This window comes from Aplidium turbinatum, chromosome 5 (assembly GCF_918807975.1).
Source record: "Aplidium turbinatum chromosome 5, kaAplTurb1.1, whole genome shotgun sequence".
In the NCBI taxonomy this organism is placed as follows: domain Eukaryota; kingdom Metazoa; phylum Chordata; class Ascidiacea; order Aplousobranchia; family Polyclinidae; genus Aplidium; species Aplidium turbinatum.
This window is the reverse complement of record NC_137476.1, coordinates 4420842-4492930: the sequence shown is the minus strand read 5'-3', so window position 1 is coordinate 4492930 and position 72089 is coordinate 4420842. Positions and strand designations below refer to the sequence as shown.

General features: G+C 38.6%; 3 protein-coding genes across 3 annotated transcripts; all 3 read right to left on the bottom strand.

The window, feature by feature from the left end:
- Positions 1–11821: 11821 nt before the first annotated feature.
- LOC145770858 (uncharacterized) lies at positions 11822–13912 on the bottom strand. Its single transcript, XM_082582598.1, has one exon. It carries the CDS (start codon positions 13910–13912, stop codon positions 11822–11824), a length of 2091 nt encoding a protein of 696 aa, XP_082438724.1.
- A 17508-nt stretch (positions 13913–31420) lies between these two features.
- Positions 31421–43543, bottom strand: LOC145771289 (uncharacterized). Its single transcript, XM_082583028.1, has 7 exons — positions 43363–43543; positions 38050–38175; positions 36276–36335; positions 33629–33721; positions 32997–33107; positions 32147–32219; positions 31421–31855 (listed from the first exon to the last, which is right to left on the bottom strand). The coding sequence occupies exons 1-7, from the start codon at positions 43507–43509 to the stop codon at positions 31653–31655; spliced, it is 813 nt and encodes a 270-aa protein (XP_082439154.1). The 5' UTR covers positions 43510–43543; the 3' UTR covers positions 31421–31652.
- Positions 43544–58838: 15295 nt separating this feature from the next.
- LOC145770857 (uncharacterized) lies at positions 58839–65226 on the bottom strand. Its single transcript, XM_082582597.1, has 5 exons — positions 65107–65226; positions 61601–61693; positions 60452–60562; positions 59318–59390; positions 58839–59041 (listed from the first exon to the last, which is right to left on the bottom strand). The coding sequence occupies exons 1-5, from the start codon at positions 65224–65226 to the stop codon at positions 58839–58841; spliced, it is 600 nt and encodes a 199-aa protein (XP_082438723.1).
- Between the last annotated feature and the right edge of the window lie 6863 nt (positions 65227–72089).

Below are 72089 nucleotides of genomic sequence, written 5' to 3'. Positions count from 1 at the left end.
CATTTAAGCTCACAGTCCTATGATCCTTTCCTTTATGAAATAAGTTTTGCACAATGTGGATCACGCTTAAATTTTTATGGTGAGACTTCTTAGTAAAAATTTCAGAAATTGCTTCATCGTGGTTTCCCATCAAATCATCAATGATGAGCAGTGTTCTCTTAGAAGTATCAAGTCCGGACAGATCCGGAAGCCCCTCAACAAACTCCACATTCTTTATTGTCTCGTATAACGGTTGCCATTCTGAAAAGCACCATATCACTCTGTCTGGGGGAGGGTTGACTAAATGAGATGCTTCTTTAATAAACTTGCTTGTAAAGAAGGATTTTCCAGACCCACTTGGACCTGCTATTAAGCAACTGAAGGGGTGCTTCCAGCGCGAATCCATTACTATAACTGTCAAAATTTTTCATGACAACACAATATAAATCACATTCGAAAGACTTTTATTTTGCGATCAATATCTTGTCTACAAATAGGACACGTTGTTAAAGCAGAACCACAAGATGCACAACAGCATAAATGAGCACATGGTAAAAATAATGTATCAACATGAGCAGTCAGACAGACACTGCACTCTCCTCTGTCATGAACTTCTTCAATATCTTCTCTCGGACTCTGTGCTCTGGAATTCGAAAGTCTCGTGGTTCTCTGTTGTGGTATGACTTGTCCTCTCATCAAAACCTCCCCAGCCGGAGTGCCCATGTGAATCAAATTCATGATTCTTCGTGTAAGATTGGAGATGTGTGGGTTTCGAATCCGCACTCGCTCTATAGAAGGGGTTTGAGAAACCACTCGGTAAACATATTCAGGACCTTTACAGCATAGTATGTACTCGCATAAAGGAAAGTGCTTTGCATGCTCCTCCCAAGGGTTATCAGTCACAAGCCAATTCTGTAATCCTCCACCGCAATACCAACATTTTGTACGATCGCGATTTCCAGTGTAATATAAACCAGCTTCTGCGAGGGAGAGACAAGAAGGGCTAATGCCATGACTGAACCAAGCTCTTCCACCTCTATAAAATGTTTGCAAGCGATTTCCTACATGTCGCATAGACGGATAGCCGGGATCTTGACACGCAAATACCCCTCGATTGTCGGTTTCACCGGTGCTCATCATGATTTTATTTTTCTATGCAGTTACTGCCTTTTATAGACCACCACCACCTTTTTTTCTTTCTTTCTTTTTCAACACTTTATCAAGCGGAATAATCAAACATCACATTTCGATTTTTATCAACCTCCAACACATTATCAAACTCAGCATATACAATAACATTGATAGAATGGGCAAGGGCGATAGCGAACTTAACTGTTTGAAGGTTGGGGGGGGGCTGTCAATTCAACTTTTTTGCATCAACAGTTGTATCTCTAAAACCACTGAGGCTGCGACTATGAGATTTCTTGACTTTTCCTAACTTTCATTCACCTCTATTGAGCTGAAATTTTGAGCGAATAAAGGTTATAAATTGAGAGATATAAGGCATTTCTCAGCACATCCTCTGAAATATTGCATATTCTATTGTTCAAAATTTTCCCACCAGCTGGATGAAAGTAATTAATTTGGCCCATGTCTCGTTAATCCTAACTGCTTCACAGCGTGAAGGAAATTGACAGTATGCGTGGACCTTTTGTTCTCACCACGGCTTATAAGCGACGTCGATACAAGAAAAGCTTCAACTTTGATACGATGAGTTACCGTCGCTTGCGGTTGAAATTGCGTAAAATTAAACATAAGACTTGGTGCCAATGCATCTAGAGCGAGAATAGTTTTTCGCAGACAATTATGTCCTTTCAATCAAACAAAGCATAGGCTACAACGTTATTGCCTCCTATAGAAGCTGCTCTGTAACATATTATGATTTTGGTTTCAAATCTTTCCTTTTGTCCGACACACTATCAAAAGCAGAAAAGGCATCGATGTTCCCAAAGCTTCTCACATATACTTGTAAACATTTATTTCCAAGTCGACATGTAAAGATTTGAAATGCAATACGCTTCTCATTTGTGTAGGATAAACCAGAACATCACGCTTTTGTGAAAAGGACGATCGTTCCACCACGTTTATACGTGATGCAGCTTAGTTGAATCAATATATTCGAGGCTTCTTGTACCAGGTTCACTGTCACTGATAAACTAAACCGCGATGCAGTACCTCGCAAAGCAATTGTAGCGTAACATTTCCATGTGCTATAACTCGTCATAAATTGTGAAAACTTGTGTATTTACTTGTCAAGTTGTCTCATGTGAAATATAAGTTTGCATAGCAATGTCACAATGAAATCTTATCTCCGTTTACCAAACTAAAGATATGAACTTATGCGACGTCTTGCAACGTTGAATCGACGGAAAGGCGGGTAACTGCCAAACTGAACTGAGAATGCATGAAAGAAATCGTTTATTATCGAATGGACGTGACGTCAGAAAACGATGAATCGACATAGGCTAGCGGCGAGAGATATTTTAGTTAGATAATGACACGCGGCAGCGCGTTTACATTGAATAAAAATACCTTTATTTTATCCATTTCTATTTCCATTCTTCCTAGTTTCGTCTCACAATAACAAACAAATGAAGTTACGCATATTTACTAAATTATTCAATAAACAATAATGCATCATCCAGCATTATGTCAGCGCTGATTGACTAGACATATTCACGAGTTGTGTGAGAATTGTATTCGATTAATCGCATTATTTATTGTAGGTAACACCTGCAAAAATTCAAGTAATTGCAGACTCTGCCTTCATAAGTGTAGTTTAGAAGTAGCCATCTCATATTGAGCCAATCCAATCAATGTAAAATAGAACGCTTTTACTTGATAGCGCGTGTGATATATAGGTTTTATCTAACAACTACTTTCAGTTACATTGAAAGTGAATGAGTAAGCATTATGCAGTCTGTGACAAGGACTGGAAATGTATAATCAGAAAATATAATATCATAAAGTATATTGCGTTATGTACATCTAGTAATTTTTATGAACATGGTATCATTTTGCAGGCAGGCGTTTTTATAGAGATACAAACTTATTCCATAGTTTGATTTATGGCACTTATCCAACTGTTTCATAATGCGAATAGCTGTTTTAGTTGAATTTAGAAAAAAATATAACTTATAACCGCAGACAGATGCAACTTTTTTCATGCTTTAGGCAATCGGCAGTACGGTGAACTATAGTGGTACATAACATAACCCATATGCGGGGTAATCGCAAGGGTCAACCCAAGTAATGGAAAGGTTCTTTTTGAATTATGGTGATGGAATTCTTGTAATGCTATTGAACTTCATCTTTTTATGAAAAACTTATATTGTTTGCATTTGCAAGAAATATCAAACTTTTGGATTTTTTTATCACTGAACTGTCCGTTAGTAGAATGTTTCTTTATTACCTTAGTTAGGCCTATTGGTAAGTCAGGAAAGTATTTGTTGATGTGACATATGAGGATATTGTAAGAGACCGAGTTATTTTGTAAATAGTATTTGATTTTTGGACACCATCAAAATTTTCTCACAATGCACAAATGCGCATCGAGATATAGTGCTCACAGTTTGGAAAAGTTAGATTGTGATAATTACAACTTGCCTGAGTAGGCCTACAGCAAGGGACAATCAAAATAGATGAAACCGCATTCATGGTAATATAGACGTTTTGCAAACTGCTCTTTTCGTTTTCAATATAATAACAAGAATGACAGCTTATTTTCACTAAACATATAAACAAATATCAAAAATTATGCATGAACAGCGCATCTATATTTTTCGGTTTAGGTTCAACAATGCATTCTAGCCGTCAAAATGATGGAATATTTGGTAATTTTGTTGAGACATACCATTGCCCAATCGTTGAATTTACATCAGAGATAATTTTATTAGATAGATTATCAGTTTCATGCACATGGTTTCATTCAGCGTTATAATGTTGTTTTTCAAGCCACGTGGCGTTCATGGTCATAACGCAACATTGCAGAAACAGCCAATATTGATACCAGGTAGGCCTACTAATTATTACGCCGCTTTCGTCGAATCTACGTCGCTAAACGACGATATTGTGCAAACGCCTGTTGGATTTCCCTTCTACGTGTAGTTTATCATAAACGTGAAGCATTGCTCTAAAAGCTAATCTGAATCACCATAGATAACCATAGCATTCATATAGTTTCATCATCAGTAAATATGTAAAGTGCACTTCACAATTTTTAACAACGGTCTGACAATTTATTATATTGCAAAGTTTTGATTTATTCTCGATTTTTATAATTCTGTGTAACAGTTTTTTTCTAACTAGTTTCTATGGGACTAACAATTTGTTTCATTATACATTTTCTTTAGTATTTCAACGCCATTATTAAAAAAATTACGTCCTTTTCACTTTTAAATAAAACATGGCAAGGCAAGGATTCAGTGCTGAAGAAATATTGCAACATGTTTTACTGGATTCTGACGACGAAAGCCAGGCGGATGATTTGGAGGATTTATGGCACTCCGATTCAGATGAAGAAACGGATTCTTCTCCGTCAACTTCCGCAACAGCGATTCCGATCGAGATTGACGACCAGTTACCTTCCATGGGCGATGTTCAACCGGAGTTTGCGCCATCAGGACGGATTATAACATCGAAAAGACTGGTGAACAGTATAGATTCCTATCTCGACATGAACAACTACGATGCTGTTGAGTTTTCCTGACACACTGAAGTCTTATACAACTTTTGTAGAAAAGCCAAAGAACAGACAAGAGGGCGGCGTCAGCATTACTTGGTCTAATGCGAGACCGGTGCACAATGGGAGAAGGGGCCGGGCTAACATTATATCTGGCCCGATTGGTGTTAGAGGAGAAGCCAAAGAAGCCAAGACCCCTCGGCAAGCATGGGAACTATTTTTTTCTTTAAACATTTTGAACATTATTGTTCAAGAAACAAATAGAAAAATTGCCAAACTCATTTCTCAATTGCCAGAGAGAATTTTAGATGACAGCAGGTACTGCTATTTTGGCCCAACCAACAACGAGGAGATGCTGGCCTTTGTTGAATTGGAGTATTTTCGGGGGCTTTTAGGACAGGCTGGTCATTCCACGGATGTATTGTTCAATCAACTGCAAGGACATCCCGTGTTTAGTGCAACAATGAGCAAGAACCGCTTTAAATTTTTATTTTCGAACATTTCGTTCGACGACCAAAATACTAGGCCGCAACGTTGGAAGAATGACCGGTTGGCCGCATTTCGAGTCGTTTTCGAAATGTTTAACGAAAACTGCGGCAAACATGTCATTCCAGGTGACTACTTGTCGTTGGACAAAACGCTATACCCCATGAGGACACAAATTGCCTTCAGGCAATATAATCCAAACAAGCCTGCGAAATATGGCTTTCTGTTCAAGTCGGTAAACGCCAGCAGATTCCCATACACATTTGCGGCATCGGTCTATTCAGGTAAACCGAAGGAAGAGCCATTTAATTTTTACGTTCGTGGAACAGAAGAACTGGTAAAAGGAATGGTGATGAGCCTGGAACAACACGGTGACCTTCAAGGTCGGAATATTTTGTATGACCGCTTTTACACCTCCATACCACTCGCGCAGTGGTTGCTTGACAGGGGTATAACGTCAGCTGGAACCCTCAACGCTATACGTAGAGGAATACCCCTGGAAGTGAAGCAAGTGAGTGGTAGGGAGAAATCTTCGTACGAAATTTATTGGCAGACCGAGTGAGGCTGATCTCAGCCTACATTCTTATGTAGTAAAAACGAAGAATTCGGGCATGCGGAATGTGTTGATGTTGACGACCATGCAACCTCTATTGGGGATTACCAAGGATGACGGCAAAAAGAAGCCAGGCTTGTATAAGCTTTACGACTTCACAAAGGGTGGCACCGATATCATCGACCAAAGGATGGGTTGGTTCATTCACGTGCAAAGCGAAGTCCCCACGGTGGACAACTACTGCGTTTGCTTATTGAGAAGGTGCCAAAGCCACAAAAAATAAACTACCAAAAAACCGTGGCCAATGTCAATGCTGTGAAAAGCCTTTATGCCCTGCACATTCCATACGAGTATGTCAAGTTTGCTTTTGCGCAGAATAAACTATTTGAATGATTGCGGTTTTATAAACTTTGGCTTCAACCACAGCCTAAATAAAACGCGGAGCTCAATGAGAGATTTTCCTTTTTTCCTTTTATTAGACAGATAGCTATTTTTACGTTGATTCAACATATCAAGACGTTGAATACTTGTAAACATGTGCGGTTTTGCAATTAGATTGCTTATCAAAATCATCTATCCTTTTTTGTATAAAAAGTGGGTCATAAAACTAATCGTAATACTCGATGTAAAATTCAGCATTTTTATATGCTGAAACAGTATTGTATTCATATTTTATAAATCCATTTTCTATTTAGAAAATATCAATATAATGCGGTTTGAGCATAGCTGAATTTTAGCACGGATACAACGACTGATTTTATGACTTTTATACAAACAAGGACAGAAGAGAAGTAATCTAATTGCAAACCCGCGCATGTTTACATCGTCTTGCAATGTTGAATCCACGTCGAAATGATTGTATTAGCGTTGTATTCAATTTCTCGTATTATCGAACTGTAAATGTGCAGCCACTTGTAATTTCAATGTGCCTCATTGCATATTCTTAAATATTTCTGAATTTGTGTGTACATAACCTGACAGAACACAGGTTGCTTTACCATTGAATCAAGTTGAAAAACGTTGCTGCAAGAGCCTTGTGCCAATTGCTGCAGTCCGGTATTGCTGTAACCAAATCAAAATACTTATCAATATTTTGTTGCCAAACTGACATTTTTATCGCATAAACGCCCATTAAGCAAAAAAAAAAAAGGCAGCTAATTCTTTGTAAAGTATTTCTCCAGGTTCACAATGATTTGACGCATAATAAATACTACTTTGAATAAATCTAAATATTGTTTGGATTTTAGTGTGTGGCATATGAATCTTAGAGAGCTTATTGAATCCACAAGAAAATGACCCGAGGCATTACAGATTTTCCTTTTGATGAAAAGCGTTGTGACGTTCTGTTAATTAATGAACCGTAACTGTTTTATTTTGAATTTCTTTCTGACTTCTGTTTATGTAAAGCATCATCGACTTTATCGGGTAATCTTACTCCTAGTACTAGCCTTGTATGTAGCCGAGTTCACATTGAACTTACATTGAGAGACGCTGTTGCAACTACAATACATTGCATTTAAACCGCTTTTTTTGTTGCATGATCTTCCATTCGTTTCGTGGATTACATAATAGTATTTGATAAACGCCACCCTGCTTCTTCAGCTGGTCTACATTTGTTAATAAAGCGTAGGAGTTGCTGTTCTTGGAACCGAGGTCACAAGATCATAATCCAAATTGGTGTGACACGCGTTCAGAAATCTCATTACTGCATGTAATTGATGAAGCATTGTTCTTTTAGTCAAGAAGCGAGCTTTATTTCGAGCGTGGGAAAAGTTATTATTTTGCATGAAAAATATAGATTCAAATTGAGATTATGTAAAAAAAATTTAATCACAACATGGCAATGCATGTTCTTCATTACTCTACCAAAAAATAATGTGTAAACTCACGCTACAATTGCTTTAATCGCAAAATAATCCAAAAGTCATAAGTCACCTCAACATTTCAACGTCTATGAGCAGTTCTAAAATTCACATAGGTTTAATTTTCGGATATGCTCAGCGTGAATAATTTTACAAAGTGAATCCCAAAGTTTGAAGCCGTACCTTAAAAAATAACAGAGATATCACTCCTAAAGCATAAGAAGAATCGACAGCCCCCCCCCCCCCAAACTGAGCAAGACTCCAGGGAGCCCAACCTTGTAAGGGTTAACATCCAAACGAAGTGTGCCGTGCCTCACAAGATCAAAGTGACCACCATCACTCAAATCTGGGCTTAAATCAAAAGCAAATAGAGAATAACCTTTGGCATAATCGGTGTAGTCAATGCAATTGCCCAAATCTTTAAAAAAAGATCCTGTTCCAGTGAAAAGGGTGCTGTACGAACGAACATACTGTGGTGGGTCAGAGAATTTTGGAGTTAGAGGCTTTGAAGGAATCTGTTCTCCATTCAAATACAACGATAAAAAAATTGATATTGAAATGTTCAAAATGAAATGGGTTTTGATCGTAGCACCATTATAAGCCGTATTTTTAACAAAGCCAATCACAACACGTTTCGGCATCTGACCCATGAAAACATTCTCATGCGTTGAACTCATATCTCCACGTGGAATACTAAACGTTTTAGTAACAACACGACGAATAGGATATTTCGCATTTGAAACTTGCAATGCTTTTGTATGTCCTGTGATGACAGCTGGGCTTAAATTCACTTGTCGAATAAAGAGAGACACTTCTTTTATGATAGTTTTAAACTCGGCATCAGCAGCTGCCATCAAATTGAAAGCATGTTTAGAACAAATGAGACGTAATTTCATATTAACACCACTCAATAAATATCGGTTTTGAAAGAAAACGTCCAAATGAAGTTTTCCCAGCATTCCGACTTGACGGCTAGTGGCAGTCAGGCCTTTTCTTTTTGTGAAACCAGTATTGTTCTGATCAAGATCCGACATGTGTGATGGGGTATCTTTACTCCACATTGATGCGGAGAGTTGAGAGTCTTTGGCAGCTGGTCCAAAGCTGAGTAATATCTCGAGATAAGATCTATAGGGATAAGTGTTGTCTGAAGCTGTAATGAGTTTATCATTGAGATAAAGATCCACTTGAGAAAACATTGAATGCATCCAATAATTTGTACCAGCCACAGCCGCCTGTGCTGCTATATTCGTCCCATCTCCTTTAACGATTTGCGCTTTCACAAAAAGCATGGAATTGGACAAATCAAAATAAGTGTTTCCAGAGGAATTCACGTTAAATTCAATAGAACCGCGTTCAGATATGTTGTATAAGGGTTGAAATTCTATCCATTTTCCATCTTCAACGCTTGTTTGCGTCGGATTCACACTGAAAAGATTCAACTCTGACTTCAAGCACTCACAAGACAAAGGATGAACCAACGCCATTTAAAAAAATATATCTCTTGCTTTCCTCTTTTCTTTCTTGGATTTGAATGTCTTTGAAGGTCGCTTGCGCTTTTTATTTGTGTGATTCATCATGGAGGGAAGAAGGTTAGAGCCAGCCTCCCTACTTCTTTTCACCACTGCCTGCTTTGCGTTTTTTCCTTCTAAAACATCTCCTAGAAACTGTGAGCCGGAACGGATTGCTTGATGGGCAATGGCTTTTCCTGTCTTTTTGAGGAAGGGCATCACCATTTTTGCAGCTGAAGAGAATATATTTGCAAAACCATGACCCCGCGGAAATTTGGCTCCCTGAAACACCGGGAGACCGTTTCCCGCTTGATCAATAAAATATTTTTCATAAGATACTGGATCAGAGTGATGCATCATGTTGTTTTCTGAGATGAACAATCACGACAACACGTCCTGGAAGGAATGGCGTCTTTTCCCCAGTGTCTGTTCTTAAATCCAATTCTATGATATCAAAACTTTTGTGTTGTAGTGGCTAGTACTGCGCTTTTTCATATTTTTTGATGCATATTCTCCCCATTTTCGATCAAGTGGAATCACACGCAGAAGCGGGGCATAAACACCTCCAACCATGCTTGGTTTAAGCAAATCACAATAAACATACATTGAATAAAAACCCGACTTGAGGTTCACAGGGTTTTCGAGTGTGTGGTTCCCAGGTAAGAGAAAATCTCCAGCGATGCCAAGTATTGTGCACAAGCGCAGAGAGAAACGGATGGTGGTTCGTTCCATGATTTCAATTGTAAGTTTTCTTGTTAAATTATCATAATAAGCTTGAAACACGTGAGCTGGTTGGACGCAAAGAGCATCAATATCATCATGCGAAACGCCTCTGTCAATTGTTGACCGATAAACTTGTTGGCTTAACGCATTCAAAATCGAAACAAGCTGTTTAGGATCATAGTGTCCATCAGGGAGAGCGGGGTGAAACTGTTCACCCATGCAATTTACCACCATAGTGCAGGATTTTGCAGAGATGTTGTTGAAGTTGATTGGGAAGTGGATTTCTGATAAACCCATCTCCCATTCCCCCTCCAATCTCACTTGATGGGGAAGCTTTACTTTGAAATTTGCGAGTGTGTTGTCCGGAAATTCAGTCATGGAGGCATTCGAAGGGAGAGTAATATACATGTTTACTTGATGACTGGATTCGGTAACAAATAACCTAAGCAGGAGCTGAGCAGGGAAATCCAAAGATCTTTTTGTTCAACACTAGTCGAGAGATTATAAATGCTTGCTATGATGACAGCATACACAATGATAACTTGACAAATGAACACAATTTCGTTGCGTGGAACTTTTTGCCCAAACAGACCCCAAGATCTCTCAGAGGATGGACGTTCACTCTCCTCAGGACTCATTTTCTTTCTGAAGGATGAATGGTTGGGCGTTTGCTTATAAAACATGATTGAACCGTAAAGTGATAAACTTTTTGCCAGTTCATCGTTCTTTGATAAATCATCAGAGTAAATTTTCAAGATCTCTTTCAACTTATACCCTCTTGCAGATAGCATACCGAACAGCAAAACGTGATGACCACAAGATGTCGCCATCAAACCTTGCACTGTCTGTTCATTAAACTTGGCTGAGGTCGCGTTTATTCGCAGGAAGAGAAAGATTTCTCGATACGTTGGATGGAGTCCTAAAGGATCAAAATAAGTCGCTTTGTGGTTTTGATCAATGAAAATCCCTACCCAATGTGAGCCAGGTTGATCGGATCTGTCAAGATTGATAACGCATAAGCTAGGGTTTTTAAAGTCAACTTCAATCAGTTGATCCCTCGCGAAAACTCCTTTAAAGACTGTCCTTGCATATGGATCGGTCTGTAAAACCTTTGCCAGTTGCTGAGTATCCATGATTCATTTGTGATACTATTTCAAAAAAAAACAACAATTCTCTTTATTAGAAAAAAGGGAAAGCCTTTTTTTTCCTTTTCACTGTATAAAAAGGGAAGAATGAATGTTTTTTGCGATAGTTTGGAAAACATGGAGAAACAAATGTCACCAATCTATGTACCACAACCGTATGTGCGGGAACCACTCTTTGAGGCTGAACAAGAATTAGCTAACGAATCAAAACTTAAACGTGCTACAGCAAAAGTTGTTGACATCGCCAGTACTTTCAATGTGAAACACGAGATTGGATTTAATCCCCACCTACGACGAGCTTCATTATCTGTTCGCGTTGGAAGAAAAGCGTTTCATCCTGAACAATTTTGCAAAGTCGCGAAAAAGCTAATTGTGAAACAACCGTTTTTTGCTTTACCCTCAACGAAAAATATCTTACAAATTTTATACTGGAGCAAAGAAGAAGATTTACATTATTGTCCTCATAGCCAGCATATCCAGCGTGTGAAAGAGGAGCTCCTACCTCAACAAATTGATTTGAATTTTACCAATGGGAAAGTTTACGCGCCAGCTGCCTATCTCTCTTATATTGTCGATGGTAAAGTGAATGTGAAGGTTTATCATGAAGCGTGTCCCTTGCCAACTCCAGAAGATCGACACCAATTACAAGAAATTTTGAAATACTTAAAAGTCCTAAAGGATCAAACACCCAGCGCTTTTCGACCTCAAAAACGTATTAAATTAGATTCTATTCTGTGATTGTTTTGTACGCTTTGTCAATAAAATATGATTGAAACTGTACTGTCTTGTTTCTTTTGTCAGTCAGCACATAAGTTTTATTAAACAACAAGATTTCCAGTAAAAAACACAGCAAAAATTGTAAAGCACATAGACACATACACAAATTACATTGATATCGGCAAAGTAGTGACATCATCAGAACAGACGATACGTTTCGGATAAAAATAAGCCAATCCTTTTTTAGTTTGATGATACGTGTAAATTTTGTTGTCTCTGACACGAAAGGAAACATTAATCCCTTGGCCACTTTCATGTGTACTCAATACCTTGAGATAGGAATTTTTGTCAAATTTGTTTTTTGTAGTACTTAAACCTTTAGAAACTTGCTTGTCAACAGCACCAAAGCAATAATATGTTTTCGAACACAAACCCACAAAACCTGTGCCGGCCCATTCTTCCTTAAACAAACCAGGAGTACGCTTATCAAATTTTTGTTGGGCAATACAACACTCCTGGGGAACAAATTCACTGCCATTACACTTCATCGAAACGAAACCTGCGCGATGTACAGGACAGGCAATAGATGGAAACCAAAGATGATAACAACTAAAAAACTCAAAACGCTTTTCCGGCTTCACGACTTGTTCCAACGATGGAGCAGATAAAGCGAAATACAACGAGTCAGTGTCCATTTCGAGACACTGAAAATCACTCCGATCAACAAATTGATCTAAGAAGTCGTAATAAAACTCTAGCATTCTGAGTTTGGCATAACCGTACACAAAAAATCCAATTTGGAGGGGGAGGTCAAACTTGATTGATTTTTTAAAACTTTCTACTTCAAACAGATTTTCATGGACGGGGTTCAAATGGTGAAAAAAGGATTTATTAATTTCTTTTGCCAGTGTGTCACTATCGCAAAACTTAATTTTCTTATGTTTTTGTTTGTTGGTGATTGTTTTACCATAAGCCGAGTTTCCCCATAACTTAAAAGTATCAGCCAAGATTTTCTTGTCAGGATCAGAATCCCCTCTTCGCCGTGCATCGGATACCTGGTCTGCAAATTTTTGAAAGCATTTGTTTGGTTGGTATTGAATGACTTCATAGATTTTTGTAACAACAAGGCCATGTTCTAAATACCATTTTACCAAGGGTGTGATTAACAACATTTTCGAACCAAAATAACTTGAAATGAGCATGCGTCTTGGCTTGGATAAAATTTTATTTTTTTCTGCAAACTCCTGCATGTATTCTCCTATATCTTCCCTGGACACTTCAACGTTTTTAAAAATGGGGCAAAATTCAGAAAAATGTTTTTTTAGATTGTCAGGAGTCTCAATATCACATAAAACAAGACCAAATAATTTCCCATCTGAAATTGAATAAAGAAATGTGTCCTGAGTCATGTTGTACAAGGGTTTAAGCACATTCAGGGTATTCAAAAATTGTTTCACACCATACACTTTTTTTTGCTCAAGCCATTCACATTCATACATTTGAACCACTCGATAACCTAGATCATGCAAATATTTACAATTTTTTTCTGTATTTTCCCTGAGTTGTTCCATCGAAAGTCCATTACAAGAATTTGTATCTTTCATTAACCCAGTAGAACGATCGATGTTAAGCCGGCACGAGTGTCCATGCCAAAAGCATCCTTGGAATTGGTACACGGTTTGAGATTCTTTACAGAATCCATCCACAAAGAGTTTTCCGACTTTGATTTCTCCCCCATTAAAATCATGCTGAATATGACAACCCTCTTGAAAAGAAACAAATTCCAACCATTCCATGGCTAGGTAGCCATATTTATGAGAGCAATTAGGTTTAAAATTCTCAGCCTCCTTATAGCGGATGAATCGATCTGTAGGAGCTGGTTGAGCAATCGATCCCAAGTAAAGCGCGTTCGCATCCAGACCAAGAACACTTTGGCATAATTTAGCATTGTCACCGAATTCATGCTCTCGAAGTCGCGTGACACCTTTCTCGTGGTAGCGATGAAAAATAATAGATGGGCCACCAATAATATTACTCTTGAACAGTTCATGGAGATCCTTGTTCTTTTCATTTATTAATGAAAAATTGACACCACGATCGAGAGTAGAAAATAGATACTTTAGAGTTAACCCAGGAACAGAAAGTCCATCTTTAAAGAGATCTAAAGATTTTGATTTATAAAATTGAAAGCACTTTTCAATGGCAATTAAAAACGGAACAACATCTAAATTATTATAATACACTAAAAAATCTTTCATAGTTTTCATTCCTTTTTCTTTCCAAGTTTTTTGTCATAGTGAATAGTCTTCATCCGATATATTACAACCTTTCAGGTGACTGTAAAAACATTCGTGCTCTGGAAGAAACGTCTGATTTAACTGTGACAAGTCTGTTAACCACTCATAGGGGAAAAAAAACTTGGTTTGCTCCACTCCATAAGCTTTAATAAATTTGTCATAAGAAAATCCAGGCGCAATACAATTCATTATGTCAAGAAATTTAAAATTTTCTGTTTTAATGCACATATAATTGTTGTTTCGCTTCACGACAAACTCAATGTCTTTCTGGATCTGGCTAAAAAATTCTCTCTTCACCAAATTCAAATCGTAGCGACCACTATTGAACCCATTAACTGGCATTTCTTTCAAGTACGAGTGAAAACGTGATGTTAACTCTTTGAAAAGTTTGTTTTTTGGGTCTTTTTCATCTGTTGAGCATCGATTTTCAAGTTCTTGAAACACATAACTAAATTTATCGACAAGAATCTGATATGCAGCAGCTGAAATTTCACCTAAATAGTCTAACTTTTTTCTCACAAGATCGTTCACATCACCTTCATCCACAAAACACACAGGATTTTCAAACCCACACACATTACTGCACACACTCACAGAACAAGCTTTATGTTCTGCTTCCCAATGAATCGTGTCAGAATTGTTTGGTAATTGATCTTTTGAAAAAACGCACTCGAAATCGTACGTAGCCCTATATGGAAAATAACATTGAGTTTTAGGAACAATTATATTGACATCCTCCAAAAGTTCAAAAATGGTTTTAGGAATGTTGTACACCCCACCTACAAATTTGTTTTCGACATTCATGTCGCATGTTTTCGCATATCTCTCACATGAGGACAAATGGGCCCAAATTTTTTGACACTTTGGACACACAAATGTTTTGGAATACAGCGATAAGTTGCAAATGTTACTAAAATGGTTATCATACAAGTTTAAATACATAGTTTCAGAAAAGCGACTGGCACTTCGTTGAACTAAAGAAGCAACAATTTGTTCTTTGTTTTCTAACTTGTATACAGAAATATTGATTTGAAATAATTTTTTGATTTGATCTAAATCAAACAATGAAACACCTGAAAATTTAAACGGATCAACATTAAATTTTGAACAATAAACATGAAACTTTTCTTTGGCTACTTTTTCTAAGTTATGAGTTAAACAACCAGCTTGCAAGGCCAAGCAACGAAAAAGACACAAGTGATCAGTATAAGTTTGATTACTTTGTTTACTTTTTACAAGAGCATTTAAACCAAAATTATTTAAAATAAAATCAGGTAATGTTAGCGAATGACCAATGGGATGATTTGGTAACTTGTTAACATAAAAGCAGACATTAGTGACATTAAGAACAGTCCAGCTTGAATCAGAGCGTTGAAGTTGTGCAAATTCCAAAATATCTTGATGTAATACGTTTTCTAGAAAATCATCAAAATCATGCGAGTTTGAAATTAAAGGCGAAATTTGCAGAACACGGTCCGCTCCGTGGGACGGGTGAAAAAACCTCAGACCCCCATGAACACGGTGACGTAAAATAAACCCGAAACTATAATTAATTTTAAAAGCAGAGTTTTGTGACTGAAATATTACACGTCGGAATTCGTCTCTTCGAGATAGCATATCATTATTGTTTAAAGCAAAATTGAAGCGATTTTGCACTCTTTGGTGGGTGATGTGTTTGGCGTGGATGCTTCTTGAATGTTGCCTCAAAAACTGTCTGTAATACAAACCCTCTTGTAAACGTTTGACAAAAAAAAATTGAACAGCTAGGCCAAGTCAGGCATAGTGTTGGACAGATTAAAATTTGAACAATGACTCACTGAATATCCTGTTCTCCAGGAGATTGTTCAGCAGCATTGCGATTTTTCAAATTCTGCGACCATTGTATATCTCTGAAAAGAAATTTTCGAATATAATTCTGACCAACGTTAATTTTGTTAGAAAAACATTACACAAATCATTGATAGAAAAGTTTTTAGAATGTCTACTAAAAAAACTTATCATTTTTCATTGTTAGAAAAACATTACACAAATCATTGGTAGAAAAGTTTTTAGAATGTCTACTAAAAAAACTTATCATTTTTCAACCCAATCAGACCATATAAAACAGAAAATGTTTGAAAGCTTCTATTAAAAAACCAAAAACCTTTGAAATAGTATTCAACCAATATGTTACTATTGTTTCAAGACCATCACTATGTAAATGATAATATGTTTCCATTCAACTTACCCCCATAAATCAGGGTTCTTCAAGTCTTGTTCGACTTCGTACTGTGCTTCCCAATTAATGTCTCTACAAAGGAAAGCAAAGTTTAAAAAAAAATTCCTGTTTTACAATCATTTTCACTAACTTCAAACAAAACAATTTAGATATAATGACTTTTTGAATTTGCTCATTTTGCAACACTTTAAATTTACATTCTTAATCAATTTTAAATGAGATTTGATTGCAAAATTCTTACCCCACAAGTTTGGATTCATTAATTCCTCGATTTCATTCTCTCTGGGGACCTTTTCCCTTTCATTGTCATTCCCTTCAGCCACTCTCAAATTATAATCAGTCAGACAACTAAAATTAAACAATTTCACAATTACGTGAACAATCAAACTCACTTGTGAAACCTCCGCTCATGCCGATTTCTTGACACTACTTGCGAAAACGTCCTTGCACAAAACCTACAAGCAAAACGAATGTTTCTATGCTTCTGCATGTGAAACCACCTGCCAGTCTATGACTTGAATTGGACATGACATATTTCACAATTATACATTTTCTATGTTTTTCTTGTCAACCTGAAAAAATATTCAGTTCATAACCGAAATAGTCGAGACATAATTTCCTGCTAGTTCAAACAATACTTTTCATAACTCGACTTGCTCCTCAAACATAAACCTCATAAACTATGGTGAGAACTGTAAAAAACATTAATCTGCTCACTCTTTATAGAACACAAGGTTTGTTCTGCCTGCCTCTATCTATGTTTTATATATATTATGAGCATTTTTTAATCACATCACTGCCTTTTTATCAGTAGCCTAGCGTGAGAATTCTGAAGCTGGTTACACAATTATAGCGCTTCACGTAATTCGGACTTTGCACTTTGCGATTCACCTTTCTCACATAAAATCAAATGTGCGTCACCACTTTGGGTTAATACATTTACAAGACCATTCATATTCATAACTATATAAAATCAAATGTGGTATAAAATCAAATGTGCTTGTGGCGTCACCACTTTGGGTTAACACATTTACAAGACCATTCATATTCATAACTATATAAAATCAAATGTGGTATAAAATCAAATGTGCTTGTGGCGTCACCACTTTGGGTTAATACATTTACAAGACCATTCATATTCATAACTATATAAAATCAAATGTGGTATAAAATCAAATGTGCTTGTGGCAGGTTAATACCGAGGGTTAATACATTTACAACTTGTATCTTACATCTTATACTACTCCGATATACTCGGCGGCAGTGGCCGAGTGGTTAGCGTGTTGTGCTCGCAGTCGAGAGCCTGCATGTTCGACTCCAGTTACCCGCACTTGCTGTTGTTTCTCTGGGCAAGAAACTTTATGATAATTGCCTCTACCCAGTGATCGATTTCGAGTAATGGGTAATACCAAATTTAAGTTGTAAGTAGAGTAGATAACGAGAAACAGACATTGCCGTCGGCTGCAGCGTGGGTCAGGTGTACGTCGGAAGGCGTACACCGATGCATAGCGCTCAAGTCCGCTTTCCCGCAATGCAGGATAAAGACAAAACAAACAAACGACAAATCCGGTGACAAAGCAGCATTATTGAAACATTATGCAAAATTCCACAATATTGAGCTGAAAAAGAAACCAGTTTTGGCAGACTGCTTTGTCGTTACTTTCGCCGAACAACCCAGCAAACAATATTTACACATCCGGACATCCCTGAAGATAAATTGCTACATAAAATCAAAGCCACCATTAACATACAGAAATTGATTCGACCGACCACTTAACTTAAATCCCGTGTTATCAGCAACCTTCGACCCCTGTGGTGTAGATACTTCAACTGTGCCCATTCACATTTTTTTTGACGTTGTTTCAATGTAAACATATGGCAATGGACTGAAACTAAATTTCGTTTTTCTTTCTATTCGTCTTGTTGAACTGTATTAATTTACTAGATGGGTGCCCATTGCCCATTCACACTTATTCTTTTTTGACGTTATATCAATGTAAACTTATGGCAATGGACTGAAACTAAATTGCGTTTTTCTTTGTATTCGTCTTGTTGGACTGTTGTAATTTACGAGATGGATGATATATGTTCATGTATTTCTTAAATTTTGTACCAGTATATTGTTGGAAATCGTGGCAGAACACCAATTTAAGATTTAGACTTGCAGCTTTTGATTTTAATATTATGTAACCATCTATTTAAAATATAATTTTTATGCGTTAGCTGTTGTAGAGCGACAACAAATAAAATCATAATATTATTATTATCAGGTGAGTGTACTACTTCTTCTATCGAGCTTCTAAAGTTCGTTGATACACCACAGATTGAAACATTCTTCCGCAACGGAGTTATACACTGACAGGTCCCACCTACTGCACCGGGTGGCAAGCCGAGGGCAAACAAGAAGGTGGTCTGCTGTTTGGGGCTCGTTCCCACAGATACATGCAACAGGGCCCGTGTCGTAGCCCCACTCCACCATTGCAGACTTAGTGCGTCCAACACCGGTTTGGAGTCAATTTAATGTTTTCCACTTTGCCCAACGAGCGTTTGCTCCTGGGGGGAGGGACTCTGATGGTGGGATCTTCATTTCAGTGTATGATGGGTCATTTTCGAATTGTTGTTTCCATTGCTTAAGTCTTGTTTCTTTTTTTGTTGAGGTTAGTGGCTGAACGTGTGTTAGGAAGCTTTTTCTTGATTTCAACCGAGTTTGTGCAGCAGTTTTTCCATATAGAGGATGTTGTTCATCACATGTTTGTTGTACATAACTACTGTACTGCAATCAACCACAGTATTCCACTTCGACTTATTTCGCTTGTCTTTGCCTTAATCTGGCTTTGTTAAATACAAGTCTGGTAAGAATACAGCAGGCATGAACCAGTGTCGACAGTAAAATGAACGAAAGAATTGTTTTCAAATAACTTTCACAAACCAAGCAGAGTTACGTGATGTCATTTCCCATTCTTCATTGACACTTTTGTAAGTTTAGGTGTTACAGCATAAAGCAACGTGCGGTACCTTTTGCTTTTATAGGAAGTGACTACACATTTTACCACTACCACGAACCGATCGATGGCACATCCCACACAAAATACATTTATTTTTGTAAAGCTCAGGTTGTCTTTTATTATCGCCGTGTGAAGTTCGAGCCCATTGTCTATCTGTGGTCGTTCAGATCGTTTGTTTCGAATTCCTACCACGATGTGGTCACACAACAATTCATCGTGAAGCTCACGAACTGTAGGCCTTCCACCATGTTGTAGCTCCAAGCAAGATAGATATCAGCATCTTTTGCTGTAAGTATGAACTTATTGGCATGATTCAGGTAAAAAATAAAAACAAACAATGAGAATAAAAAAATACAACAAGTAAACAAAACATTGTCTCATGGGTCTTGCTTTGTTTGTTTGGGGCAACGTCCATTTACCCAACTGCCCCCAAACATGAGCTGGCATGATACAGTGTCGATATTAAAATACACAAAAGAATTATTTTCCAAAACTTTTACAAACCAAGTAGAGTTACTTGATGTCATTTCCCATAGCCTACTTCGTTGACACTTTTGTGTGTTTAGGTTTTACAACGTAAAGCAAACTTTCTTACCTGTTTTTTTACGTTCCACATCCCACACTTGATACATTTATTTTTTGTAATGCGCAGGTTGTCTTTTATTTGATGGCTTCTACAGTAGCTTACGCGTTTGCTGCTCTTTTGAATTAAAGTTTTTGCGTAAAGGGCGTCTTGCTGTTGTTTTGCTTTCTCGATTTGACAAACTCGGTTCACAGCTGTGTGAATGGGAGCTCATTTTCTATCTGTGGTTGCTCAGATAATAATCGTTTGTTTCGAATTCCTACCACGATGTGGTCACACAACAATTCATCATGAAGCTCGTGAACTGCAAACTTTCCACCATGTTGTAGCTACAAGCAAGATGGATATAAATGAGTATAGTTTTGGGAGAGAAGTAATTTTACCATTATCAGATGACTGATAATAACTTAGCATTGAATGGCATTATTCAAAACAAGACATCATGAACTTGCAGATTCAGTTTCGCTTTGGTTTCTACAATAGTGTTGACTGGGCGGGGTTAAACATGATATTGTGTCTCACAAGAAAATGTTGTGTGAATTCATTTTTTGTACTGCACATTCCTTGGAATTTTCCATCGAAAGCTCAAAGAACTGCACTATTTTCAGCTTTGTTGCCTATACAGTGTAGACATGTATTTTGTATTGATTTGCAGTTTGCAATCGTTTTTTTTGCTAAACCTGAAACATCAAAAACCGTTCGAATCGTTTTATCCACTGAGTGGCCGAGTGGTTTCGCCTTCGGCTCTGGTGCTGGTAGGTCGGATATCGCTTCCAGGTCGAGTCAAACCGAAGACTTGAAAAACGGTACCGATTGTGTTCTATCCTGCATTGCGCAGTGAGAATGAGTCAGGTAATAATATGATAACATCTTAAACCTGATATAAATTAAAAATGAGATTTGTCGCTAAAATACCTTAGCTGTTGTAGAGCGACAATAAATAAAACCATAACATTATTATTATGCGTAGTATGCAAGCAGTTCGTATGTTCTCTAGAGTAGGGTTGCCATACGTCAGGATTTTCCATGATATGTCAGGGAATTTAGTGTTCAAATCTGCGTCAGGGAGAAATGTTAAAACATGTTTGAATGTCCGGGATTTTGCCAATCAAACCACCAAGCGCGTCAATTGATGCATTTCAAGTAGCCTATATTCATTATCCTGTATCTCCGTTGGCCATCACCTTTTTTGCTGAAACTTCTTAACAATTATTCTCAAACACCGTTGATTGCAGAGGGAATAAACATTTTACTTCGATCTCTCTAGTCTAGAGGAGAACAAACCCTCTTCCTCTAGTAAAAAATGATTAATATGCAGACCAATGCAGTAGCTTAGACTTTAGAGTCTGCGAGCTATAAAATGTTTTCCTTCTGCGCTTGAGCTTCAATTGAATTTCGTTTATTGCACTTCGTTATTTTTGTTGTGCTTTACACTGCGCGTCTTTGAGGAAGCGTCAGACACATAATTATTGCTTTTCCGTGCCCATTTTTTTTTGCTGTGCCACCCAGGGCGGTTGAGAGGATAATTTGGGCCCGATACCAACACAAAGGCTGCAACAAACATGCAATTTCGTCCTGTGTTTGACACTGACCACTGAGAAATCACCAATCATTTCAAAGGCGAGAACTCCAATCCTACCGCTGCCGCCATGTTAACTAATGGAAAGATCATAGCTATATAACGTGACATTTGTACTAGGTGTAGATAAAGAATGATGACTACAACACAGAACAAAGAATACAACGCCTACCAGCAATGACGTCACACAACTGACGTGGTTGCTTCAAGTATAACTGTCGACAATAACAGATACAATTAAAGGAACTCAACAAACTCAAATCAATCACATGACTATTGTGGATAAGGTTACCTCATCAATCAAGGCTGCTAAACTTTACTCCCTACAACTTCCAATGCTATAATCTTGTCATAGAAAACACTTGTGAATTGCTCACAAGCAACCGTGCCTACTGCATGACGTTTGAAAAATCTGGGAACTTACTAAGAATACTTTTCGGGTTAGGCCAGTGGTTCCTAACCTGGGGGTAAATTACCCCCGGAGGGTAATTTGCCTATTTTTGCTGGGTAACGAGACCCGATTTAGAAACAGTGAAGCAAGTGAGGGTTGTAAGTTTTATAAAAGCGAAGGAATTGAACAGCCGTCTTTTCAAGGAACTGTGCATTGTGCAAGAAGATGGGAAAAATATACGAAGTATTACTGTACCACACAAAAGTACGATGGCTGTCTCATGGCAAAGGATAACCCGCCTGGTCGAACTTCGTGAGACTGTCCATGTTTTTCTGAAAGAAAAGAAGTCCACTTGGCTGAATACTTCTCTAACCAACAGTGGATTTCCCAGCTGTGCTACCTGGCTGATGTCTTTGGTGAATTGAACAAAGGTAATCTTTTAATTCAAGGCAAGAATGTAACTGTGATCGACACCAACGTATCCGTAGCCAGTGTTGGGCGCGATAACTCATTTTTCAGTTAAGCGATAACGATAACCGATAAGCGAAAAATTCCTGAAGCGATAACGATAAACGATAAATCAAAAAAAAGTTAAGCAATAACGATAAACGATTAAATTATCGCCGATAATGTTCGATAACGCTAAATTTTTTTTCTTGATTAGCGCTGTCCCATCCCATGCAATACGAACTGTTTTCATCAACATGACAAAAAATCGAACATATTATACTGTAAAAAGGGTCAAAACTTTTTGTAAGTTATGCATGAATGGAATAGTAACAGCGACAGTGGGTATCCAATCTTCAACCTCTTGATCCAGAATCAAACCACTGAGGTAACCGCCGTGCTTATAATTATATCTTCAGATACCAGTTGGATGCTTTTATCAATTGAGTTACACTGCCGCTTATGTGCAGTATGCAAAATAATTAAATCAAATGAAAATACCATGAATAATTCCAAACTTTGTATTTTTCTTTCTGCATAAATGACTATTTACAGCAAAGTCAGCAATAATTGTAAAAATTCCAAAAAACGCAAAATGCTTGAAAATTTATCAGTAATCTTAAGCGTTATTGGTAGTAAAAATGTGCATACTCTGAAATCCATCAAGCTTGTCAAATTAGTTGTGTTTGTTTTAGAACAATAACATAATTATCGTAATTTACTGATAATTTCCGATAATTTTTTTTTTTTTGTGAACACTATTGCACAAATGCCTGCAGTTAGCATGCTTCCTTGATTACTTTTGCACTCCTTTTGTCACGTGTACTCCGCGAGGCAGTACTCTGTTCTATTTGTATCATTTCATTCTGGCAGGCTAGCGAACAACAGCTTCTTTTGATCTAGTTCTAGTGTTGAGTTTAACAATCTTACGTTGTGTATTTTGTTGCAGAAATTGCGATTCGATCATTTTTCTTTTGTTAATACATTTAAGAAAAATAACCGTCTTTGTTCATGATCGAATTGCAATAGGATAAGGTTAATCTAAAGAAATTTGTGGAATGGTGGTGATAACATGCGCCTTTCCCAACTGTAATTTTGAAACAGCCGACGTGCCCGAAGCGGTTGCTTGTGTGGTGCTGCAAAGTCACACGTACAGTCATGCTGATACGACGCGCAACGTTCCAGCGCCCGTAAACCTTGGTCCGAAGCTTATTCGACCTACTGTAGACATTGGAGTTTCTCCGGAAGAATGGAACGTGTTCACCAGAAGATGGAAGGCTTTCAAAGAAGGTTGCAGAATTTCTGATGAAGCAGCTTCAGCCCAGTTATTCCAATGTACCGGCCAAGCCCTGGGGGACAGCCTTCTCCAAGCTGACGCTGAAACAGTGAGTAAAGCTGTAGATGAACTTTTGCTTGCAATGCGACAACTGGCCGTTATACCTGTCGCCACAGGGGTGTTACGGACAGAGTTTATGGCTATGCACCAAATGCGCAATGAAAAATTTTGCGCTTTTGCAGCTCGTGCTCGAGGAAAAGCGGATATATGTGCATTCACTACTAAATGTTCTTGCGGCCTGAAAGTCAGTTATACAGATCACATGATCCGAGACACACTACTCAGTGGAATTTCTGACGATGAGATTCGTCGTGACATGATGGGAATGGACAAAGTATTGTCGATTCCCATTAACGATATCATCGCCCTTGTCGAGAATAAAGAAATGGCTCGCAATGCAGTACCATCTCATGACGTTTCGGCAGTGTCGACTTTCAAGCGCAAGAAAAGCCAAAGCCCTATTCCAAGAGACCGTGGACACATCCAGGCAGCACCCTCCTCTCCCAATTGGTCAAAACAAACTCACTGCCCTAAATGCAATAGATTATTCAATCGTTACAGAGAAGGCCGCAGAGGTTGGAACACTACGCCTTATTCCCTTTGTCTCGAATGCTTTCGGTCATCTCGTCATAAAAACAAATGGGGTGCTCCTTCTAAAGATGCATCAGTCGGAGCACTCTGTGCAGCACCTACTGTACCTCAAATAGGCACATTTGCCTCAACACAAACTGACATCGTAACCCGAGACCCAATGTGCTCAACAATTCGTGGTCCTCACTACACATTCCAAAAAGGGCATTGGACACCATCCCGCATGCGAGAACATCCCACAGTTCGGGTAGACATATCTATGGATGACTCATGTCACCATGGCAGTTACACTAGCGTGATAGCACAAGTAACAGCAATCGCAGATACTGGTGCCCAAATAAATGTATGGTCACTGAAGAACTTTGTGCAATCCGGCTTTGGACAAGAGACCCTTGTACCCGCACCAAACCTAATAGCTGCAAATCGCTCTACTATTTCCATTACAGGAGCATTTCGTGCCATCATTCGGGGTACAGCGCACGGCTGCAATGTTGAATGTCGGAGCATGATTTACATCAGTCAAGACGTTGACAAGTTATACTTATCTCATGACACACTATTGCATTTAGGTGCCCTATCCCCGAAGTTCCCAACTCTAGGGGAACATCAGATCAAGCAAGAAATGGCGCACAATCTTATCGAACCAGAAATCAACGTCGTCAGACTTGTTAACGGTGGCTGCACATTACCCAGCAAGCAACTGGAGTCGTGCACTTGCCCTCAACGTGGTGCAGTTCCAGCTCCCCCAACCAAGCTTCCGTTCTCGTGCACACCTGAAAACAATGACAAGATGGCAAACTGGCTACTCCAGAGGTACGCCGCATCTACTTTCAACACTTGCCCGCACCGTGCACTACATTGTATGGCTGGTCCTCCCATAGAAATACATGTTGACCCCAACGCGAAGCCAGTGGCCGTTCATACACCAGCGTCTATCCTCTTGCATTGGCAAGAAAAAGTACACGCTGATCTCCTCCGCGACGAGGCTCTGGGAATCCTTGAAAAAGTCCCCTACGGCGAACCCACCACATGGTGTCATCGTATGGTTATCACACGCAAAAATGATGGCTCACCACGCCGTACTGTCGACCTTTTCCCCTTAAACAAATTCTGCCAGAGAGAAACCTTCGCCTCTGATGCTCCATTCCAGCTATCCCGTCGCGTCCCCAGAAACACTTGGAAATCGGTGACTGACGCATGGAACGGCTATCACAGTGTTCCACTGAGTCCTTCTGATCGGCACCTCACAACTTTCATCACTCCCTTTGGAAGATGGCGCTACACTAGGGCACCGCAAGGATTCCTATCCTCTGGGGATGGCTACAATCGCCGTTTCAATACCATATTAACTGATTTTGTGCGCAAAGAACGCTGTGTCGACGACACAGTGTTCTATGATAGCGAACTGGAAGAACATTGGTGGCGAACCATAGAATTCCTCACTTTAGTGGGACGGGCGGGCATTGTCCTTAACCCTGACAAGTTTCAATTTGCCCAACGCACCGTAGATTTTGCTAGATTCCGTATCTCAGAAGCAATGGTCGAGCCCCTCCCTAAATACTTGCTCGCCATCCAAGAATTTCCAGTCCCAAATTATATCACAGACATACGCAGCTGGTTCGGATTAATAAACCAAGTAGGAAACTATGCTCAACTGCGTGACTTAATGGCACCGTTCAAGCCGTTCCTTAGCCCAAAGCATAAGTTCGAATGGTCTCAGGAGCTGGATTCCGCATTTGTCGCCTCCAAATCAGCAATTGTTGACGCTATTCGCCATGGGGTAGAAATCTTTGATCCCAGCCGTCGAACATGTTTGCGCCCTGACTGGTCTAATAAAGGCATTGGATATTTCCTTCTCCAAAAACATTGCGTGTGTGCTTCCACTATACCGGACTGCTGCTCATCAGGTTGGAAAGTGACTCTTGCAGGATCCCGATTCCTCTCATCGGCCGAACGACGTTATACCCCATAGAAGGCGAAGCCCTAGCAGTTGCGTGGGGCCTAGAACAGACAAAGTATTTTACGCAAGGCTGTGATAATTTGGTTATTGTAACGGATCATAAGCCACTGGTAAAAATATTCGGAGACCGTACGTTGGACGAAATCACTAACACTCGCCTGTTTCGTTTAAAACAGCGTACACTAATGTGGCGCTTTGATATCGCACACTTACCCAGCACAACCAACTGCGCAGCCGATGCTGCCTCACGTCATCCAGTATCATGCGATCTCATTGCTGTAGCGTCGTGTGCAGAAAATAATGTAGCAGAAATGGCGCTGGTTACTACCATACAGGCAGATGCCGCCCATACCTTTTGCTTGCAATGGTCTGAAATCGTTAGGGAAACAGCCGCCGATCCAAACCTTAGCAAGTTAATGGTAGCTATTGAAACGGGATTCACCTTTCCCAACACCGGCGACATTCGCCCATATCTCCCCTATCGTGACGGGTTCTTTGTTGAAGACGACGTTATTCTATATCATGATCGTATTGTTGTACCACCATCGCTTAGGCCTAGAGTACTCTCAACGTTGCATGCTGGTCATCAAGGTGTGTCTGCCATGGAACGCCGGGCACGTGCTATAGTATTTTGGCCCGGTATGACTAATGATATCCATGCTATTCGTGATTCGTGTACATCATGTAATCGTAATGCTCCATCTCAAGCAGCTCCTCCCCCGACGCCATGTGATCCCCCAGCTACACCATTTGAGAAAATTTTTGCAGATTATTTTGACTATGGGGGCCGTCACTTTTTGGTCATTGGGGACAGATTCTCGGGGTGGTCGGATGTATTTACCACGCCATCAGGATCGAGTGCCGCAGGAGCAGCTGCTTTGACTCAACTTTTGCGCTCGTACTTTGCCACGTTTGGTGTTCCTGAGGAAATATCTACCGATGGAGGTCCCGAATTTACTGCTGCCGTTACTGAACTCTTTCTTAAAAATTGGGGTGTGCCGAACCGCATGTCGTCATCTTACTTCCCTCAATCTAATGGCCGAGCTGAGGTGGCTGTCAAAACTGTCAAACGCTTGCTCATGACTAATGTGAGCCCAAACGGAGACCTGAACAACGATTCCTTCTTACGTGCATTGTTACAGTTGCGTAACACACCTGATCCTGACTGTGATATCTCTCCAGCAGAGATCGTATTCGGTCACCCTCTGCGCGACGCATTCGGTTTTGTAAACCGCCTAGTCAAGTTCTCCAATCGTCACATTCGTCGTACATGGCGGGATACATGGAAGGCAAAGGAAGACGCCCTTCGCCTGCGAGCTGGTCGAACCGATAAGGCGCTGTCTCAGCATATTCGTCCTTTACGTACTTTACAATGTGGAAACCGCGTATTTATCCAAAACCAAAACGGTAACTATCCTCGAAAATGGGACAAAGTGGGAATGGTTGTCGAAACGTTGCCGCATGACAAATATGTAGTGAAAGTTGACGGGTCGGGCAGAATCACAAAACGGAATCGACGTTTCTTGCGAGTAATTCCACATACTAAAGCATGTGCCGATTCCATCCCTCCTCAACCAAACATCAATGCCCACCCACAGAGCCTCCCATCATCTTCTTTTGCCCAGCCTCCTGAAACGGACTACTGCCCTCCCCACCCTCCGCATCTCGAGATAGGCCCTAGCCAAGAAATTGGAGAATCGCCGATGTTGCCTCTCGATGCAGATCACAGTCCGCCTGCACTCTCCTGCCCCACACCAGCCTCAAGCCCGAAGCTTTGTGAGCCACAGCACTTACCTGAACCTCCAAAGCAGCCGCTACCTTTCGATTCAGTGGAACCAACCGAACCCACAAGTGGAGTCCCTCATATTGAAAAATCGCCTGTTTTGCGCCGTTCTACGCGGTCCCGACGGCCGGCATTGGATTTAGACGCATCCTCTGGTCAATGGGTAATCAAGGGTTCGAGCTCGTAAGTCTACAGTTTCGCCTTACGAGCTGGGGGGGATGCACGAATGCCTGCAGTTAGCATGCTTCCTTGATTACTTTTGCACTCCTTTTGTCACGTGTACTCCGCGAGGCAGTACTCTGTTCTATTTGTATCATTTCATTCTGGCAGGCTAGCGAACAACAGCTTCTTTTGTTCTAGTTCTAGTGTTGAGTTTAACAATCTTACGTTGTGTATTTTGTTGCAGAAATTGCGATTCGATCATTTTTCTTTTGTTAATACATTTAAGAAAAATAACCGTCTTTGTTCATCCATCATTAAAGCAATGGCAGAACGCTAAGTTGTTGATATAAGAATTGCAATATAGGCACTGTAGCCTATTAGTGGGAATATGTCGCATAGGTAAATGAGAAAGGTTATAGCCTACTGTATTTAGATTGAATCTGTATTCAATTTTAGTTTCTTTAACTAGGTGGCTAGTAAAAATATTACTTTTCATGGTCTTTCCACTTGTGTGTTGATCCGAAATAAAATTTATCGGCGATAATCAAATATTGCCTTTGGCGATAACGATAAACGATAACTAAAAAAATAATTGAGCGATAACGATAGGCGATAAAAACTTATCGCCGATAATTATCGCCGGTAAATTATCGCAGATAATGCCCATCACTGGCCGTAGCAGCATTTATCGCAAAGGTTAAATTGTGGAACAAGCGAGTTGAAAGAGGCACACTGGCGCAGTTTCAGACGCTTGACATGTATGTCGAAGGCATTGGACTTGAGTGTACAGCGGCGTTGAAGGAGGACATAGCTGACCACTTAGGTCAGCTACCCAAGAAGATGGACAACTACTTTCCGAATTTGAATACGGCTATAAGTCTCCAATGGTGCACTGAGCCCTTCACATGTGATGACAGCCAGGTGGATGATGACGACTTTCCGGCCAAAGAAGAATTTATCACTCTCCGAATGAATAAAGCGTAGAAACTTGATTTCAATGGGAAAGGCGTGGAACCCTTCTGGTTTAGCAGACTCCAGGATGCACCAACATTAGCGACACAGGCATTAAATATCCTGACATCTTTTTCAACAACGTATCGCTGTGAACAAGGATTTTTATCTGTCTTGGGAATGAAGACAAAGAAGCGCAATCGCCAGGATGTCGAAAGCGACACAAGAATTGCTCTCAGCAGCCTACCACAGAGCCCAGGATCACGAAGCTGGCGGCTGAAGTCCAGTCCCAACCTTCGCATTGAATATTTACGACGCATTGTTATCTTCTATTCAGTATTGCATTGCATTTTGATTGTCATAGTTAGCCCTTTGAAATACATAGCAATAAACACTTTTGTTTTTGAAAATTGATCGTGGGGGTAGTTGGCTCACTTCAGGGTGGAGATTAGGGTAACAGCCAAAGAAAAGGTTGGGAACCACTGGGTTAGACCATCTCCCGTTTCGTTATAAAAGTTGCTGTTTTCCTATTTTTGGATTATATCGTGTTGACCGGTATTCTTTTGTCCTCACACCAGGTTTATATGATGCAAAGTCAATAAAAAAAATTGTGGTAGCCTAATATTTCTACTTTACTTTTGCACACCGTCTTGAAACTGCAATTTGAAACGGACGACACAGGTATGTGAGATGCTGTACCAGTAGGCTGATATGCATACATGCAAATTATATGGCTTATATGCAAATTCCATTACTTTAAAGCGATGTATATTAACATTAATATAAAGTCAAAGGACAACAAACCACTGACCCACGATCACTATTATGACTCATCACAGATATTCAGTGAACCACTTGTTATTTTAAAATTAACGAAATATACAAAATTAAATGTTTTGCTAAATATTTGCAATTAGGCCTTACCCTATCTTAATCTAATACCGTACCGAATTGCAAAAGCACTGACACAATTAAAAGCGTAATAATGCGTTTTTATGGACGTAACTGCGTTTTTATAACGTAATAATGCTACTGTGTTCTTGATTGTTAATAAACCATTTCATTTGTTTGTAGTCTTCTTGCAAAGTATAATGTCCTGATAAACGAATGAATTTGCAACCATGAAAAAATTTACAGTAGGTTTTAAACGTTATTAGGTCCTACTTAATAGTAATAACAATTTATTTCACATTATTTGATAGCTGACGAATACTGACTAGCGTCAATAAAAAGTCTCCATAACTGGCGATTTTCAGCCAACTGTCGCAGTTCTTCCAAGCCGTGCTCGGTGAGCAATCGAACCCTTCGCATGAAACTTTGTGCTTGTCTTCCTTTGTTACTTTTGCCTTAGGTCGGTTTTGATAATAGCAGGGTTTCATTGTAAAAAAATATTGTAAACTGAGTTTCTTGGATGTTGTATTTTATGTCCCAACCAGAGAAATTGAGTTTGTTGATTTTTATAAAATGAAAGGTAAATACACCATCCTATATTTGATTCAAGTGTTGGATATGAGAAGTAAAGGTTCTTATTGTACTAAGCCTTTGGCACTAAGGAGAGTAGGGCGGCCAGTTCCTTTATTATGCCCACCCAATTTATTACACCCATGGCTGCCTAAAGATGTGTTACACCCTAGGCAAATGCGAGCGGTGTTTTCAACAACCAGCTGAAGCCGGGAGTCGAACCAGAAAGCCAACGCCTTACCAGCCAAGAAAGACTTGCAGAGAAAGTGCAGCAGCAAGTTTCGAATTAATATTAACATCTCATTAAATGTGTAACCCGAAGTCAAGCTTTCATGGCCTCAGCTTTTTAGTCACCACTACGTTGCATTAGTTTTGTTGAACAATATTAACGTATACCGGATATCAGCCAACCACTTGAAAAAATATTAAACTAAAGTCAAACGAATGCTTTGGAATTTGAAACTGCTTGTTCTATAGATAGCCTGATCATCATCATGCATGAGAACACAAAAACCCGGGTTGGAAGTCGTTAGTCAAAACCAATGACTATGTCACTATTCGATAGTGCCCAAAAAAGCAATGACTTTCCGCTATCGCTACTTAAAAAAAGCAATGAATAGCAATTACTAAAATAAGTTTAAAAAGTTTGACTGGTCAAAAAACAAGCCCGAAAACAAGCATCCCGCAAACTCAAAAAAAAATTAGCAAACTTTAAAAAAAAACAAGCCCAAACTTGCGGAAAAACCGCAAAGCTGGCAAAACTGTTAACGACTCTTACTGGCATGGTTTTTCTGAACTGTGTTGCCGCAAAATTTTTCTTAATCCTTTAAAGTTCAAAAACTGAAAGGGGACTAGGTCGGATAGTAATCCGAAAACTAAATCTCGTAAACTCGTTTTGACGACGAAGTGAGTGAACAACAAAAAATGATTCAGCAGTTCTCCTAAATATCGATTAACGAAAAACGAATAATGATTTCGTTGCTTGCATAAAAAAGCAGTGAATAACGCACATTCGATATTTATTTTTAAAAGGAATGGGTATAAGCATTCGATATTCAAAAAGAAACGAATAACGCTATCGAATAGTGACAACTAGTTGTTTCTTCTAACCCTGACAAAAACCAACAGGCAATGAACACAAGACAAAAAGTAACGGTCAGACAGAAATCAGATCATATGTACCTGTAGGCTAATGAATTTATTCACAAAACACGGAAAACAAATATATTCTTGATTAAGATTGTGCATTAGAATAAACATTTAGATGATTAGGTTGGCCGGTTTGGGAGGCCAAGGCATCTTGCTCCTTTGTATGGGCCGGATTTTGAGTGGCAACTGGTGCCATTTGTTGCTGGATTGGTATTCCAGGATACTGGACCATCTGAGACACTGGTTGATGACCTTGTATGACGTATCCTTGTGCTCCGGATACTCCAGCTAAGAAAGTACGAGATTATTGTTAACATTTAAACACAGAGATATCTCTACCCAACTGCAATGGGATATGAATGTCCTACATAGTGGCAATTAACTAGTAGACCGTATGGTCGTCTCGTTGTCTCCCTGTCGGTATGGGAACTAATGTGACTTTTGCATTATGTAGGCTACAGTATATTGCTTGCATACGGTATTTCAAACATGTACTATGTTCCTGTTAATGACAAATAAACCATTGATTGATAGAAAACTAATATTGTACATTCGCTTTTAAAAAATCATTTTACTTACGCTGTTGCATCATGGTTGGTTGTTGAGGGTTAGTTGTGACGTATATGACTTGAGGCTGGCCAACCGCATCAAACTGAAAAAAAAATGCATCACCAGTTCAAGGGATTGACCACTGTGTCAGCTGCAGGGTAATGTGTGTGGTAGAGCAAACTATTAATCGCATCATCGTTTCATCATTTACTATTTCACCCATTCCTTTCAGATTGGATTATCTTGCCGCGCACTAGATGATTGTACAGGAAAATTGCTCGGACTTCTCCCATTCTGCTAATCACACACCTTCTGCTATTTATTGAGGAATGATAAGATGATTACGGATTAAATAGCTTCAGCCAAATGGATGATTTAAGAAAATGATGTTGAGTCTCATCACTTTGCTGAAAACAAAACTCTGTTGTTGTATAAACACTACCACAACGAAGAATAATACAGTAGGCTATACACTTTATACGATTCTCTCCTTCAATGCATTTGTTACCATCGCTGTGTTCAATTTTTAACTGTAGCCTAGTCTAGCCTCCTTTACTTGAAGTGACGGCAAAAAGATTGCTTTAGCTACAGCAGGTGTTAGTTCAAAACTCATTGCTACAAACTTGATAGTAATAATTAAGCCTGATGCACACTACACTGCAGGAAGCCCACACATTTTAGCCGCAAGCCTTAAAACGGTTAAGTACAGTACCGGTACGCATAAATTGTTGAGGTGTGGGCCACCTCTCTACGCAACTTTTTTACCAATAAACCAACACCTTGCTATTCTGTTACATCATCCCAATCTGCATAAATAGGCTACACAATGTCGTATAATATATTGTTAAAAAGGCAATAGCCTACTAACCATCAAACTTACCTGACAGCATCCTGGTACGAGATATCCACTGTAGCAAGCGCTTATGATGAGAACTACCAAAGAAGCAAACGAAAGCAAGCTCTGGATTATTTTTAACGCAAGGCCAGCTTCCTAAAATAGCAAGAATGGCATTGAAATTGTGTATAAGTGCTTTGCAGTGTTGCAAAATGGAGCCAAATGGAACAAACTTTAGTGTTTGGCAACACTGGTTTTCTGGAAGCTTATCGCGGCTAAAGTACATTTTGACAAAACTAGGAATGGAAAGACCTAGGTTTAGCTATCATATCATTAAAAAAAGCATTCCACAACAACAAAACCCAATCTTGTATGTAACCTAACGCGCTGAAACAATGTTTTGTGGATAAATTCAGAGTCATGCTATGTCTAAAGAACAAAATGTTTGATCCAAACCAAAAATTTTGAAATTTAACGTATTTACTCCAACGATGTCGATGGTAAATAGATGTTTTAAATTCATATGGTAGGTAGATACTTTAAAGTTTTGCATTTGCTGTAGCCAACATCCTCAAGCGATATTTTTTCTTAAAACAGTCAGTAAATATGATTGATAAGGTTGAAAAGTTTGACACCTAATAGTGGGATCTATTTTAACAAGTTTTATTTCTACTCACCGAGAATTGATCAATTGATATTCCAACGCTGATTCCAAAATGAGTGGCAGAAAACACTGCTCCAGCTATGCTAAAGGCTAAGAGGCATGTCATCTACGATTAAAAAAACGAATTGTTGCAAGTTTGTCAAAACTTTTAATTTTGTGTCAGATACATCAAACCAGTAGCGTATTTAGGGGGGAGGATAAAGGGTGGTGGCACCCCTCTAATGATCAGAAAAATATAAATAAAAAAAATAAAAATTTTACAAAAATAATTTGTAGCGCAAGACATAACTGCTTGGGTGATTCATCCTAGAGCGGGGGGGGGGGGGGGGGGGGGGGGTAGACTATACTTATTGCAATGCAGTTTGTCAGTAATATTCTGAGTTCCGAAGAAATCCGAATACCCCGGAGAGCACCTAAACAACAACATCGACCTGACATTCCAGCTGAAACCGCGGAGATCTATTTTGCACGAACAGTTTTTCTTCCTTTTCTTGACTATTGCATGGCACAAATTCACATGAGATTCAATGAGCTTTTTAAGTCAGTACATTTCTGCCTTCATTGATTCATGAAGATGAGGACTGCCTGGTCGACAAGATTTTCGACTTCTACCATGAAATGTTGGATGTTGAACCAAGTGACATGTTATTGCTTTAAGTTGGATTGTAATTTACGTTGTTGCTGATTGCTTTGTTGCTGATTGCCTTAAGTTCCTTTGTCGTTTTTACTGGTGTTTATTTTCAGTCTGATTTCAGTTTGCAGTTTCTGTCTTTTGAACAACCTAGCTGCATTTTAGCGTAATAAACTTCTTTAATAGAGAAATTAGGCTAGATGGTTTCACTACACCAAGCAATTGCTTTACAGCTACTATTGAATTGCGAAGATGGAGAGCGAATTGAGCTTGCGGTTTCTGTGGATAAACGACCTGCGATTCTTGTGGATGCGTTCGCATTTATCCGATTATCCATAAATTACTTTGAGTCTTTGCTACGCTTCCAGTTACAACTGCCTCCAATAAGCGATGTTTCAGTTCACTAAAGTACCTGCAAAATTATTACCGCACGACCATGGCCGAGCCACGTTTGGATGGTCTAGCTCAGATGTATTTAAACAAGGATATTATACTCGAGTATGATGCAGTCATCGATATATTTGCAAAGCGTAGCCATCGCATTAAACTGTAAACTGTCATTGCGAATCGCCGAGAATGTTCAAAAGGTATTCGAGGTCAGAAGGACTAATTTATTGTTTACGTTCTGAAGTGTTTGATATCTTTTGTTGATTCATTGATTGGAACAGTAACTTACTTTTGCGGATTTGCTCTTGATTTTGGAACTCCCTATATCTGACGGTATTCTGACGGTTTCAGTTAAACTCCTCCCCCCGTTCTGACGCATCATATGACATTTTGGTATAACCCCCTATTTAAAGGGTTAAACAAGTCTAGTTTTAACCCAAGTAGAAACTATTTGAACCAATTAACTGCCATTTTCACCAAATTTGAGCTTTCTGTGTACTACCGTTCAGACTACACCATGTGTACTACCTCTAGACCCCCATTGGCCTCCAGTCGCCGTTTCAGCCGCTAAGCGGCTGACTGACACAATGTCTTGTCCACCCCCCTAATAAACTTTCTAAATACGCCACTACATCAAACCAAGACCGTTACTGGTATTTTAAGTTGTTACATTGACTCCACAAAGTATATTGCACCATAGCTAGCCACGCTTGCACGATATTTTTCGACAAATGGCTTTCATAGGTAGTCTGCAAAATAAAATGGTTTATAGAATTTTTTTAACAGAACGGTCCATGGTACGAAACATGCTGCGGGAACCAATGATCTTTAAGTTATGTTTTATCGTCTAAAGTGTGAGGAAATCACATTTCACTGATTTCAAAGCTAAAACTCTTGAAGAGTTTTGGTTTCTTAATGTTATTTTGGCCATTTAACACCGATGACGTTGCTTAAGTTTCGAGGAAGAGTGGTCATTGAACACATCTTTTAGTTTTCCAGTCACCATCCGAAGGAACTGTTTGTTAGGTGAAGGATGCCAAGTACCCTGCAGTCCTACCTTACAGTAGGCTACTTTTAAATTTAAACTGTAACGTTCTCTAGTGTTGTGGAATTAAAGTAATGAATTCTTGCTTTCAAAAGTCTTAATCATGGATCAGGAATAAATAATAACGTTGACAAAAATTAGAAATAATTTTAGATCCGGCCTGAGATCATTTTGAAGGCCCCAGAGTTCGAAAAAATATATGTGGCTATTGTTTTCTACAATGCGCTTGAATTTGATCTGTTAGTTATTTTTTTAAAAACAACTTATTCAGTTTTTGACAAAACTGCTTTCTGGGATGGTTTTACAAATATTTAGATTTTTTTAGGTTAGTAGTATCTTGTTGTAAATTTGAAAAGTTATGTTTGATTTTTATAAAGTGTCTTGTTTTAGGAGCTGAGGAATCTCATTATTAAGGGGCCTAAACTAACATCTCAACTAAGACGATGTGTAGAGCGTCATAAGCATATAAGAGTCAAAAAAAACTTTAACAATAAATAATACTGCACAAGAAACAACAATGCTTCTAGATGATTCTGTCTTGTTACTTTCATAAAACTTCGGTTTTGGAAAAAGCGTTGAATCCCTTAAGCAACTCACCAAGCATCTGTTGGAGACTTGTCTTGAAGCGGAGATGCCAAGTGCACCGGCTACAACAATCTGTAAAGTAATCAACCAAAACAAGGAATTGTAACAGAGGAAGTTGATGTGGATTGCATCCAACTGTTAACATGAGAAGAAGAAGAAAGTTGATGGACGTCTTCTGCTGACTAACTAAATTGCATCAACACGTGTTGAACTGCAATGGAGACTTCTAACTGATTGACTATTGAGAAATGCGAGTGTACTTCTGACTAGACTAGCCCTATTCGGACTAACGGGTGTACGGGTTCCGTCCATACCTAAAACTTTCATCGATTACATAAAAGTTACAGGCTCAAATTAGCTGAAGTTTTATGACTTTTCCTAAAAATTATTTATCTTTGTTTTAGTAATAAAATGACATTTTTATGTGGTATAGTTTTTTAGTTATCAGCAGTTTTTGACACCCTACTCCTAAAATTGCCAGGTCATCTGAAAAACTTTATCATCTTGTACAAGCAAGTTAGTAAACATTTGTATTGTTTTGTGCCTTCCAAGATTTACTGCGTGACCTACATGACTATTGACCATTTCGGATTACATGCATGACTGGACCGCGTGCCTTTAACGAAGATATTAGCGACTTCAGGAGATTATGGCGGAGACATCAGAAATTTTTTTTAAAAAATGACTACTTTTAGCAAAAACGCAATAGCAAAAAACTGGTAAAGTATGTGTATCCATTTAAAATTTTAACTAGTTTGTCAATAATTTTGCTTTAACTTTGCAAAAAAAGCAACCTCGTAACGTTTTTATATCAAAATTTATTAGCAAGTGGAAGTGTGGATGGAGTAAGTCCACACGTTAGGCCATTACCTCACAAAAATAGCTTAGTCCGAATAGGGCTAGAACAGTGGTTGAGATCAAAAATCCAAATTTGTTTTGTCGCCACTTGTTGAAACAGGCAGAGGGAGAAGTGGCGCAGCGTTCCATCAGAAGTAGGCCTACATTGATCGAAAAGGACTAGTTTACGTAGACCAAGGGTTCCCAACCTTTTTACACCGTGGCCTCCTTTGAAAATTTTGAAAATGATATAAATGCAACACACAATAAACATGACAGTACATTAATTAGTTTTTACATATGCAGTTAATGTGATGGTTGAGCTTGTTTTTGCTCTGACAATGTCTTATTTGTTGGTTTGGTGGTGGAAAAAGCAAGCCGCATGTCATCTTTTGATTTGATTTGATAAGATTTGGGCAAAATGTACTAGGATACAATGTCCACTAGGGGGCCATGGCCCCAAGGTTGGGTACCCCTGACGTAGACAAACCAATTGATATGAAGTCAAGCAATTGTGAGGTTGAAATGGCTATAGGTAGGTAAGATTAACTAAATATGGTCAGTGATGCCAAAATTGCAATGTTAATACTGTAAATCAAACTTAAAGGTTAAAAGTTAAATACGTGAGGAGACTGGGCTGTACTGTAGAATATGTCACAAAATTGTAGGAATGCGAAACCGCAGTCGGTAGCCTACAGACGTATGGTTGTTGAATGGGTCAAATAATTAGTCTATTACAAAATAATAGGCTACTTTGTATGATCTGCCATTCTAACTAAACATGTACCGTATTGTAAGTTTGAAAGCTACAAAGACAGTTACGGTACATTAAATTCACAAATGATTAAAAGAATGGTGAAATTTTCACATTCTATTGATAAATATAATACAGTGCTATTTCCATTTATTGAAAAGGTTTTTCTGTAACCCTGTTGGCCAAGAAACTTACCCATGCACCACACCATATGCCTTCCCCAATGGTGCGGCCGTAGCGGAACCCAAATCTGCTGCTGACCAATCCAACCATGATAATATCAATAAGGATAGTCAGTGATCCCATTACAATTTGAGATATCTATAAAAATAAAAAATAAAATGTAAAGATTGTCCTACAATCACTTTCTCCACTTTTCAAGATTCTTTTCATCTCTTTTACCGGAGCTAATACTACACATACTCATTTCCAAAGCTCTTCTACTTTATCTTATTATTGTCTATTGCTATATCATTGCTTTGCTTCAGGTAAACTGAAAGAAGTTTTTTTTTCTTCAATTGCAGCTTTTATTTTCACTAAACGCTGCCACTTCCAACTTTCTTGAAGATAAGTAGTCTATGATAGGTTGTAAAGAATAAGATAAGTTGGATGCATTCAGTTGTTTCGTTTAAGTTATTTTGTTACTTTTGATTACATTGTCCTAGACCATATCAGTATCCGATCTGGTAAAGATCTGGACCAAATAAAGTGGTTATCTGGAAATTTGCTGTATTTTTGATTAATTTGATTTGATTTTTAATGCTTTCAAGAATTTAAGTTGAAAGCAAACGATTGTAAAAACTTAAAGCTTCGTATAAATCTTAATCATTTTATTTTCATCTTGAAGATTTAGACTGAAGGGATTTCATCTTTTTCCGATCTCAGCACAACAGTAAAATGTCGCTAATTGTTTTCAATGAAGTTTTGTCCTTCTTGACGGCGCTGTATACTGCAATGTTGTTGCATCTAACCTGCGAGATCCAACTGGTGCTACGCTCGTTGTGTCCAAGCAGACTTGGACAACTAGATAATCCAAAAAATGCATTAAACTGTACCGACTGCTGTCTCGTATTCGTCACCAGCCTGTATTCTGCGGTGCAGTCCAACGTTCTCATAATTCTGTACTGTTTAGCCTACTTTCAAGTTTTAATATTTTTAGCATTGCGTCTGGCAGCACTCGCCAAGGGTGACTGATTTCGCCTATAAAACAGACTGGTGTGGTAATCTTCTTCCTTTTTCAATCAACTCACTTCTGATGGAATGACGTGACGTTTCTGAATTCGCCTTGATCGCTTCACACGTGGCGTAATACAAGATGTACTTCCTGATTTCAACAATCTAGTATCGTTGTCAGCCACCCTTAGTCAGAAGCATTCAACCAGCAATCCCAGTAATGTTACAATGGTGCCTCCGAGTAAATTTTCTGAACTCACGACCTGCAATAAAGACATCAACACTACCTGGTAATGTACTACGTTTTTGCAATTTTTTTTTAACTCTTTGTAATTACCTTCTACTGTAGTCTACATGCATAGTTTCTAACTTCTATTCCAACGGTACCTTAACCTTGTGGTTGCCATACAAACCACCGCATGCTAATATTTTTTAACGTTTTGTAATTATCTCCTACTGTAGTCTATATGCATAGTTTCTAACTTCTATTCTCAAGGTACCTTATCCTGGTGGTTGCTATAGAAACTACTGTATGCAAAAAAATTTTAAAATATCTTTAATCATCTAGCAGCCTACTGCAGCCTATATTAATCATTTTAAACCATTTATAATTTTTATTCCATGGTACCTTATCCTTGTGGTTGCTATAGAAACCACTGCATACAAAAATTTTTAAGTATCTGTAATCACTTAGTAGCTTATTGTAGCCTACATTCATCATTTTCAACCACTTATAAATAACTTCTATTCCATGGTAGGCTACCTTATCCTTGTGGTTGCTATAGAAACCACTGCATGCAAAACTTTTTTTAAATATCTGTAATGTCAACTAACTACATCATGATGTCTCACTGCGCTCTGGTCAACTGCCAGCGCAGATATTTCTGTGTTTATATAAGCAAACGCCATCTTGTATGTCATACGTTACTTACACCTACTGTATTGTTTCATATGCTGCAAACTCACTTGTCAGCTTACCGATTTTATCTCAGTATGTCACCTACATCACAGCCTCATACACCGCTTCAGCCTGCGTATGCCGCTATTTTTCATATAGTAGCTTACGTGCTGGACAAGACGTCAAAACTGCATCCATTTTTCCATTCTACAGTCACTCGTTTAACTACAGTCACGTGACGTTGCAACAACTCTTTATGTTCGTGTTTGTTTTGTTTTTTTAATGAGTGCTGAGCCTACTCAGTACCTATACTACGACTCTCATAGTTTCATGTCTAGTTTCCTACCTATCATCAGCCGGCATTTGCCGCCATGACCACCTCATTCTTTGTAAATTTAACAACTTGTGTGCCTGCATGTATCGCCATTTTTCTTGTAATGTGTCCTTATACTGCTTATGTGTTACATTCTAGCGGGCGCTACTTTGTATCAATTTTGTTTCAGACGTGCACATCAACCCGGTTGCTGCGGGACTTGATGCGAGACTTCAAGGGACTTCAATACAGCACCACAATGATGTCACGACAAGCTCACTGATGAGCCCACTTCAACATGGCACCACAGCACCCCATGTTCTCCACGACTTGCACTGAGTTGAACAGTCCCTCATTACATACCTCAACACGAGATGCCTCCACGGAGATGATTTCAATACGGCTATTCACAGCCGCCGACACAACCAATATGGTCAACTCCATATCTGCCGCTACTTCCTGCGACACACCTTCGACATGCAATTGCTGCATCGTTCATCAATCAAGCCTTCTCTGCGTCAGAAGCACACCGCAGCATTTCAAGCCTTCTCCACGTCAGAAGCACACCGCGACGTCAACCAAACCATCCAGTGCCGTTATTTGCACCACTTTCGACATGCAATGGCTGCATCGTCACACAGCTTGCAATTATACAAGCTGGCCTCTTTCGTGTCATATTCGGCACACATCAACGGACTCACAACTCAACAGCTGTCGTGCTAGTCATCCATCAATGGACTACTAACTGAACTGCTTATCACCTGCTGTCGTGCTCATCATATATCATCGAACTTCCACATCAACTGTTGTCTCGTCCTCCCTCATCAAAATACTCGAACTAATAGTATGACTTTGGAACATCTTGTCTCGCACAACCGCGCGCAGACCGTTAGGCTCATACACTTTTTTTTACTATTCTGGTTTGCTTCTATGTGTGTCAGGTCCTATCTCTTCGGAGGCAGGTCATGGACAGCCATGGACGCTTACCTGTTTGTATATATGCTTAATTTTTCTCTAAAAACGCTTGTAAATATTTTTTCTCTCATGGCTGATTTTACAGTTGCGCCCCAGTATTCAATTTCAGTTTCTAACCCTCACTCATAACTTACTGTTTTCGTCATTCACGACATCTCTCCTATGTTTCAATGTCGTTCTGACTGGGGCCAACGTATGTACCGACTGCTGTCTCGTATTCGTCACCAGCCTGTATTCTGCGGTGCAGTCCAACGTTCTCATAATTCTGTACTGTTTAGCCTACTTTCAAGTTTTAATATTTTTAGCATTGCGTCTGGCAGCACTCGCCAAGGGTGACTGATTTCGCCTATAAAACAGACTGGTGTGGTAATCTTCTTCCTTTTTCAATCAACACACTTCTGAATAGTGATGGAATGACGTGATGTTTCTGAATCCGCCTTGATCGCTTCAACACGTGGCGTAATACAAGATGTACTTCCTGATTTCAACAATCTAGTATCGTTGTCACTTGTCAGCCACCCTTAGTCAGAAGCCTCAACCGGCAATCTCAGGAATGTTACAAAACGATCAAGATTAAAGTGTCATTCCATCCCTCAAGAAGCGAAGTCATGAAAAATTCAATTAATTCATCAATTTACTTACGTCACAATGTATATTATGACGTAAGTGGTTTTGGCGCTGTGATGGTGGAATAACACTTTGATCCCCATTTGCCACATTGGCGTTTTTATCTAAGTAAACAAAGGTATGTGACAACTACGTCCAACTAATTCTAATCTAGTTTAAATTCTACTCTAATTTGTGAAAAACTTGGGTAGCTCAAATTCTAATCCTAGTCTTTAACGCTGTGCCCACTGTCATCAAATTGACACTGCCATAAACAACGCCTTGCGTATAGTGACAGGATGCCGGCGATGTAGACCATCGGACAATCTCCCTGTCCTTGCAGACATCCAACCAGCTGAGCTTCGTCGCGAAGAAGCCATCCTGTCTTTTTCTCGCCGCGCTACGAACCCCAACTACTTTGCTCCACTCAAGTCTCTACCAGTCTGTGAGCGAGCAACCTCGGTGACTAAAATCGAGACACCCATTTGTATGTGCAGCACAACTTCTGATGAAAACCGCTGAAGACAAATCCATAAGTGCGGCTATCTGGGCGGACCACCAATGGAACTCGGAGTGGAAAAGGAACTCCTCAAGACTCCAAAGTTTCATATCCGACACCGGCCCCCGCCCAACCGGAATGCATTTCCCAATAATGGCATGGGTACTGGCGTCCTGCGTACTGGCGTCAGACTATTCCGCTCCAACGTGCACAAATAGGGGAAAGGTCCATCTGCGATCTGTGAGTGTGGATAGGATGAACAAACCGCAGACTACACCATCTGTAACTGCGTCATCTACCATGGCTGCCATCTACCATGCACCAGATTGTGTGCGTGGTCTGGGTAAACTGGATGACGAACCAAGTCAGTAGTTGCTCGCCACCTGCCCAAACATCTAAACCGAGTCGCCGCCACTGCCCAAGGGTGGTAAAAGACAAAGCACCTCGACACCTGGAGTGGCGAAGAAGGTTCAAACAAAGAAGAAGAAAAGGCTAGATTACAGAGTCTCAAACTAGATGTTGTCTTCAAGCTTGACCCGCGTAAGCTGTGACGTAAACTGTGCCGCAACCTATGCCGCTAGCTGCACCGCAAAAGGTCCCGCAAGCTGTGCCTTTTGCTGTGGGGTAACCTGCGCGTGCTATAATGTGTAAGCTCGTAGCAGTAGTAACAGTTCGTCAAATTTGCTCAGAAAAAAATTTGAAGGACGAAAATAGAAACAATTCATTTACATTTCTGCAGTGAACAAAGTAGGCTACACTGCAAATCATGCATTTGCAATTTGGCCGTACAAATATTTCATATGGACCGTATGCAAACAGCGGGCGATACATACTTGATCTAAAACTTTACAAACACAAGAGACAAGTTGATTCAATGATTGATTTAGGCTACAATGATAAAAAGTTTTCAGGCGTTTATCTGTAAAAAGAACAATCTATGCTTGCCAAGATAGTCTAAGTTCAGCCTCAATAAGAACAAAAGCAGATGTAGTATGTTAGATTCTGCTATTCAAAAGAAGTCTAGTCCAATAAATTGCTGCTTACCGCTAACCCACGGATTACATTCAGTGCCCTTTGTGTACTTTGAGGTGTCCTGGATGATGGAGTGACGGGTGGTTGCTGTGTTGCCATAGCAACAACAGGTTGTGGTTGTGCAATTGTCATGCTACCTTGTTGTGGTTGTTGTTGCATGTTGGTTTATTTAACGTCAAACAATGTTAAAAACAAATCTAAAAAAAATCAGGAGATGGTATGACGCAGTAATACAGTCATTTGACAATAAGTGCTTTAAATCAAGAAGCCATCAACAAGTTCCCATTTTGCATGCTGTAGCCTTTTAACTGCAGCATGTAGCTAGAGCTGGTGCAGCTACAGCCACAGCTGGTACATTGAGATAGCTTGCTGCACAATGTAACTATAGGCTAGGTCTAAGTTTCTAATGTGTATGACGCTTAAACAAATATCTTCGAAGATGCAAGTTTCGTGGACTCATCTGAAAATATCCTGGACAACCACGTTATCTGGTCCAGATTGAGTACGGATCGGACTAGATACGAGATACTATTTACGAGATTTGGACCAGATAAAATGGCTGTCTTTATACCGACTTTTATTTGCAATCCTCGAATTATTATTTTTATTCTGCCTGCTTAGGTAGCCAAAAATAATTCTTTTAACGTAAACTTTACAAGTATAATCTTCGAGAAAAGTGATGCTGATTGGTCGGTTGGTTGGTTTGAATCTTCTTGATAGTTTTGCATAGTTTAGATTTCTAACAATGCAAATCTGGTTCGACTCCCGGCTAAGCTGGTTGTTGAAAACACCGCTCACCTCCACCTAGGGTGTAATAAATTGGGTGGGTAGAATTGCTGAAAGGCGGCCGAGAGAAAAAAATGGCTATCCTACTCTTCTAAGTGCCAATGACTTAGTTCAATGATAGCCTCATTTCCTCATACCGACACTTGAATCAAGTATAGAACTACCTTTTGCATACTTGTGGAGGCTTTCAGCCACTAACACAAGCTGGGTTGCTGCTATTGGCAGAGTGAAGCCTCCGATCGTTAATGTGTTGTTATCTATGAACTAATCCATCCATTAGGTGCCGCTGAATGAAAAGCAGTCTTTGAAATGCGTTGCTCAAGCGCACACTCACAGAGCCGAACCAGCGTTTAGTGATCTTGAGGTTTCTGTGCGCATAAACCTACAGTTAGCTACCAGAGTAAACGACATTCAGAGCCATGTATTGTACAATGCAGTTAAAAGTTATACCAAAAGTCTTGCTGAGAAATTCAGATCCATAAAGGCTTTCAACAAATTTTGGTTGATGCTACTATAAACTTCTCAATAAACTAAACATTTTTTAATCATTTGAATAAGATCCAGTCAAGAATAGATATAAGAAAGGATAACTTGACGAAAAGAAAGTTGCTATGGCAAAATAACCCACTTCACAAAATTATAGTGAAATTTTCTTGGTTGTTTTAAACGTGACTTAGAAACTCAAATGATAAAAGATTTGTAGGTTACAATTTGCAATAGATTTCAATCTGCAGTACTCTTCTATCTTTGTTTTTATGCGTTACATTTACAATTTAAAAGAAAACCCGTTGCCACAAATTTGAAATTGTTGCACTTTGTGAAAACATTTAAACGATCAAGTAAAAATGTAAACACGATGACTTGAGCTGTGGCCTAACCTTACAGCAGTTGCTTCATAATCTCTGACACCTAAACATGTGCTGTCAGTTTTGAAGCAATCAAAACATTTTGAAGATATAGGCCCAGTGGCGTACGCAGGGGGCGGGGCATTGGGCCATGCCTCCCCCCCCCTTAAAAATGGTTTAGTAGTTAACGACGTAGATTAAGGCATTTAATATGTTTTGCATTGCTCTGTCAAAGCAATCACTGTAACAATGTTGTTTTATAGACTAAGCCAATACGAAATACATGGCCCAATCCACCTACCCCACCCCAGGTATGCCAATGTAGAATAGTGTTCTGTAAGCCTATTATAGTGATTAGTGAGAGAAAAATGGATAAAGTCTAAACTAAAACCATACTGGGATATCATGAAGACGTCTGAAATATCAATGGCCAGTGGCGTAGCCAGGGGGGGGGGGGGGGGGGTTACAACCCCACTTTGGCACGCGTGTGATGTCACGATATTGAGAATGATGCTTTCAGTCTCTTTATGCTTGGGAATGATGCTTTCAGTCTAAAAAAAACTTGCCTAATTTTAAACAAAACTGCATTAAAAGAGCGAGTTTTGCCAATACCAAACATCTCAGCCAGGAATTAACAACAAGAATTCAAAAAAACATAGAGACTTAGCTTTATTTCCGAAAAATGCCAAAGAAAACATGATCATATCCTTTTGCTATGCCACCTGACAGCACCATTTTACAGGAATATTCATACCCACATTTTTGTTGAAAATGCTCTCAGAATGCACCAAATTCAAAGTAATTTTTCAAAATTTTCTGGGGGAGCCCCCCAGACCCCCCGCCGCTGGGTGTCGTCTTAAGCGAAAACGCCGTCGGGCTTTGCCCGCCGGTCGTCAAAGCCCCCCCTTTCAAAATTCCTGGCAACACTTCTCTCAATGCCCCCCCCCCCCCCTTGAGAAAATCCTGCGTACGCCACTGTATAGGCCTACCAAACAATGCTCCTTTGCTTTAGGAATGTTACAAACGCTTACATTATAAGCGGCAGGCGCCCAGCAAAACTTCTCAAAGCTGAATCTGAACAAAATGTTTGTGCGGTGTAGCCGTGCTTCAGGGTAGGTTTGTTAGCTTACAGTAGCTACGATCGGGAACTTTCAAAGAAAATATTGGGCCCGGTAGCCTACCAAGCGTAATTCCAGGCCCTTTCTGAAAAAAATAAAGGGCTTCTCTAAAAAAAAATTCTAAGAAAGGTTAAGTGTTTGTTTCATAAGCAATGATACCTCAACTATTAGAATGCAACAATGAGACATGTAATAAAAGATCTCTGCCTTTTTAACAAGTTTCAGGGTAGGCTACCTAAAATGACCCCGATCCCTGATCCAAAAGTACTCACTGGATGAGACATATCTACGTTATGGTTACAATATCCAATAGCTTGCTTAGGCTATACTGTGTTTCTCGGCAGTCGAGTGTAGCAAGAACTCAGCGATAGACACGTGTTTCGCCCATGAAGCTGGGCTCATCAGTATAGACCTACCGTTCTTGCCACTAGCTTGATTATACTTTTGCGCTCGACATGGCGGATTGGTAACGAAACTTGCAACTGACAAAAGTAGACACGAAGAATGAGCATAAATAACATGAACGTCTTGAAACAGTTAACTATAATTTTTTTCTTAACAAATCCGCAGTTAATTAGCCCAATAGATTTAAAGCATTGTAACCGAGGATTTGCAATTTTCTGTCTGTTTAGAGCAGTTTGAGTTTGCACTATTGCTCCCACACTAACTGGTATGATCATTATTTCCGCTCTAGTAGGCGAAGAAGAAGTTATGGAGAAATCGATTCTAGTAAGATTGCTGTGCAAATGGCAGCATTTGATGAAGACAAAATAGCAGTAGCCTACCATTGTTCTATGTAAATTTCCATACTTACAAAACGTATGCCTGGCATGTAATGAGCTCACTAGTATCCGTGGTAAAGCCTTCTGGTTGGCTACAGTGCACACGTATGCTATAACCGGTTTTGGCGGCACATCCAAACAAGATTTTACTTCTGAGCTTGCGGCCTACCTAAGGCAAGTAAGTTGGATGTTTTGGTAAAGTACTAAAGCAAGTTGTGTAAAATCTCCGCTTCCCTTTGCTATAAAGCTTGCAACTCGCAAGTTTTCGTGACTGAACCTAAAGAGTTTCCAAAAACGCACGGTCTGCGAATTGTCTAACCATCCTCTCGCAGTGAGCACTACCGTATATCAAACAATACTCTGCAGCCAAATGGGACACGTTCAGCATCAAGTCTATTGTCATGTTTTATCACACCTGGAATACTGTTCATTTTTAATGTGCCTCAAATCCCAGTATGTAAATTCCCACTTTGAAAAAGCAAACTACACAAGTCAGATAATAAATTTATTTCGCTCAGAACTACGCTTCATCTTCCTCGACAGTTGTCTTTTGTGAAACGTAAATCCCATCCAAAAATTTTCGAATGTCTTTGTTCTTGACTGTGGTGGACTGTTGGATAAGAGCAGCCGACAGCGATACTCGCCACTCAATATGCCACCTCTGGTGAGCAGTTGCCTAGCAACTGTACCATGGCCCGGGCCATCTCATTTGAATATTGAATGATGTTTTCATGGTACAGGCGTACAAAGAATGCAACAAAAGACAGACTCTTGACTTGAGCGGCAAGAAAGTCGACAAACAATTCATTGTTGAATTTGGGACGACTTCTGGCCACCTGGCTAGGTTGCAGGAGGAGGGTTTTCATGATCAAAGGAATAAACTCAATCACGAAACTTTGTGTTGCTTGTTTGTATAGCTGATACATAAGGACCACAGTAATAGGAATTTCTTGAAGGACCTTCATAGAGTTCAAAGCTTTGGGGATGACAGTTATTACACTTTAGCCCCCGCCTGGTGATGAGCCTTCTCCCTTCTCCTATCGACTTGGAGAAACAAAAGAATTGCTTACCAAAAGCTTTGCAAACCCAGCAAACATAGCCAACGTGATGTCATTTCTCATGTCTCGTTGACAGTTTTGTCGGTTTGTAGCCTACAATGACAAACCAAGTCGCACCTGTTGTATTCTTCTTGTTTTTGAGGTAGCAATTCAGCCAACATTCCTAAAGTGATGCTACCAGCTCACTGTCTCGTCGTTAAGGTCTGTGAGGTCCACCTGGGCTGTAGGTCGTAAAACTGCACAGTGATAGCAAGTGACTGCCTCGTTAGCTCAGTGGTTACGCGAGCGGCTCAAGATCACGCGGCACTGGTTCTACTCTCGGAGTGTACGCTTGAGCAACGCATTTCGGATTGCTCTCCATTCAGCGGCACCTAGTGAATGGAATAATTTCCCGGCAACAACTACCGGATATTTCACTCTGCCAATCTCGGTAACCGGCGTGCGTCAAGAGTCTCTACAAGTATGCGAAACTACGAGGAATAACCTATCAAGGCTTTGTCAGTTCGAGGATAAACATTCAAAAACCAAATCAAATCAAAGACTGTCTTTGTTGGAAAGATTTCATGATTGATGTAAGTTGGTCGGCCACAAAGTTGTTTGTTTTTTTGTTTTTCATATCTTTATCCTGCATTGCGGGAAAGCGGACTTGAGCGCTATGCATCGGTGTACGCCTTCCGACGTATACCTGATCCACGCTGCAGCCGACGGCAATGTCTGTTTCCGATTGTCGACTCTACTTATGACTTAAATTTGGTACTACCCATTACTCGAAATCGATCACTGGGTAGAGGCAATTATCGTAAAGTTTCTTGCCCAGAGAAACAACAGCAAGTGCGGGTGGCTGGAGTCGAACATGCAGGCTCTCGACTGCGAGCCCAACGCGCTATCCACTCGGACACTGCTGCCTGTTCAAGTTCACACTTGATGCATTGCTGTGAAAAGATCGAGCTCTTTTTTTAATCCTTTTCAGTTCGGCTTTGCTGCTCTTTTTAGTTTTGAGTTTCTTTGAGTTCGATTTGTTCTGAAGGATGTCTTGCTGCTATTTTGCTGCCTCGGTTGGACAAACAAGGTCCATCGCCTTTCGTATTTCTACCACGCAATTCGTTCACTCAATTGTGTTCTACATATTAATAAAGCTCGCAAAACTGCAAACCTTCCGCCATGTTGTAGGCCTACAAATGCACAAGCTAGATAAAAAAAAAAAAACTAGCTAACTTAATTTCGCTTTGGTTTCTAATGTTGAACTGTGCACGCTTAAATATGACACCGCATCTCACAAGGAAATGTTGTTCAAATATTTTTTTTCTGTATATTCTTCGAAACTTTTCATCGAAATGATTGCCTTTTAGTGGCTATATGATGGGATACCACGCACGCCTGACTACGTGTAGAATTACAGAAGCGTGTATTACAACTCTCAACTCAAGTAAAAAATCACCGCCTTGCAATCTACCCCTGGATATTCTGGAAAATAATTTCGAAAATTTGGCTTTGATAAATTTTCCAGGAAAGATTGTGAATAAAAATTTCATAATGAAAAACTTAGACGGAAGTCTTGCTTAAAAATGAAGTGACAGAATATTAACTTTTCAAGAACTTTTCGGTATTCACCATCATTAATTAAGTGTTGTTAACGAGTCAAGTATTGTAAACGTGATTTCATGGAGGCAAAAGCACATTACAAGGACTGCAATGCACACACAGTAGTTTTTTTCGTCTTGTGTTTTACACTGATCCCAGAGAAATCATTAAGATACAAAAGACTCAACAAACTCAAATTAATCAATCTCATAGAAATCATAAATAAGCCTACCTTCAAGATTAAAACTGCTAAACATTCTTCTCTTCAACTTTCAATGGTATGATCTTGTCATACAAGTCTCGTTGCAGAAGCACCAAAAACGCCCAAGCACAACTTTCCGCTTCAGTCATCTGCATTCATCCGTTGCAAATGACTCATGGGGAAAACATCGCTGGTAAATTGCTAACAACCAACCGTGTCTAACTGTCTATAGTCTTCTGCTCGTGTTTCGTTGTAAAAGTTTCTTTTTTCCTATTTTTCGATTCTGAAGTAGTTCTACTAGATCTTTTTGTCTGCACACCAGGTCTAGGCTATTTGATACTAAGTCAATAAAAAAATTCGTAGCAACATTTCTACTTTACTTCTGCACACCGTCAAGAAAACAGCAATTTGAAACAAACAACATTGATAGGATCATTTATGTCATATCGGTTTATTTGATATGATCTGAACAGCTATTGAGCAAACTGCAAACCTAATGTGTGTTTAAAGCCTGCTGAAAACATATGAACACCAAAAAAATGTCAGCGTACGCCAATGCTTTATATTGGCATAAAGTTAATTTAGGGTAGGATAAAAGCGGTGGCTGAAGGAGATGCAGCTTTAGGCCTACCAGAAACACAGACTTACTAGTAAAAACGTACTTAAAGCAACTGATGTGATTTTAGTACAAAAACCATTGGCATGAGAGCCTGGAAAATCTCGGAATTTTAACTGATGGTTTTTAAATCCTGATCCTGGGATTGATTTTATTCAAGGCTACTGCAATTTGTATTATACTGTATGTTGGCTGTAATTAAAATTATTTCATTCGATTACACATAAATAAGTTTTGCAGGAAAAAGTTTGTCTTCTTAGGCCTACTAAGTGACCATGGTTACAAATGGGACGTGAGTTCACGGTTGCCTCAACATTCTGTCAACAACCAAACGTTTGCACATTAGGCTACTGCCTATTAGGGTGGATCGTTTTTTAACTTTTTTTCTTAATCGCTTAGTAATAGTGCGGAAAAGTTGTGCACTGACATTGTAAGCACAACGCAAAAAAAAATCCAAAAATTTGAATATCTTAAGGGTTGCCTCAAAGAAGTTGAAACGTTGGAAAAAGTGGAAAATTTCCAAAAAATTTATTTTTTGTTTTAGCCTAGTTTTTAATCGCTTGTTAAGAGCGCGGAAAATCTGTGCAATGACATTGTAAGCACAACACAAAAAATAATTTTCAAAAATTTTAATATCTTGGGTTGCCCCAAACAAGTTGAAATATTAGAAAAAGTGGACAATTTCCAAAAATTTTATTTTCTGTTTTAGTTTTTAATCGCTTCAGAAAATTTCCGAAAATCAATGTTTACTTCGCAATGCTGATGTCATGGTTGTCTGTATCCTGTTTAATAACATGAACATTCACTAACGTTTGCTGACTTCCCACTTGACTTACTAGCACACACTTGACTTACTGCAGGTTTCAAGCTGTAGGCTATCTCTCTCAAGCAGCTACACGGATCGCAAATCGATCTCATGACGACGACCATAACTCTAATTTCGTTCCACCATACTAGACCACCAGACCTGTAGCGTCTGCTACATTGCACGATGTAGGTATGGTAGTGGTTAGTGCTGATAAAACTGGTATTATTGATAGAAACAAAGTTCGGAGATCAAGAAGTAGAAATCGAGAAGAATTGGAGGAGTCCAGGTCGGACGTTTTACACGGTTTGTATTTTGATGGCAGAAAAGACAAAACACTAAAGATTGAAGTAGACGATCATGGGGTGTCTCACAGAAGATCTGTTGTTGAAGAGCATGTGTGTATTATTGCCGAACCTGGATCTCAATATTTAAGTCCAACCGCAGGAACAGCCTGGAAGCATTGCCGACTTTATAATATCAGCAGTCCATGATAGAGGAACAGACACTAGCGTAATGACAGCCGTGGAGTGTGATGGTACTGTGGTAAATACGGGTCATGCACGCGGTGTTATCTGACTGTTGGAATTAAAGTTTCAAAAACCGCTGCGATGGTTAGTATATCAACTCCACACAAACAAATTACCCTTGCAGCATCTTTTTGAGTTTTTGGATGGCAGTACAACTGGTCCTCGTGGGTATTCCGGACAGATTGGAAAGGCTTTACTTACATGTGATAAAATGTCTATCCGACGATGTGAATCAATACCAAGTAATTTTCCTCATATGGGTGTGACCGATTTAACCGTATCTGTCACTGCTTCCTTTTGGCGTCAAAAGTTACTGGCCGAGACCATCAGGTCTACGTCTCTCTTATTGCTAATTACTCCGTCGGCTTATATCAAATAACAACGCGAAAAAGTATGCCTTTGGTCAAAAGCCTTATCTATCACTTCAATCAATTTATTTCGCAAAATATATTCGTGATTGTGTATTTTAGGTAGAAAAGGTGATAAAGACTCGGTTTTTGACCTATTTTCGCCATTTCTTGGTCAAATTTCTCAGTTCACATTTTATTTTGAAAGTCCTCTTGCATGGAACACAGAGTTTCATCAATTTTGTTTTTCCGTTTCTGTACAAACAGTATTCCATGCACTTTTTGTACTACAAAGCAATTTGCACAAATAATAAATTACCTTCCTAATCATTGTCTGCCAGCAAAGAATGACTCATATCGCGTCAAAGACCAACTCCCTACCCAGACAGCAAAATCGACATTGAATCAATGTAAAAATGACGAATTTTGCTGCCTGGGTAAAGAATGGAATTTTAGCGCTGTTGCGTAATGAATAACAAACACAAAATGAAACCGCACGCTAATAGTAAACTGTCAATCAAGCTATTGAATATCAGCAAATTTCTTGCATTTTATAACTGGCTGTGACAAAAGGTTTATTGTGAACTTCACAATTATCCGATACCAACATAATCGGGATTAAAAGTTGGGGCAAGAAAAAAAAGTAAAACTCAAAAAATCTCAGGTTTCTAGCGTCACTGCTTCTATGTGAAATTGCTGAATTAGCAGAGGGCGAGACCATAAGGTCTACGCCAGTAACAGATACGGTTAAGCACAGACCAAAGATAACTTCGGGACATTTGTCATTGCGTTTGTACAGAAATTTCCAGTTTACTCGCCAGAAGAAGTCCAGGTAAGCTTAATCACTCACTCTGGTTAACTGCGGGAATCGCATTCTGCGGTTGTATATAGGGACCACAGAACCCTCTGATATGTTAAAAAAAACGTTGGCTACCTTTGTCATGAAGGTATATGCTCCTATGTGGTTCGAAATAAAGTGTACTCCACTCTGTATCAGCCGATCAGCGGTGCTGTTCATCTATGGCAAACCATCAGCAAATCTCGCTACCTGTCGGATAAACTAAAGGCCATTGTCGACCCTGTTATTCAAAGAAAAGGATTTTTTGGCCACAGCGAAAACATACTTTTATTAATGCTGTTTGACAAAGAATCACAGGGGTGTAAGCTGGGAATACGCGTATACTGTTTGCACAAAAAACTTCCGTTTGTACTGAAATCCGGCGCTTCAAACTGCCAAAATTCAGTTTTACTGCTGTCAGTTATGTTGATATGATATGCTGGCAAACCGATAACGACAAAACCGAACCTTCAATAACTATGAAAATGACAACAGAAAACTTTGGTCGTTCAAAAACATCAACACAAGCCAACATTCTCTCAATTTCCCCTGCCACACGCAAGCAGTCGAACAAAGTGTTAAGGTTGTAACGGAGGCCTCTGTTGCAGTAGGCTATGTGGTGCCGCTAACCGCGATGGATTTATCAGAAGTCGGCTACAGTCCAGGCAAGATATGTCCCGTCTCAATACAAAACAATTTTTTAGATTATGTTCTTAAAAGGTTTGCGTATCCTACATGTACTTGTAATTCTACTTGTAAATATTGATTTTATTTGTAATTTACAATGATTCGCGGAGGTAGTGCAGTTACAAATGTGTAAAAATAGAATTTTTAAAAATTTGCAATTCTTTTTTGAATTTTAAACTTTGTTGGAGCACCTCAAAATATTAATTTTTTTGGAAATTTATTTTTGCGTTGTGCGTACAATATCAGTGCACAACTCTTCCCCGTTCTTAATAATAAGCGATTAAAAATCAAAGCAAAAAATAAAATTTTAAGAAATTTTCCACTTTTTCTAATATTTCACCTTCTTTGGGGCAACCCAATATATTAAAAATTTTGAAAAATTTTTTGTGTTGTGCTTACAATGCCAGTGCACAACTTTTCCGCAGTATTAATAAGCGATTAAGAAAACAAGTTAAAAAACGATCCACCCTAGTGACCCTACTGTATATAGCATATTCATTGAAAAAAAGGTTGTGTAGGCTACACATTAGCCTACAAGAAATACCGTATATCAATAAATCGTTGAAAAGATGCTAAAGTCATAGAAAAGATCAGGCACTAAGGGACTTCCTCTATGGGCGATCACAAATCTAAAACCTCAACGAATCATTAATTAAATGACACAAAACTCTAAAGTTTTTGTTCGAAGTCAGTCTTTATACCATCGACGACTAGCTATCTCCCACACAGCATTACAATATCATTTTACAATTTATTTGTTGCAGAACCGGTTTTTGTTCATAGAAAACTCATCAGTACAACTATTAATAAATTATAATACACATTTAGTTAAAGTAGAGGTGAAATTATCAGCTTTAACAAGAGTTAATCGTCCAACATTGAATGAGTTGTATCCAATTTCAGCAAGATCATAATTTTTGCGAATTTGTACATCACTATCATCTGCTACTTGTTCAACAAGAAATGTCCCAACATTCTAAATATCACTGGTCGCAGTATCGAAAACTTTCATTTTCATTTTCTAAAGTCATTTTTATTTTCTATAGGAGATCCAACCGCAGCCAAACACGGATCTTCTCTAAGCAGTATAATTTTAATAAGTAGGCTACATGCAGTGGCGTAGCCAGAAAAAAAATTGGGGGGGGGGCCAAATATTTGATGAATTGAAGAGAACGACAAAATGTTTGATTTAAGACATCGCCACCTGATGTGCAGTGGCGCATCCTGGTGGGTTAAGCAAGGGAAGTAATAAAGCTGGTGGGGGTTAGAGCGTGCCGAAGGCACGCATATTCTAGAGGGGTCCGGGGGCATGCTCCCCCGGAAAATTTTTCCAAAATTACACTTAAATAATGGATTATAACGCTTTCTGTAAACCCTTTCAGGGTAATATTTGTATGAAACTTATTAGCAGATAAACAGCTATTAACTTATTAAAGGTAGCTCTTATCTACACACAAACGGGCAAAAACTGCGGCTAAAATTAGAGAACACAAAATCTCAGCTACACAAAAACCCTACACAGTAAGCGATTCTGAAATTGCTTCCACAGATTAGTTAAAAGAAGCGTAAATCGCGTAAACTTTGCGCGATTTACGATTTGCAAAATTTATTGGTGTCTTTCTGTGTGTCTAAAACAAGTCCTGGGGGGTGTTAATAGCCAGATGTCTTCGAAAACAATATAAATTTATACAAATTATATTATATTTTCAACGAAGGGTTCAACTTCGGAATCCAAACTTTGAAAATTTGGGAGGGCCATGGCCCCGTTCGCCCCCCCCCCCCCCCCTGGCTACGCCTATGGCTACATGGTTGACTTAATAAATCATAAACATCCGCTATTCCATTTCTTTTAACTTTCTTCTATTAAATAGCAGTTTAGCAGTAGCTTCAGATTGTAAAAGTTGAATGAACTTTTACAAAAGTTGTAGTGCTTAGCCTATATACCCAAAAAGAACAACTGTTAACAATCTCAAATGAAATACTGAAATGGCAAAACACATTCAATCAAGCATGAAAACCGCTCAACAGAGCGAAAGAAACCAAATAAGGTAATGCTATGTGGGAGATTTTTATAAATGCTACGTCAAAAGATCGGTTTCACTATCGTGCAAAGCTGCAAATAGGCTGCAAAGCATTGCGGTCAGTGAGAATGATAGAGACGACTAGGAACTGGGTGCTAAAGAAAACCATTATCAAATCATTGAAAAGATGCTAAAGTCATAGAAAGGATCAGGCACTAAGGGACTTCCTCTATGGGCGATCACAAATCTAAAACCTCAACGAATCCTTAAATGACACAAAACTCTAAAGTTTTTGCTCGAAGTCAGTCTTTATACGATCGACGACTAGCTATCTTCCACACAGCATTACAATTTCATTTTACAATTTATTTGTTGCAGAACCGGTTTTCGTTTATAGAGAACTCATCAGTACAACTATTACTAAATTATAATAAACCTTTAGTCAAAGTAGAGGTGAAATTATCAGCTTTAACAAGAGTTAATCGTCCAACATTGAACGAGTTGTATCCAATCCCAGCAAGATCATAAATTTTGCGAATTTGTACATCACTATCATCTGCTACTTGTTCAACAAAAAATGTCCCAACATTTTAAATATCACTGGTCGCAGTATCGAAAACTTTCATTTTCATTTTCTAAAGTCATTTTCATTTCCTATAGGCAGTGGCGCCAGACCTTCAACAATGGGGGGGCAAAATATTGGCAGTGCAAGACAGTAGCGTAGTCAGGACTTTTTTAAGGGGGGTGTTTACGGCCGGCGGGCGAAGCCCGATGGCGTGTTCGCCGAAGGCGACACTTAGCAGCGGGGGGTCTGGGGGGGCTCCCCCAGAATATTTTGAAAAATTACTTTCAGTTTAGTGTAAGTTTCTATGTTTTCTTGTTGCTAATTCCAGGCTGAGATATTTGAATGTTTGGTATTGGCAAAACTCGCTCTTTTAATGCAGTTTCGTTTAAAATTAGGCAAACTTTGTTTTAGAGACATAGGAAGAGCTTGTTTCCAAAACCGCTTAGGCGCCACTTTTACTAAAATTGAGTTTAGAGTGTCATTAGGTAGAGTATTACCATAGGTACCTACTATCCATTCCTTTTTTTCCAAAACCTTCTCTTTCTGCTTCAAATTCGACACTAAAAATTGCGTTTTCTTCCAAAACCGCTTACGCGCATAAACGTTTTTCGTGGTTTTCTCGAAATCACCGAAAGTGGATGTAAGCAGTTTTGGAAACAAGCTCTTCATAGGTTGATTGCTTTTTTTTGCGAGATTATTACAGTTTTATTATTTAACAATTTTCTCCTTGGTTGATCCAAAAAGCGATCTTATTCCTGTAAGTCACTAACTTTTATGCTTTAAAGTCAACCCAAAGTTTAGAAAAAAGTAACGTCATGGATGTCATACATCTTGATGAGTGTCAAACAAAAAGTTTTGAGACAATGAAGTTACTTTATTTCTGATATATTTAAGTTTTGTATAACGAATAGCTGTTTAGACGTTAATCTATATCGAACAAGCGATCTCAGCAGTTACAGATGGCTTGCATCCTTGCACAGTTTGATGTGAAATTACATTATAGGCTGAAGCTTTTCTTGCAAACAATGTATTAACATCCGTAAATTCAATTGGAAAGGTTGAAACCCCCAAACCCCCCTCCCTTGGCTACGCCACTGGTGCAAGACAGTGATATATTATTTAATTTCTCTTGTTTTCTACTGCTATTGTCTATTGCAATATAGCCTACCAAAAGTCCCACATTTTTGACATGTCTGATCTGTTGAAAAAAATAAAATTCAAAATAAATCACAGTTGGATTCCGTATGGGACTTGCAACTGCCATGGCTAGCGAAATTCTGCGTTGCTTTTTTCCAGATTGAAAAACCATTTTTACAAATGCTTTACTGAAAGTAAAAATAATCAATTAAAACGCTAACCCCAGCCAGCTAAATCTGTTGATTTTATATCGATTCAACGTTGTAGGGCGTTGAATCGATGTAAAAGATGCACAAGCTTGCTCGCGGGGACGCAAGTCTTCCAATTTAAAGGCAATAAGCAACGCAATATCCTCAGAATGAGAAAAGAATTTTACTACAAGTGAAACGTATTTTAACGTCTAATAAACGTAGGAACATGTTGACTTTAGTTGCATTATTTCGTCATATATACTGCATTTTTTGCATCTTAATACGTATATAATATAATTGTTCGCTCATTGTGTGTTTTAAACTTTATCGTCATTATATTGCGCATGAAATCTTCGTGGATAGGATAAAAAAAACATAAAGACTAAAAAATCATTTAACACCGGTGGAGCAAAATTGCAGTTTAATAGAATAAACTTTAACTAATATTAACAGGATTATAACATACCAAGCTGTTGAAAACTCGACAGGGAAAGCAAAATGTGGCATCCATAGCTTCTGAATACTCCAGCCAGAGATAGTCATCAAACCACTGGTTACTTACTGTATTACTTTAGTAGACTTCTTTGAGTTCAATCTACATTATATCCTTGAAACAGGAATGACCCACTGCTGTATGCACTGCCACCACTCAAGAAGCAAGCAAGAGTCAATCTGCTGAACAGCCGGTTACGTGACAGACAGCAGGCAAAGTATACGTGAATAAAATCACAAAATCGTAATAATAACAGCAGCAAGAGTAAGTTTAAAATAAAAAAGAAAGCTTTTACCCCCCCCCCCCCCCCCCCCTTGCAACTTGAGTTGACTTCAGGTTGGGATCCAAATATTTAAAAAAAAAAACAATATGTAAGAATATAAAAAAAAAATTAAAAAGATGATGCCCAAAACATTGGGGGGGCAGCTGCCCCGCCTGCCCCCCCTCTGCCGGCGCCACTGCCTATAGGAGATCCAACCGCAGCCAAACACGGATCTTCTCTAAGCAGTGTAATTTTAATAAATACATGGTTGACTTAATAAATCCTAAACATCCGCTATTCCATTTCTTTTAACTTTCTTCTATTAAAAAGCAGTTTAGCAGTAGCTTCAGATTGTAAAAGTTTTTATCTAGCTTTTATAAAAATCTCCCACATAGCATTACCTTATTTGGTTTCTTTCGCTCTGTTGAGCGGTTTTCATGCTTGATTGAATGTGTTTTGCCATTTCAGTATTTCATTTGAGATTGTTAACAGTTGTTCTTTTTCGGTATATAAGCACTACAACTTTTGTAAAATTTCGTTCAACTTTTGAAGCAAAGAGTGTACAGAAATTACTCGATTTTTAATGAATGTATTCACAAATCACACAAAAAAACGTGTTTTTGTTTAGTCTTGTAAATTGGAATAAACAGGCGGATGATTAGGTTGGCCGGTTTGGGAAACCAAGGCTTCTTGCTCCTTAGTATGGGCCGGATTTTGAGTAGCTGCTGGTGCCATTTGTTGCTGGATTGGTATTCCAGAATACTGGATCATCTGGGACACTGGTTGAAGTCCTTGTATGACGTATCCTTGTGCTCCGGGTACTCCAGCTAAGAAAGCGATAGCTCGTTAACGTTAAAACACAGAGTTATTCAAACGCTAATGTAACTGGACTTGAGAGAAAGAGAAAACGTTTATTTTGTTTGGTGTGAGAGTAATAGGCCTACGTTACTAGTATAAACAAAACGAATAAAAAACCACCATAATTGAGTGTTTGAGCATCTAAATTTTGTATTTGCAAAGCTAGACGTAGCCTTCATAACAGGTGGAACTTATAGCTAAACTGCATTTTCTTTCAAACTCGCGTTTTTGTTTGTTTTACTCACGTTGTTGCATCACGTTTGATTCTTGAGGGTTTGATAAGACGTAGATGACTTGAGGCTGGCCAGATGCAATAGGCTGAAAAAGGTGACATTGTTATTGTTAAAGGATATACCGTACCACTATGTCAAAGGCATGTTAGTGTAGGACGTTGAAGCAGACTATCAATCAAATCATCTTTGACTGTCCCCCTGGGCCCCATCAATTTCCCATTGGAATAGCTTTCTTAAGCCGACTTTATTATTTAAAAATGATTCTGGGTCTCACCATTCTAGTGAACACAAAGTAATGCTTCATCAAATGGCTTCAAGTCCATGGCTTCCCTAATTTGTGATGTTTTGGATCCTGAGTCAAAATGAAACCATGCACTTCAATGTACTTTTTAATCTTCAGTTTTTAATTTTCAAATGCAGTTCAGCTCATCTTCTTAATGGCCAAATAGGTATCCAACCAAAGTTCATCAGCTCATTTTATGAAGCCAAACTTATGAAATTTTTCAATAAAACAAATAAAAAGTCTGGCTCGCTTATAAGCGCCAAACTAATCGAATAACTTGCAAGAATTTCCCATTTGTTTTTTAATTAATTGATTATTTCTGGTTTGGCTTTAGATATATTAATATTTTTAACAATTTTAATCGCTCTGTGGGAGTTCAAAAAACACAGCAACGCAAAATTAGCCAACAAGGAAGCTTTTCAACTTTATATAGGCTTATGCATGGTATACACTACAGGTTCAAACCTTATGTTTGGGTTTTAATTATAGGACTCTTTAGGTAGGCTACACCAGCTTATGTATTTATGTATTGTCATTCTTGTATATTAGCCGAATGTGAACTAATGAACAATGATATACACTGTAGGCTACAGTAGACTTTGACAAAGGATATCCAGAGGTAACTTTGGATTCGATGCAAGGTTCTTTTTAGAAACCGGAATATTTCTAACAAACCTGAGACTTTGAAAGATAACTCATACTTCTAATAGAGTTGAGATATTTTTTTAGTGTTATCGTTTTTGAGAAGTCCGGGCCTTTCATTGGCAGCGGGCCTAACGCGTCCTCTCAATGGACTTATGCATTTTTGAAATATGTTAAAAGTTATGAAACGGACCTATTTGCTAAGAAACCACATAACTCACTAAGCAGAATCCTTGTACGAGATATCCACTGTGGTAAGAGCTTAAGATGAGAACTATCAGAGAAGCGAATGAAAGCAAGCATTGAATTATCTTCAAAATACGACCAGCTATCTAGAAAAAAAAGGTATTTCCAATCATATGCTTGCATTGTAGCATTAACGTTGACAGGGGAATCCAGGGAGTAGTCTTTCAGACCTAGGCCCAACATGATTTTAAGGGCCTGTAACCTTCCCAAAACTTGAAGAAACCTGTTCTCATTCGTTAGACATTGTAGCCTACGTTTTCTTAGCAATATCTTGATTTGGGGATTAAGGATCTCGTTGGCCATGATCTCATTATCATCTCAGCGGCCCTACGGCTTAGGTTACATTGCAGTAGTGCGAGACAAAGAAACTTGGAGTCTGACAACTTTAATGCAGACCAGCCGAAAAAATATGTGAGTTCTGCTCGTATTACAATAGTTAAAGTACAGTTAAACATCACATAATTTCCTATGTACCCTGCCAGAACAAGATAAATAGATCCAGAATTATAATTATAGAAAAAGCTTAAGATTACTATTGATTACTGATTGACACAGTCTGCTTTGTAAAGCGCTTAGGAGCAACGCATTCTGCGATGGGTACAGCGTTATACAAAAACAAACATTATGATTATTATTATTAAGATTCAAATCAAAGTTCTTAAAACATTAAATCTTTACTCCAAAAGTTAGCAAATTTGCCTGCTGTACAGTAAGTTACATAGACTACAATAGTTATCTAGCCTACTATATGATGCTTCAAACTTTAACGTTATACCTTTCTTTGTACGTTGTGTTTAGTCTAGCCTACAACCCATGTAGTTATTTAATTTGGCAATAAGTTTTGTTAATTTAGTAAGGTTGACAAAATTGGCCAAGGAAAAGTTGAACCATGGACTTCTAAATAGTAGCATCTGGACTGGAAACTCAGTGGGCAACATGAGGCTAAACAGTTGGTACAACAGGTGGCCAACAGTGGGCCATCAGCCAAGTAACTAACCCTGTTGGCCAACTGTTGTACCAACTGTTTGGCCTCATGTTGCCCACTGAGTTTTCAGTCCAGATGCTATTATTTAGAAGTCCATGGTTGAACCCAATCTAGTAAGTTTATAACATTTTTTACTCACCGAAAACTGGCCGAGAGCAGAAATGACACTGAGAGCGAAATGCGTGGCAGAAAATGCTGCTCCAACTATGCTGAAGGCTAAGAGGCAAGTCATCTGCAATCAAAACGACAAATTGTCGCAAGCAAGATTGATAGACTTGAAGTAATGTTGATCAAACATGATGCTGAATTATAATACTGTATTTTGGAATTCATTCAGTTCTCGTATTAGTTTAAGTACGTTCCATGGGCTCAACCACGTGGCGTTGTCATTTAGGTTCGGAGGTAGCATACCTCTATGAATTGTTTTACCAAAATGTTATGTGTGTTTCGTCAAAATTTTGCGTGTGTTTTGTCAAAATGTTGTGTGTGTTTCGTTAAAAATTTGTGTGTGTGTCGTCAAAATGTTGTGTATGTTTCGTCAAAAACTCATTCTTTCAATTTTACAGTTGTTGCCCCGAAACTTTAAAGTTACATTTGTAAACAAAATCTACTATCTCAGGTTGCTGTTTTGAATTACTACTGTGATGGCAGTCATGAATTCTTGCTCTCGAAAATCGACCAGTCAAGGATGGACAACCGGGTTGATAGAGGCTCCTACAAATAATTCTATACCAGCGGATATGATTTTTAAGAACAGAAACTTGTTGTAATATTGCAAACACTTTTTCTATAATGATTTTTTATTCAATCAAATTCTTTGGATACAATCGTTATTTTATGAGTAAAACCAGCTTCCTCGATGACTTCAACAATTTTTGAAGTATTTCATGTTTTCCCTGCATCAACATTGCTTCAAAACAATGAATTTACTCAACTGTAACAATTGAAATCTGACAACGAAGTTTTTATAAATATTAATTCTCCTAATGGAAGTTTCAGTCCTATTTTGCCAAAGATTGAAACGTCCTCGATAGTTGCTTTGGTCTCGACATGGCCACCTGGAGATGCGGCCTAATTTGTCACAGTTGCATATTTTGATTACAGCTACTGCTGCTGCGTGACTGAAATTTTCTGAGATTTGGTTACTTATTGCTGACTCGTGATGATATAAGCGCTTTTTGTAGTTTTGGGGAAGCAGCAGAATAAGAGAATATCAGTTAAAAAAACGTCCAATCAGACTATGAACGATGTGATTAACAGTCGGATTGAAATTTTATGAATGAAACTGTTGTTTTTTTTCAACTTATAATGATGTTAAAACCCATTGTGTCACCTGGGGAAGACAGTGAAGAAGACATTAAAGTATAATTTTTAGAAAAAATCTGCAGGCCGTATCTCTAGCTCCTTTACGACCACGGACGTGTATATACGTGTTTGGATATTTGCTTTGACGCCCAACGTGCCCATAAATGTTCAAGGTGAAACGGTCAAAAATGTGAATGGTAATCGAAACATGTTTTGCTCGGAAGACCGTTTCACCTTCAACGTGTGAGCACATCCTTGGTCGTCATGGCAACAGTATACACACATCCGTGGTCGTGAAATAACTAGGTAAACATGGTCTCAAACATTTTGTGTTCTCAACAGCTTCCACGTGTACCAAATTGTTTGAAAATTTTGTGTTTTCTGACACATAAGGTTTTCAAACATTTTGTTTACTATTCAAGATAAAATATTTTTCCTTGCCTTCTTTTGACTTTAACTGTACTGCAGTATTTAATTTTAAAGTTTTGTTTTGTGAGCTATTCGCTTTGAGGATAAAGCTCTAGAAAAGCCTAAGTGATTCTGTCACGTTTACCACAAAACACCAATTTCAATAATAACGTCGAACAGAATAAACCAACTCACCAAGCATCTCTTGGAGACTTGTCTTGATGCAGAGATGCCAAGTGCACCAGCAACAATTATCTATAACATAAGTAAGTGAACAAAGGATTCATGCTTGTTAGAGGTTCAGGTGCAATAACGTTGACAGGGGAGGTCCAGGGGGCCCCAAGATCAGGATGATTTTAGGGGTCCGTAACCTTTTCCAGGGCCCCGGGAGTTGAAAAAAAACGCGTTTTTTTTGGATTGTAGTGCTTATTTTTTAGAAATTTTTTGATTTGGGGTTCAAGAATCTCATTGATACCGGGCCCCAAAATATCCTCTCAACGGACCTGGTCAGATGACCAGTGCAAAAGAGTAGGCCTACCTTGTATTATCAGCCATTCTAACCGAGCAACTAAAAGCTAAAAGGCCACATGGGCAGTTACGAGAATTTACAAGTTATTAAAATACTCTGAAAATCAAAGAAGAAAATTCTAACTGGATAACCGAAAAACAAACTATTCTTCACATTACTCATCTAACAAGACCAATAAACACACAAAATTAAAAGCAATATGTTCATGTTGCATAACCGGTTTTCATCTATGGAAGACTGATTAGTGCAACCTAAATATTTTTTGTCTTGATTTTTATTTATCCAAATGACGTTACTTAGTTTTCTTTGTGTTAACAGCGTAAGAAATTTAGACCAGTAAACAACCATCCTAACAAGAATATTGTATTTAAGAATATCTAAAGAAGGAGTACTAAGGCACGCAGCGATTGCTTTATTCTTGCGATGCTACCAGGGCGTAGTTGGTAGCGCGTTAAACATGCGATTCTTTCATTGCACAAAATTTTGTACTGCAGCTGCCAGCTGGTACAATCAGCTGTACAAGACAGTTAGCAAATATTATGTAGAGAGTATTTAAAGAATACTTGTTTGAAAAGATAGTTGAAATGTTACCAGTAAGCTGTTTTTCTTAACAAAGCCTTTGCAGTAGGCTAGATCATGGCTAGATGTAAAGCAACTATACGGGTAGTTGAATGAGCAAGTAACCATGAGCAATGAGCATGCAGTGAATACCCAGGCCTGATGCTACAGCGCAATGCAATGCAGACGTAATAAAAGCCTTCGTATTCTCTTCTTTAAATATCCCTGTATGGTATTGATAAATGGAGTGATTTTGTTTGCTTTTTAGATTTTTTTTTTCTGAAACTCACCCATGCACCACACCATATACCTTCCCCAATGGTGCTGCCGATACGGTACCCAAACCTGCTGACCAATCCAATCAAGACAATTTCAATAAGGACAGACATTATTCCCATTACAAGTTGAGATTTCTGCGAAGATGAAATATGGGAAACAAATTTTATTAGGCGTAGGTCTCGTATTATTCTTTCATCTACCTTTAAATCTACAACACCGGTCAATTGACCCATCGGGTATGTGGTTGTTGCAATATTTTTGACAAATAAGTATTTATTTGGCCGATTTTCCGTCCAATCCTCAAGTTTGGTATGATTATATGCTCTATTAAGATAATTACTTTACTCCCTAAAACCTGAGTGAAACAACTATTTCTTTCAATTGACTTGTATATGAAAGTAATATCTTAAACGAGGAATTAACACAAGTATTGTTTAAAGAAATAAAACCTGACTACACAGAGTCAGTTGAAAGAAATAACCATTCTACAAATATTGTATTATTATAAAAGTAATAAGTTACTTTTTGCAACCCAAATAAGTTCATTACCACAAGTTGCTGCTTACCGCTAATCCTCGGATTTTGTTCAGGGCACGTTGTGTGCTTTCAGGTTTCCTGGGCGATGGAATGACCGGTGGTTGCTGCGTTGCCATAGCAACAACAGGTTGTGGTTGTGCAGTCGTCATGTTAGCTTGTTGTTGTTGCATGTTGGTTTATTTAACGTCAAAGAATGTTCTAAACAAATCTGAAAGAAGAACCGAGCGGATGAATTGACACAATAATACACTCATGTGACAAAATATGTTTTAAATCAAAAAGACATCAACAAGTTCCCATTTTCCATTTTATTACTTCCTCATCAACTCTAAGACCTAATAGATTAGAACAGGGGTGTGCCACCTGCGGCTCTCGGGCCAAATGCGCCAGCGAAGCGAAAGTATGGATCTAAGACAATTGCCCACCGGACAATTTCCCACCGGACAATTGCCCACCGGACAATTGCCCACCGGACAATTGCCCACCGGACAATTGCCCCCGTAGGACAATTAACCCCCGGACTACTGCCCCGGATAATGAATATCAAGAGAAACGTTTAAACACACTAAAAACAGAAAGTATCAATTGAACCAACCAACTGTCACTAAACTATAATGCCTTGAAAACGCAACAGTCTGTCAACTCTTCCGAACACATCTCAAACTATTCTCATTCTCATGTTATTTAATTTGGGTCAACTTTTGTTCGGTCAAATGTAACCAACAATGATGCTGTAACCAAATGTCTTTGCGCTGTTAATAAACTTCACCAAGTCATGCTTAAATTTTATTATTTTCTTGGTATTCATTACCGGGCGGGGGGGGGGGGGCAGTTGTCCGGGGGAGCAATTGTCCGGGGGGCTGTTGTCCGGATACCGAAAATATGTGACCCGCGTCAGGCTTTGGGTTTGCGGCCCGTGCCAAGGATACCTTGAACTAAAACGTAGCCTACATTAATCCAGTAAATTAGTCAAGCTTTTGTATCACACCGCATTAATTATGCTTTTGGATGATCTTAACTCTGCGTATTGGGAGACTCACCGATCAACGTTATCAATAATATTAATAACATAATTAGCCTGCCTATGCCGTATCTCTCGACAGATTCTTGATTTGATAACAATTTTCAACAGTTATCAAACATAGCAGCATCACAATTACAAGTAAGATATTGTAAAATATAAAACATAACCGCCGCATCATTTGTGCTGCAAGAAAAAGTTAATTTGCATAAGAGAAGTTATATCTTCACTTCATAAGCTATAAAGCTGGAAGTTTGCCTGCCCAGTTCCGTTTTATCTCCATCGCTAGCTTTAGTTGCAGATCAAGCGGTTTGCTTACCAATTCTCCAATGTCTTTCACGTCATTCTTTGTTGACGCAATTTCTCAAATGCAGATTTTTTTTCTCTAAATATAAACTTCTGTTGCCTACTTGAGTGGAATCATTCTAGGCCTTATTTAGTCTGCAGATTAAACCAGTGTTTTTCAACTTTTTTGAGTCATGAAACACATTCTGCATTAAAATAATCTTGCGGAACACCAGACGACATTCCATAATGATCCAATAAAGTAAACAAAACAATAACAATTTCGTATTCAATTTTAGCTTTTCTCAGGGCGATATCTGGGCCTGTTTGGATGAGTACAAAGTTGATATTCGCGTAGGAATTGCATAAAGACAAACGCGAATCTTTTGTGATATTGATTTTCGACCGGTGTTTCATGAAATACGAGTCATGATCATGAGTCAAACTAATAAACTTAGGATTCTTGTGGAACACCTGACGATCTTTCGCAGAACACCAGTGTTCGGAGGAACACGGGTTGAAAATTACTAGCCTAGGCCTATATTAGACTATCACAATCTCTTTAAGTTAAATAGCCGAGGAGAGAATTCGATTATTAACCTGTGTACCAACTATGCATATGTCCAAATGCTTCAAATGAATTTATGATTCGCAGGGCTTCAGACTTTACTAACACGAAACGTAACTTTTTAAACCGTACGATAAACTTTAGGAGTCAAACCACCTTCCACCAATGAGCAGGATATCTGAATTTCTGTTGCTTTTTTTATGTGCAACATTTCGGTTTTATGCACCTGAAAGAAATATAAAAGGTTATTGCATGAGCAGCGTACAATGCAGAATGCGTTAAGAAGCAAAAAAATGCCTCTGCTTGAGTAAAAACCATTTAAGATACTACTGTAGTGTATACTGACTATTATACTTTTTTCGGACGTAGAGTAAAAGCAAACCATTATAACGAGTATTTAAATGTTGTTTTGCAACGAGATGTAATGTTAATGTAGTTTACATGAAAAACATCTGTATAATCCACATAAATAACCAACTAAATACAGGGTACAATATTTGTTGACAATGGATTGCATTTATAGTTTTCATTACATTGCCCACTTCACCAAAAAAAATTAACGAAAAAAAGTAATGTTAGTGAAGTTTTCTTGACCACGTTGGAGCAATCGTGGTTAGCACAATTACAGTCCTAAGTTTTGCAACTTATCATCAGCCTATTTTTGACTCTATAACAAAGAAAATATAAGATGCCATGGTTTAACGTGGTCTCAGGCAATTTTTTTTAACCCCCTCCCACCCAAGAACATTTTCTGCTTAAGCCCCTGCTCACTATCATCACTATTCAAACTTTCATGCTTCTGTTTTGTGCTCAAATCAAATCACAATCGTATGAGAACTAAGCGGTTTCCGTACCACAACAATTCAGACTTTAGAGTTTAGAAAAGTATCTGTTTAATTTTTTTTCGACCATTCCAGATTTGCTAACTTGATTTGAGTTGTTGAAAACATTTCTTGCTTTATAAATGCGATATCGAAACTTCTTGTTTGTGATCATACAATTTATTCACATCACGAAGCTTGGCAAGCTGCATGGTGAGCATGATCACAATGTTATATGGTCACGTGATTATAAGACAAGTGTAAGACGAAACTTTCAAATCGTGATGCTTGCTAAGATTCTTGAACAACCATTGTGTAAATGGAAAAACAATTTAATCTTTGTTAAATTTTTCTGAATCTTACTTTGGTGTCATCTAACTCCTGTTTTAGATGCTTTGAAAACCAAGAGACTTTGGAAAGCATTTAACTTGTTTATCTTAAAGCAATTTTAAAATTGCTGATGATATGTTTTTTTGCCACAAATCATCGGATGAGGTCCATGCAGTAGCGGATCCTGGAGGAGCAGTTGGTCATGTGCTTTCTCAAAAAAAAAAAAGAAAAACATGCAATTTTTTTAATGGAAAGATCAATATTCAAATTTCGGATTTGCACTTGGCAACACTGTTTATTCAGCGCCACTTAGTGGAATAACGTACTGATAATGACATTTCAACTACTAGACAAACTTTTACACAAAATCACTCTCGGTGTGTTGTGTCCACGTCATTGGTTCTGCGAAACTGTTTCAGTTTCCAAAGAGCCTTTCTTAGTCAAGAATGAAGATTCCCAATTACTTCTATTTTTTATTATATTTGTGCTCAAGCCTTGTGAGTTCAGAAAGAAGTGATCTCTCCTCATAAAATAGAAGTAAATGTTTCTGATCATCTCGCATTTGCATGGCCAAACTAAAACTGTCTTCACATCATACATCTTCCACGGTTTTATCTCAGCGTGTTTGCAATATGTACTTTTACTTGTAAAGAGCAACACTATTTTTGTAGCAGAGCAGTGTTTTGTTGGTCAAAAAACGAGAATGATAAAAAATAGAGCACCACTTTTAAAACTATTAAAATCGATTCCGCATGTTTCCAGCAGGAGCAATCCTGAATGATGTGGTGTGATAAAATTTCAGACCAATACAGTAGATATAGTGTTTTGTTTCCAATGCACGTGAAGACATTTTTGAATGGACTTATACTTTCATTTTGTTTTGTAAGTGGTGCTGCTATTTTGCATTCATCAAATGCTGACATTTGCACAACAATTCTGAGCTCTTAATGTAATTTATTAAGAATCGATTTCGCTATAGTAATAGCATTTTCTGCTAGCACATGTAAAAAAAGAAATTTAAAAAATACGTAAAACGAACAAATAAAGCAAAAATTAAATTAAACAAACTCCGATATTATCAACATGCTTAAAAATTATATTTTAATTAGATGGTTACTCAATATTAAGAGGTTTTGTAAGGGGGGCAATGAAATATCCTCTATAGGCAGTCTTGAAGGACAAAGGCCAAATTGAAGAATGCAATCTGATAGTAATGAAAGCATTTTCTTTATTTCACAATTATCACTGCCACAACGCAGCCCAGGGTCTTGGACATAGCCCTACTTAAAACAGATGACCGTAGCCTACTATTGTCAAAAACTTAAAATTTCCAAAAACTATTATTTTCAAAACTGATGAATTGCCTTTGAAATCTCGTAAACAACAATTTAGCATGAAAACTAAATGTAGGCTCCACTGCTTGCTGGAAACAGAAATTATGAATTAGAAACTAAATATGGTCTCGCCGCTAAGTATATGGACCAATAGAAGAGCCCAAAATAGTTTCGACTTCCGGTTATTCGCTGAAACCATGTTTATTTATTGCCATTTTAATTTTAAACTTATAAAACTTTACTGTCTGAAAGTGCTAGTTGAAGTGTTGTCGATTGCGTCAGCAAGTTTCAATATTTACTTTAAGAATAAAGGAAGTCACATTTTAAGGCCTGTAATAAAACTGCAAACGCAAATCTTTTGAAGAGTTTTACATGAGTTTGATGCTATATATAATATATGAACTTATTTCAATTTCATTGTTGTAGGTTTACAAGATAGATTTGGACAACAAACTTCACTAAATGGACAAATTAAGTCATGAAAGTGCAGCACGAACAGCTCATGGTCGAGAACAATGGCGCATTGTATCCAACCTTCATCACGAAGAAGGAACATAATGATGATGACGTTTACAACTTTCTGTACAGTATTATACAAAAACAGTAAACCGCTTTAAACACGTTGAAAAGTCTACGTGCGGAAAGATTGTGGGAGATAAGACGGTGCACGGTCGTTTGGTCGACAGACATTTGGTCGACAGGACGTTTGGTCGACAGGACGTTTGGTCGACAGGACGTTAGGTCGACAAAACGATTTATTTTAGGGTTAGGGTTAGGGTTAGAGTCAGGGTTAGATTAGGGTTATGGTTAGTTAACTAACCCTAACCCTAAAATAAATCGTTCTGTCGACCTAACGTCCTGTCGACCAAACGTCCTGTCGACCAAATGTCTGTCGACCAAACGTCCTGTCGACCAAATGACCGGGTACCGATAAGACGCTGTGTTGTTTCTGCACGGTGTTTGCAAAAACATTGTTCCAATTATGATTAAAGCAGTGGTTCCCAGCTAAGCTGTCGCGGCACTCTGGGATGCCATTTACAATACTCTGTTGTACCACGAGCTACTTTTTGTCTGTTTTCAAATGGTTAGCTGGGATCATTGCTGCTGATGAAATTTTCATGCAAGATTGTTTTCTTGCATCATTAATGGTAAATTTTTGTCATATTTTATAAGATGTTTCGTGATCACAAATTTTTCAATTGTAACCTTTCTGTTGTGGAGACATCCACATTAGGGTGGAGTGAAATAACTTTTTATAAAATTTTCATTAGCTCGGGGTTGGAAAACTTGCCAATTACTACTAAAACTAATTGTGCAAAATTAGAATGTAATCTGACGAAAGCTTGATCTGCCACCAGTCACTTGAAAATTTACCATTGGGCCATTCCGTGTCAATTTACACAGTCAAGAAATTCAACCTCTTCAATTTTTCTTAAATTTACACACCTTTTCACTATCTTATATGACCTGCAAAATTTGAGTAAAATTTATTGAGAAACACGAGAGTTATAAAGCATTTAGTTTGGGGGTCTGCCGAGGAGGCACAATTTTTTTTATTTTTGGCCATATTTGAGGTCATATTAGCCTACTGCTTAAGTTAATTACGTAAGAACCTAATTTTTTTGCAGGTGATAGTACTTCTGTCAAATATTGAAAAAACAATGTCGTTTATATTGTCACTTGAAAAGGTCAAAGATCATAGACATCCGAATGTGGCCGTTTCCAGCTCTCGGTTAAAATTTTCCAAAATTTTAATACCTTGCTAAGACACTATTTTTGATTGATTTTGGCTGAAATTTAGTAGAAATGTTGTTTACTGGATTCTCTATGAAATTTCAGTGTAAATTTTTACTGAGGTCATGGGTAACCGGCACCTTTTTTTGGTGATCTTGATCTTGATCTAAGATCACTTTTTTTTGTGTGATCTTGATCTTGAAGAACAATAAGATCAAGATCACTTTAAAATTGAAGTTGACTTACTAGATAAAGGCATTTTTTTAGAACTCGTACTGTGCAAAGTAGTTAGTGGCAACTACTAACATTAAGCCACTGTTAATATGATGTGTCCAACAAAAGACGATTTAAAGTATCCATCTAATCTGGTCAGTGTTGCCATTTCAAAATTGAAAAAGTTTTCTGTGTTGGTCATAATAAAGAAGTCAACTTCCGTATAGGCCTACTTTATGTTGACGTATAATAAAAAATGATTTAACTTTGTTCACAATTTTAAAGAAATGTTTGCTTTCTTTGACCCAATTTTAGATGTTTCAAAAATCTAGAACGGCAGTGTTAAAAAATCTGGACTCTAGCCGACTTTGGTCATGTAAAGTGGTTTATTGCAGCAACTCAACCAGACAAAGACTTGTTTAGGGTCTGAGTATGGAGCGGTTTGTCTGACCGCAAACCTATGAACTTTTTTGATAGCAGACAACAATATCAATGTTGCCAGATGAATAAATGGTGCAATAAACATTGACATAATACAGTGAAAGTTAAAACTATTTAGTACTGTAACACGAATAAAAACTCCCACATGAATCAGACAAAAATTTGGTAAAAAAGGATGCAGTTCAAAGTTTATTTTTATTTACATATTTTTATTAAAAGTATAAAACTAATTGCACATTTTGCGACTTTTTCAGTAGCCTACTAC

Coding starts and splice junctions, on each gene's coding strand:
- LOC145770858 (XM_082582598.1), bottom strand. CDS start 13,912: ATGAAAGATTTTTTAGTGTATTATAATAATTTAGATGTTGTTCCGTTT.
- LOC145771289 (XM_082583028.1), bottom strand. CDS start 43,509: ATGCAACAACAACCACAACAAGGTAGCATGACAATTGCACAACCACAA. Junction 38,176..43,362: donor ATGTAATCCGTGGGTTAGCG/GTAAGCAGCAAT, acceptor TTATTTTTATAG/ATATCTCAAATTGTAATGGG. Junction 36,336..38,049: donor GCATATGGTGTGGTGCATGG/GTAAGTTTCTTG, acceptor ATTACTTTACAG/ATTGTTGTAGCCGGTGCACT.
- LOC145770857 (XM_082582597.1), bottom strand. CDS start 65,226: ATGACGACTGCACAACCACAACCTGTTGTTGCTATGGCAACGCAGCAA. Junction 60,563..61,600: donor CTGCTCTCGGCCAGTTTTCG/GTGAGTAAAAAA, acceptor TTTTTTTTCTAG/ATAGCTGGTCGTATTTTGAA. Junction 59,391..60,451: donor TCGTACAAGGATTCTGCTTA/GTGAGTTATGTG, acceptor CACCTTTTTCAG/CCTATTGCATCTGGCCAGCC.